Source organism: Sardina pilchardus, chromosome 24 (genome assembly GCF_963854185.1).
Source record: "Sardina pilchardus chromosome 24, fSarPil1.1, whole genome shotgun sequence".
NCBI classification, from domain to species: domain Eukaryota; kingdom Metazoa; phylum Chordata; class Actinopteri; order Clupeiformes; family Clupeidae; genus Sardina; species Sardina pilchardus.
Genome location: NC_085017.1, coordinates 7,612,118 through 7,684,206, shown reverse-complemented (window position 1 = coordinate 7,684,206; position 72,089 = coordinate 7,612,118). Strand labels below are relative to the sequence as shown.

General features: G+C 39.9%; 3 protein-coding genes and 2 long non-coding RNA genes across 10 annotated transcripts in view; 3 read left to right on the top strand and 2 right to left on the bottom strand.

The window, feature by feature from the left end:
• Nucleotides 1–4,578, top strand: part of LOC134072441 (major histocompatibility complex class I-related gene protein-like) — a 5,948-nt gene extending 1,370 nt beyond the window's left edge. The window contains exons 2-6 of the mRNA XM_062529139.1: nucleotides 125–415; nucleotides 509–808; nucleotides 914–1,195; nucleotides 1,471–1,587; nucleotides 1,838–4,578. Of these exons, the coding sequence (XP_062385123.1) occupies nucleotides 125–415; nucleotides 509–808; nucleotides 914–1,195; nucleotides 1,471–1,587; nucleotides 1,838–1,875 (1,028 nt within the window). The 3' untranslated portion in view covers nucleotides 1,876–4,578. The remainder of the gene's footprint in view (nucleotides 1–124; nucleotides 416–508; nucleotides 809–913; nucleotides 1,196–1,470; nucleotides 1,588–1,837) is intronic.
• A 20,361-nt stretch (nucleotides 4,579–24,939) lies between these two features.
• LOC134072442 (uncharacterized) lies at nucleotides 24,940–28,660 on the bottom strand. The gene is made up of 5 exons (XR_009937164.1): nucleotides 28,506–28,660; nucleotides 27,198–27,289; nucleotides 26,729–26,972; nucleotides 26,401–26,508; nucleotides 24,940–25,075 (listed from the first exon to the last, which is right to left on the bottom strand). It is a non-coding gene; the product is annotated as an uncharacterized LOC134072442 (long non-coding RNA).
• A 1,056-nt stretch (nucleotides 28,661–29,716) lies between these two features.
• LOC134072443 (uncharacterized) lies at nucleotides 29,717–31,775 on the top strand. Of its 5 annotated transcripts, XR_009937169.1 has the most exons (5): nucleotides 29,717–29,817; nucleotides 30,740–30,857; nucleotides 30,942–31,090; nucleotides 31,308–31,443; nucleotides 31,713–31,775. It is a non-coding gene; the product is annotated as an uncharacterized LOC134072443 (long non-coding RNA). The 5 variants fall into 5 exon arrangements; XR_009937166.1 differs by having other exon boundaries at nucleotides 30,740–31,090; XR_009937168.1 differs by lacking the exon at nucleotides 29,717–29,817 and having other exon boundaries at nucleotides 30,258–30,857; nucleotides 31,005–31,090.
• Nucleotides 31,776–37,166: 5,391 nt separating this feature from the next.
• On the top strand, nucleotides 37,167–44,765 carry LOC134072692 (uncharacterized). Its single transcript, XM_062529493.1, has 9 exons — nucleotides 37,167–37,339; nucleotides 38,985–39,139; nucleotides 40,345–40,415; nucleotides 40,528–40,673; nucleotides 41,390–41,497; nucleotides 41,925–42,061; nucleotides 42,180–42,253; nucleotides 43,369–43,514; nucleotides 43,686–44,765. Exons 1-9 carry the CDS (start codon nucleotides 37,273–37,275, stop codon nucleotides 43,808–43,810), a joined length of 1,029 nt encoding a protein of 342 aa, XP_062385477.1. The 5' UTR covers nucleotides 37,167–37,272; the 3' UTR covers nucleotides 43,811–44,765.
• Nucleotides 44,766–51,167: 6,402 nt separating this feature from the next.
• On the bottom strand, nucleotides 51,168–55,308 carry LOC134072532 (DNA-directed RNA polymerase III subunit RPC7-like). 2 transcript variants are annotated; one of them, XM_062529269.1, is made up of 8 exons: nucleotides 55,058–55,308; nucleotides 54,604–54,770; nucleotides 54,387–54,516; nucleotides 54,125–54,193; nucleotides 53,455–53,511; nucleotides 53,249–53,319; nucleotides 52,136–52,267; nucleotides 51,168–52,048 (listed from the first exon to the last, which is right to left on the bottom strand). In XM_062529269.1, the coding sequence occupies exons 2-8, from the start codon at nucleotides 54,715–54,717 to the stop codon at nucleotides 51,962–51,964; spliced, it is 660 nt and encodes a 219-aa protein (XP_062385253.1). In that variant the 5' UTR covers nucleotides 54,718–54,770; nucleotides 55,058–55,308; the 3' UTR covers nucleotides 51,168–51,961. The 2 variants fall into 2 exon arrangements, with proteins under 2 accessions (XP_062385253.1, XP_062385252.1); XM_062529268.1 differs by having other exon boundaries at nucleotides 54,604–54,725.
• Nucleotides 55,309–72,089: the final 16,781 nt, after the last annotated feature.

Here is a 72,089-nt window from a genome sequence, read left to right as displayed (position 1 = left end):
CACACTAGGTTATTGTCATATGTGTTGTTGTGTTTTGTGTTATTATTATGGTGTTTTCTGCTATTTAAAGATGATTCTTCATCACTGTAGACTGATGTTCTTCTTATCCATTTTTCCTGAAAAGCTGGACAAAGTGACCCAGAACGGCACTCGCTGTACTATGTGTACACAGCCCTGTCAAAGCCTGTCAATGCACTAGGCATCTTTGAATTCACTGCCATGGGCCTACTGGACAACAGAAAGATTGATTACTATGACAGCAAACACCAAGTCAAGATTCCTCAACAGGACTGGATGAAAGAAAAGCTTCCAGCGGACTACTGGGAAAAGGGCACCCAGTCACGTAAAAGCAAAGAGCAATGGTTCAAAGTCAATGTGAACATTCTGATGGACCGCATGAGACAGAATCAATCTGGTGAGCCCCAACACATCCTGACTGCATAGTTATATCAGCAACCGACACAGTTTCATTAGTGCTTATTCTGACCTGTTGTTATCCTTTCCTCAGATATTCATGTCCTTATGTGGAAACATGGCTGTGAGGTAGACAAAATGCCAGATGGTTCTGTCAAGTTTGTTCGCGGTGTTGATGCATACAGCTATGATGGCAATGATTTCCTTTCCTTTGATGATGCATCAATGCAGTGGGTTGCCCCAGTTCCTGAAGCTGTACCCACAAAACAGAAGTGGGATGGGGTTGCCATCCTCAATCAGTACACCAAGGGGTACCTGGAGAAGGAGTGTGTGGACTGGCTGGAAAAATTCAGAGAATATGGGGACAAAGAATTAGAACAACAAACAAGAGTTTGTGAGTACTATTAACTTAGGATCAAGCACTTTTGTTTAGTGATGTTTCACTAAATTAAACTTTTAGTAAAATGTAAACATGTATCATGTTTTCTTGATTCATCAGCTCCACCAAATGTTCGTCTTTTTGCTAAAGAAACCAGATCTTCAAATACACTCCAGTTGACTTGCATGGCCACAGGTTTCTACCCCAAAGAAATTGACATCACCATTCTGAAAGGGAAGGAGGTCATAAAGGAAGGTGATATTAAGGATGTCTTGCCCAATGGCGATGGAACCCATCAGATCAAATTGAATGTGGAGGCCCAAAGGTCAGACATTGATGATTATAGCTGTGAGATGTACCACATAGGCCTGGAAGAACCAATTACGAAAGTTTGGACCTTGGGTAAGATTACATTGTTTATTTGAATCCTTACTGATTTTTTGTTTGGTCAAGTCCTTTTGATGTGTTTGACTGTACCATACATAAACAACATGAATTGCATTTATATTCATATCTCTCAGTGTCAACAAGCAGTACCAGTAGAGGATAATTTCATGGAAGGAAATGCTAGAAATGTCTTGGCTATGACAGTCCTCTAGTTGGGTTTGACCTGTTAGTACAATATGGCTTGAGCAGCAATAATGTTCTATAAGTTGTATATTTACCTTTTGTTGCAGATGGAGAAATGTGTGATGGTACCTCCTCATTCTTGATTGGAGCGGTATTTGGGGTACTGACAGTGCTGATACTAATGGGGATCTTGATGTTCATTGCTCATAGAAAAGGCGTTTTCGGTAAGTTCTTCTCCACATGACTGAAACTGATAGCAGATTCAGTATAGTTTGTTAATTGCAAGACAAAGTGGACACGGCACGTTATGTAGTGATTGCAGTATCCTCTGTGCATTTCTCTCACAGAGAGTACAATGGTGGTTTCAAATACTGTACAAAGAGTAGTAACAGAGAAAAATAACAGAATTTGGCATTATATTTTCAGTGGTGGAGTGGTTATTGGAGTCTTTGTGTCTTTCTTTCCTTTTTGCAGGGAAATGGACAACAGGCAACAATCCAGACCCGCGCTGAAAAAGAAGAATCGGTGGATTTACTTGATTTTATCACGTACATGGTTTGCACATGGATGAAATGTCTAGTCTTACGCATCATTTAAGCCCGCTTGCAACTTTGAGGGGGCCCATCTAGTGCTATTCTAGTCTGGCTATCACCAGACTAAGCTCAATCTTTTAAGATGGGAAGGTCGCCTCTAGTCTACCTCCACTCAGCACCTTCTCCTCTCTGGAGGTTAATGACGCCACAGACTCTCTCTGCTCCATGTGGAGCAATAGGGCTCGGGATCATGACGTGAAAACTTCGCGGGCACAGCCATGTTGGCAGCCTCACTCCTTAGTTTACTATGGATTACTATGGATTTACTCCCGCCTATTAGTGTGTTCCTCTTACTTAGTTTTTGCCCTCTTGGTCGTATGTTGCTGTGTAGTGGGGTGTAACAGCGCAACCCACGATCGTAAGAGGAAAAGAATCGCTAATACTATATTTCTGCTTCTTGTCTTCTGCATCTGAATGAATGGATATTACGTTCGGTGCGCTACCAACATGGCGGCTATATTACTAGAATGCAAGGCGTGTGCCCGAGCCCTATTGTGTCTGGACAAACTGCCCTCTTACTACAAGGCCAGCTCAATCCAAAACACACTCATCCATGGCTAAGTGATACCCCTCAAGGAGCAGAGCACCAAACTCAGAACCGCGGATAGGAACGGCCACAAATCTAAAATGACTAATGACCTGAAAAACTACCAGACACTGCTATCCTTCTTTTTCATGTTCAATTAACCTTCTCTGACCATGTTGCCTCGGCCGCCTGGCCTGCTGGATCGAACTCAAACATATGCACAATCAGGGCTTATGAGATGCTTCCCAACTCCTGGTACAGGCAATAGTCATCTCGGGTCTTGACTACTGTAATGCCCTCTTCCACTTCAGATGATCCAAAATGCGACGGCTTGCCTGATCTACAACCAACCCAAAATGGCACGTTACCCTGCTGCTAATCCAGCCTGCCCGCATCAAATTCAAGTCTCTAGCGCTTGCCTACAAATCAATCTCCGGCTCTGCTCCCACCTACTTGAATGCGCTCATACAGACATCATCATTGCACTCCTCAGACGACCAATGCTCTGCTAGCTCTGCCGCCGGTACACTCAGACCAATCCTAACTTTTTTCATCAGTTGTTCCTCGTTGGCGGAACACACTACCAGTTCAGTGTTGTATAGTAACGAAGTAATAATACTTCACTACCATACCATATTTTGGGAGACTTTGTACTTTGTATTTTGGGAGACTTTGTACTTTACTTGATTTTTTTAAATTTAGATTACTTTCACTTTTACTTCACTATATTTCCAAACTTAATTGCATACTTTTACTCCGATACATTTTCAATGTGCCATATAGTTACTCGTTACAATGATAAAATGACCCTACCGGTGACTTCAATGAAGTCAGGAATGACTTGTCTAGGCATGTTTGCACTTGCGCATGACGGTACTCCACCTGTCAGCTTCACATGAATAGCTCAGCAGAAGGCAGAATAGAAAGCTTCGCAATGGAAGAAGACGAGATGGAAACAGCAGCTACGTTGGCTACAAATGAAGGGGATCCCTGGCCATGTTTAAACACAATGTTCTCTTATGTTGATGTGAAAGACTCATCCTATCGAATGAAGTGCCTCTTATACCTCCCCAAAAAACGTTGCAATTCTATCTTACAAAAACTCCCCCTCCAATTTAAAGAAGCACATTGAGGAACTGTCAGTCTTCTGACTTGTCTTTTTCCAGGTTTAAAAATGCTGGATAAACTTTAAAATATTAAAATTTCAGACTGTCTTTGATTATTATTAACATTTACTTGTACTTTTACTTTCATTACTTGAGCACGTTTAATTGAACATTACTTGTCATACTTAAGTGCAAGAAATGTCAGATACTTTAAGACTTTAACTCAAGTAACATTTCAGTCGGCGACTTGAACTTTTACCTTTTACTTTAAAGTAATTTTTTGGTAGGGTACCCATACTTCTACTTGAGTTTGATTTTCCAGTACTCTATACAACACTGTTCCTACTAGAGCAAGGACATCCCTCTCCATCTTCAAAAAAACTTCTGAAGACTCAGCTCTTTAGAGAGCATCTCCTCTAGGAGCACTAGTTACAACTAGCCATGCGGTTCCTAAACTTACCACCTGACTAGAACTGACATTTGACTGTTTAAAAACAGCATGCACTGACGCACTTATTCTTATTGCACTGTGTCAAAAACAAATGCCTTGCCAAAAATGCCTTTTTACAACCCCTCTGATAGGCTCTGTGTGCCTACAGTGCCCTCTATACAGTCTATGTATGTACACACTAATTGTTGAAACTTGGGCAAAAAACATGTCCCACTAAAAAAACCTGCTAATTCTGTTGGAAATTACTAACATTTTCATGAATAAAAATAATCAAGATTACAATCAGGGTGTCCTTCTCACTTGTGTAAGGTTCATCATAATTGAATGATTATAATCAGTTGTCCTTGGATAGGAGATAATAATTTACAATAATTTGATTTAATAATATATTTACCACATGAAAGAATAGATTGTAATATGTTAATATTTAAAACTACAAACAGTGAGTTTTAAGCAATATTTAGGCCTACTATTATTTTGTGGTTGCTCAAAATGTGTCCCACATACTCATCATCACCACCATCAGATACTTATTAAAAAAAAACAATGAAATCAGACAACTACTTTCCTGAGGGCCCCATCTTCAAACCTTCAGCTCTGCTGCACTCAAGCTCTCATAAGTTTGCTATATTTTCTACTTGTTCATATTTTTGGACAATGCTACTGTCACAACCGTAACATGTCAACACCATCTCTTTTGTATACAAAGTATTAGTTTAGATTATGACATAAATGTATACTTTTTAAGACACACAAGAACAAGGACACCCACACGCTCACACACCAACACACTCTCCAACAGTGCTACCCAAAGTTAGCCCCCCATCATCCCACCCCCCACCGGCCTGCATCACACAGACAGAATACCATCAAAAAGATCACTCTACAATAATAATAATAATAAAAGTAAATATGGATGACATTTGTACACACAGTGTTGGTCATCTTACTTTTAAAAAGTAATTAGTTACCGTTACAAATGACTTCTGCCAAAAAGTAATTGAGTTAGTAACTCAGTTACCACACTGTAAAAGTAATTAGTTACTCAGAAAAGTAACTGACGTTAATTAATCTTATTCAAAAGAAGCTTGTTTGAAGAACCATCTTTGAACCAGATTGAAATCAGATTGTAGAGAGTGTTGGATTTGAGAAATGTCAGAGCTGGAAAAGTATAATACAGTATCGTATGCATATAAATGTATTTGACAGTCAGAACAGATTTGAGAAAGATCATTAACAAAGATTGAAAACAAAAGAGGACCTAGGGATGAGCCCTGTGGAACACTTTATCAATCTTGAAATCGGATTGACTTCCGAGAAAGGAGACACACTGACTTCTGCGATGAAGAAATTAAATGTAAAATAAATGTAAAGACTTAGTAGAAAGGCCAATAGCATACAACTTGTCCAAAAGAAGATAATGATCAACCATATCAAATGCTTTTGAAAGATCAATAAATATAGCACCAGTAGGCATATTACTGCAGCTGCTGTAAATTTTAAAAGAGCAGTGGTTGTTGAATGTATGGGTCGAAAACCTGATTAATATGGGGATAATATATTATATTCTGTTTATTATAGGTCAGCCAGGCTCTCAATACATCCATTTTGGATAGCAAGCTCCTAATATTCAAGTGAATGAGATGCAGACCTTTAGCACAATTCATTATTCCAAAATAAATGAATAAGTATGCATAATCTAGCCGTAAAAGTGCACACAGAGCATCATCACAGGTTGTAGTATATAGCAGGCAGGAACAGGTGGAGAGTGTTACGTTAGGAATAACTCTAACAGGTGATAATGACACACAAGGTTGATGCTTAAGTTGTCTTTACTGTAGCAACCCCCGGAAACTCATGAGCGCCCCCAACAGGGATCAGTACACACATGTAGACCTGTTTACAGAAGACCTCCTTCTTTTAGGTGAGAACTTCGTTTACATTCAAAATCTTTATGGAGGAAGATATCATTTTTCAATGTCTCATTGCAAAACTAAACTAAATCCATGTCCATATGCAACTAAACTCAATGTCTCTAAACTAAATTCACCCCACACTTCACAGAACATGTGCAGAACCATTGTTGAAGTTCATACACTCTGGTGGGCGCGATGCTCGGCCTGATGAGGTCAAATAAGGTCTGTCCTTCGTAACAGACTGTTTGTAGACTGTTATGTCCTGAGTAGTGTGCATGTGTGTATCGGCTGGACCCGTGTCAGTGGTTGTGACAGGTATGTTGTGTGTTACCTGAGGTTGAGGGCTGTGTACTGCATGCAACTGTGTGCGATTTCTCCAAACCTGACCTTCCTCTGTGTGTATTATGTAGGACCTGACTAGACGCTTTCATTGTCTGTTGTTGTGGTTGACATACATTCACAAAAATGAACCAAATTTGGTGGACTGTTGTGTTATTGCTACCGCTAGGCAGAGACTGAGCTCTGGCCTAGGGTGTGGCTTAGGGACTCTATAGCGCCACCTAGCATGTTAGCTGTTGTTTTATAATTTCCGAATAAAAGGGGCGGGACTGTAGGTAGCCTAGTTGGTGCTTTTACGATAATGTATTATAAACTCATCTGCCTTCGGGGATTTGTGGGACTATTACCTACAAGAATGTAGAACTAGCTAGCAAAGTAAACTGCTTGTGGAGGAAGCTGATGTGATCAATTGATTCTATGGAGACTAGAGCTTGTATAGTGTACAGACGCCAGGGCTGGCTTTTAATTTCATACAGCTCTACCTCTGTCAAGAGTGCTTAGCCTGGATCGCTCTCATGCATCTGAATTCTCGCTTGCTTTTTTTTCCCCTCCCGTCATCTGCTTCCTGAATTTTTGGTCAACGATTCCCGGGACACGGTAACACCGGGGCACATGAAACTTGGTGGGCACACACAAAACACACACACACACACACACACACACACACACACACACACACACATCCACAGATTCACATGCACAGATACACACATGCACACTGTTTACTTCTTAATTTGTATCCACAATTAAGAATAAATATAACATAAGGATACAAATTTGACTTGCAAACTACTGGCACTACTACTGCTTGTTGTCTATGGGGACTATTTTCAGATGCTGCGTGATATCACTGAGCCCATGGTACGTTGCAAGTTGCCTTGATTATTACGGCAGATGAGAGTGTAGTTCCATGTCAAATCAGTCTAGAAAAACACCCGGTTTCATTTTCAGTTGGTCTTATTGCACTTTCTAGCTTGAGAAGAGACACATTTAAATGGGAAAATGACAGGAAATCACTTTTAAACATGATGCTAGCAGGCGAGATGCTACTGGTCTAATTCGTTTCGATGATCTATGCTACGCTGAAGCTAAAAGTTGTATCGCCAGACTCACAGAATGGCTGGATGAACGGGAAAAAGGTAAATATCAATTGTTTTGCTCGAGGGGAGGTGGAAAATGAGCTTATTTCCAAAAATGGCGGAATATCCCTTTAAAGCTTATATGTAGAATTCTATAGGCTTCGAGTTGTCTTCATCACAGCCATGGTACTTCATTGACTTGCATTGCATTGCATTGCATTGCATTGACTTGATTTAACTTGTCTTGCATTGACTTGCATTGCATTTCAATACAATGCTACACACTAGTTCATTGAGGTGGTCAGAAACTAGCCTATAACTCCCAAAAGTGGCAAAAGCACTTCCAGTGATAGGATCATCTTGTAGGGTAGTCTACAAATCATCAAGTTCTCCTCTTAGTCAACTGGTAAAATCAGGAATAAGCAAAGCTACAAATCATTAAGGGAATAAACTACTCTTCTGGTAGGTTATGTCAAATCTCATCTGATATTCTGTATAACTTCACCACTATCTTGTATTAGTTATATCATGTTGTGTTATAAGATCAAAGGATAAACCATTTATTTAATTCCTTGATTTTATTCTTTTTAATTCCCCCACTTCCTACAGTGGTCAGTCTTCAACAGCCAGTTGATTCTAGAGAGAAACAAGCATAAATGCCGTTTTGATTTGTCATAAGAGGTGGAATGGTCTGAGCTATCCTGTTATGCGATTGGTTGCACCATGTTAGATACCAACATTCATCAAATTAATTCATTTTATCAAAAGATCTCCACCCACCAAGCCTTTCATTTTATTTCCAATTAATGGGCATGGCAAAAGGAGAGAATTCAAAATGATTTATAACATTCAAATGTCTGACTAAGATTATACACACACATTGTTTTCTTTTATCTGCATGTTCAAACAGGTTAATAAGCCTTATCGTTCTCTGAAACTCTTTGTTAGATAACTGGATAAATGCAATCTTTTTCCAGGTTAAAAGGTTTGCATCATCACAGATAAACATAATTGTATTATAGTTTGCTACCTTGGATAACACATAGCAACAGGACAGCAATGAGACAAGTACAGTACAACATACAACAGTACAACAACAATAGAACATACAACAGCAGGATCACTGAAACCACATAACCGGAGAAAAATATCCCAGACGAGCCCCCAATTTGTGGTTCCGGCTCACGACACAACATAAACGAGGCTGACAACAGATTTCAATCATAAATTATATGAACTGAAAATAAACTACAATAAAGAAAATGTCTAAGGGGTGGAAAAGTAGGTGTATGTATGTGTGTCAGTCATATGTAAGTGAGTAGAGGTGGTTTGTAATGTGCTGTGTCAAAAATGTGTCTTGGATAGAGAGAGAGAGAGAGAGTGGTGCAAGGGATGGCGATGGCTTATGTCTACACCGGCACCAGGTGAGGCCTATCTCCCTTAATTAGTCTCCCCACTGCAAGCTGGCAACCGACCAGTGTGGCCACCAGAACAGTAAGTGGCAGAGGTGTGGACTCGAGTCATGTGACTTGGACTCGAGTCAGACTCGAGTCATGAATTTGATGACTTTAGACTCGACTTGACAAAATATAAAAAGACTTGCAACTCGACTTGGACTTTAACATCAATGACTCGGACTTTCACTTGGACTTGCGCCTATTGACTTGTAAAGACTTGCTACTTCCCATAAAAAAAACGAAAGACAAAAAGATAAAATGTAGACACGGACTGATATATTTATGTGTGTGCGCCTGTGCGTGAGACAATGCGCGTATTCGGCACAAAATCCAATCAAATCACTTACTGTAGATTGTTTTGATTCGACACCGGCCAACCACGCGGAACAAGATAGACAACACGCAGGGCCAGACAACGTGAATGCGCCAGCAAAATGATACTTAAGATTATTTCGTTAATTCGTTTGCCTACAAAAATTACGTGACCAACAAGAAACGACTGACTGTGTCGAAGTTGTTAAATTCCTCCCAGCTTCATCCTAGCCTGCTTTTGACATGCTTGGTAGGCTACTATGAAACAAAACTGGTAGCCTACCCTACTGATTCTGGTGTCTAATTGATGGATTTAACCACGATTAGGATTAGGCTTTTAAAAGGTGGAACATTTTCACCTCAAACATGCGCTGTATCATATAGGCTAGCCACTGCGTCTTTTTGTGTACATTCACATTAAATCCATTCCACTAACATTAGCAGGAGGAGAATAGGCTACTATAACGTTTTATTTTGAGCACTGGTTGTTACTCATTGGATACATATCAAACTCCATGTCATGGTAGAGTAAGTTAAGCACCCACCCAATTAAACATGACCAAGGGAAAAAGTGAACGGGACAACAATGCCATGCCACGGTAACCTACCTAAATCATAGAAGTTAACATTGCAAGATATTTTCTATGACATCAGAAATATTTTCTTTACCTTGTCAGTTTTTTTTAACATTCATTTTATTTAATGAAAACATATATCCTTGAACTATGTGACTATTTTTCTAACCGAATGAAACCTAATTACGTTCACGTACTTCTTAAAGTGACAGGCACTCAATTAGACCTACACACCACCCTGTAATATCATTAAAGAAGTGTAATCAATATGAAGTATTCAAATTACTGAATATTTTTAGCTATGAGTAATTATGCAGATCCTAAAATGCTATAAATTGTTAACAAAATATGTCAAGTTTATGAATTCAAAATATGAAATAGACACAAGACACACCATTTTCTGTGTGTGTGGACTGGAGGTTTGAGCAGAGACTAGGATTGCCACTGCTGTGAGTTATCTGTATCCCCCTTATGGCAATACGGCTTTGCCTATTTTTGTAATGTAATAAACATGGTCACACGTTTTAAAACTATTTCAGCTTGTGTAGGCCTATCAGTGGTTTCTTAACAAATTGAGCATATGTTAACACATAGGGCCTATATTTCATTGAGAATGTGCTAGAGATACCATTTGACATTTCTGCTAGACAGATTTGCATCTCAATCTAATCTCTCCAGCACGCACACATTCAATTGACAAAATACCTGTTTAACTCGATTTTTAAAAAGACTCGAAAGGACTCGAAAGTCAGACCGTAGGACTTGGGACTTGACTTGAGACTTGTTGGCCTTTGACTTGGACTTGACTCGGGACTTGCCTATCTTGACTCGGGACTTGACTCGGGACTTGAGGGCAATGAATTGAGACTAACTTGTGACTTGCCAAACAATGACTTTGTCCCACCTCTGGTAAGTGGCCCATAGGGAGAGCAGAGGGGTGTCACAATTTGCAAAGGATGTACAAGTACCATTGCATCAGAAAAATGAAGACACTAGAATCAATACTGACTATTCAGAGATTGCCAGATACTATACTACTGGAGTCAAATTCCTTGTTTGTTTACGCAATCCCACTAAAGCTGATTCTGATACTAAACAATATATAAAGTATGTCATTTTTAACACATCACTTTTTAGAGTCTGTCTGTCTGTCCGTCCGTCCGTCCGTGCAGAAAATGCCCTCCTCCACCTCCTCTGCCTTTGTTGCTTCCCAATCTTCTCACTACAGTGTACAGTATATCCACATTTATGGAAGATTCAAAAGCTGTACTAAACAAGGCAATTCACTATGTATTTCAATGTAAAAATGGTCTTATTGTCACCATGTAACCCTGAAATATGGGCTCAAGTCATTTTGATAACTTTGAAATCTTAGACCCATGTAAAGACAGCATTTAGGAAGTGTATTTAAGTGCAAGCTAAATATTACATTTTTCTCATTGCGATTTTGCTTATTGGTTGTTGCACTCTGCTTTATTTTTGCAAATTAATTAAACATATATCATTTAATTTATAGAAGTTATAACGATACAGCTCTGGTCAACACACAACCTCCTGTACTCTCCAGTCAGAAGAAATGTTGACAGAAGTGCAATCAGTCTGCCTCTATCTTCGCCTGTCATTCTAGTGATATGAACTAATCCTAGGAAATCGAGTTGAGGGCTTGGTGGGAGGAGAATGTTTGAGATAGCTGTTCATAAACAAATTCTGTACACTTTAGACTTCCAGTACAACTCTGAGTCATGTCACCTGCTGAAGTTCTCAGATGATGAAGAAGTTTGTAAAAACGCTCAGTATTGGATCCTCCCACCAAACCTTCAGCTCGCTTTCCTAGGAATTTGTTCATATCACTTGAATGCCAGGTGTGAAATGGAAGCAAATAGACCAAGCCTTCAACTAGATGAAAGGAGTTAAAATCATTAATACAAAAGGTCTAATCTATGATGATCGATGATCTATGATCGATGAGTCGGTTCTTTGGAATAAGATGGAGATGCCAAGCCTTTGTGTTGTTTCCTATAGTCATAAGTAACCATATAGGCTGGTTAACTTTTAATAGCCCATTACTTGTTTATGCCAATGTTTTCTTAGTTTTCCCTAGGGGTCTTTTAGAATGCTTCATTAAATCAATTTCACACACACTCTTAAAACTAATGTGTTGAAAACAACACAAACTGTTCACATTCATTTTCAGAGTGCAGAAAGGAATTATATGTGCTGTAGGTAGCGGATTTTCCACAGTGGGTGAACAACAACCAAGCCTTTCACATTACACAGCACAACGCTAGATTATGGCAGTCATAAATGTAATGCATACTGTACCCAGAAACCAGTGGCCTGAATGTCTGACCAAAGAACCTAAATGGGAAAAAAAATGAAAAAAAAAAAAAACACATCAACAGTTCAGCCATTGTGAGCATTTCAGGCAGGCACCTTCCTTCATCTGTGTTTTACTGCATTAGGCCCATGACACCTCCAGAGGACTCAGCAGCAGACATGTCTGATGCCCCAGATCCACCCCCTTGATAGGTTGGGAGATGATCAAGTTCTTCTCCAGAGTCACAGCAACAAGATTTCACAAAGTTCACATTATGTAGACCTGCTGTAGGCTAATAGCCTAATGTTATCTGCAGGCTCAGGCTGCATAATGTTTCAAATGTATCTGTTCAATGATTGTGTGATGGTCACGCAAACAAATTACAGTACATGATTGATGGCCACTCCCACTTGAGATGGTACAAGAGCAACCCCCTTTCTTAGATACAGTAGGCTACAGTATAAAGAGTGGCTTAACGTCCAACCACCTCATTCCGGGCTATAACAATATTATAAGCCTATATTTTAGCATAGATTATCGCCAAGATTGTGATTTTTTTAGTGTGTTTTATCAGTAAGTCTTTCTGAAGATTTGGAAAATGGCACAGCCTGCAAGACTTATCCTGTGTGTTGGTTTAGTGTGTGCTGGGATATTTGCAGCCTCTTGTGAGTTCCTACTTTACATTTGTAATGTCTGTTCTGTGCTTTGAAGTTCATGTGAAGGGCAATTAACCAAAGTATGAGGGTGCTTTTAAAGAGACTGCTGTAATTACTGCTGCTACCACTATAGCACTGTTTAGGGGGTTTTGCATCAGAACTCTTCAAATGTACAGTATACACTACATTGCCAAAAGTATTTGCTAGCTTACCTGCCTTGACTCAATTAGTCACTTCAGTCACATCCCAACATTTGACCTGTGTGGTTGTGGGGCTATTTCCTGCTACTGTATGTGTTAACCAGTGATAATGGGGAGGAATGGAGATCTTATGAAATCAATCTTTTCTTGAATCTCCTGCAGCCACACAACCTAATGGACAGATCCAGGCTGAACGGGAAGTACCTATGTCTGCTTATATATTGACCACAGAGATCACCAACCAGCCGTATAGTGACCTCCTCCTCGACCCCAGCAGCAATTACTACAAAAGATTTTTTTTTATGTGTGATGTCAATGTCTACACACACACACACACACACACACACACACACACACACACACACACACACACACACACACACACACACACACGCACACTGCCAATTGCCTCAGAGGAATGAATGATTTTGAAAATGCTGTTCTTATTGTTATTATGTGCAGTTGATTCAAGTCTACAATACCTCTGGTGGCACAGCAGGATATTATTTGGGAACTGCAGACATGAAATTCACGTAAGCATTCATTCATACCAAGTCAGTTTAATATAAACACAATTTTATATATCCTCCTTACTGACAACATTTTACAAGTTATAATCAGATGATGTTTCCTCTCTTGCAGGAGAGGTCAACAGATTATTGTGAAGACGACAATTCTGTTCAAGACTCAAAACTTGCTTAACAGCATTTTACTTACAGAAATATTCATGGTCTATATGAGGCAAAGTTCAAGCCTACCATTCACAATTGACCCTTTCAACACATTCAGTAAGGGCTTTTTCATTATACCATATAGTGTTTAAATCAGTAGGATTGGGATAGTATGGAATTTTGTGAGTCATGGTACTATTTTTAGGAAAGGCAGCGCACACCTGTATTCTTTCGAGGTGCTGGTCGCGGAATAAAGCAGATGAGGATGAAGGAGAGCGCACACTCTTATCCTGATGTCAGTTTTTGTTTAACAATGCTTCGGCAAAAAGCCTTTGTTGACAACAAACAAAGGCTTTTTGCCGAAACAGCGTTAAATAAAAACTGGCATCAGTTATGGTACTATGCCATAGTTATGAGAGTGGGTATGAAGTTTTGAGCATGTCGACTTGGGGTCAGGCTCATCAGATATTTCCTCTGACTGCTCTGGCCCTTACCGTGGCAGAGGAACAAGCAGAGTCGAGGGGGGATAGTAAGGCTACATTAAAGAGAATAAATTAAATAACAATGGCAATTCAATCAACGGCCTACTATATCATACAAACGATAACCTGTAAGAAGCACTTAATAGACTAAATGCATGTTGAACAGATATGCCTTAACCCCTCTTGAAAGATCCAAAACTATTACTGGAACGGAGATTGCTGTATTCACCAACATGTATCCACCAACATGAAACCACTGATGAGAGAGTCTTGAATTTGACCTTGAGCTTAAAGCTGGTGTCCACTCAGACACTCATTAGAAGACTGTAGTGTGCGGTTGGGGATGTATATCTTGATCATTGAATTAAAATAGCAGGGAGCAGAAGTGAGAGGTTTAAATGGAATTTTACAGTCATTTCTTGTGTATTAGCCACATTGTGTAGCCACAGGACAGTGTTTTATGGAAGTTAAAAGTCACAAAACCATATTAATACCAATTTTGCGCGGCTAAGGGAAATTGCAGTAGATTGTTTGTGGGCATTCAAGTTCGATGTCTAAATTCTAAAAGATCTCTGCTTTTTCAGTGGACCAAACTACCGTACCCACCACCACCACCAGGTTTCCCACCACCACCAGCTCCAGCAGTAAGTCAGCCTTTACTACTCATTCACTGAGCCCCAACAGATGACACACAGATTATTACCTCCGCCAAGAAGGTTATGTTTTCATCTGGGTTTGTTTGTCTGTTTGTTAGCAAGATAACTCAAAAAGTAATGGATGGATTTCGATGAAATTTCAGGGAAGGTCTGAAATGACCCAATGAAGAAACAATCTGAATAGTTTAGGTTCAAATGTATGACAACCAAGAAAGAACCATACAGGAGGTCTGCACTCTCTAAAGTTTCAGCCACGTAGCCCTCCTCATATCAACAAGAGGAAAGCTCCATAACAAGAAACCTGTATCCACATCCACCAGGGTTCCGAGATGAGGTCATTTGCCATGACTGGAATTGTAGTGACATAAACACAGCTTAGGAATTAGGCGATTGTGTTACAGTATTTGATTCGGACAGGCAACTCTGTTATACGCCTTGTTTTATGGTGCTAGATACAGTTACTGTGTGTGATTTATATGGTTAATTACATGTAATCTACATTGTTTAAATCAATCATGAGATGTATCACTGCATAATAGTTTACATCTTCTCCCTTCACTCAGCACCGGAGTCTACGGACATTTATTTCTGCATGAAGGTCACCAATCGACCCTTCAACATCTCACTCCTGGACCCAAAGTCAACCTACCTCCAGAGCCTGAAATCTGAAGTCGTGGATTTGGTGAGTAGGTCTCCCAAGTAAACCAATACATAGAGAAATTGAGGTCAATTGCATTCCAAATATGCAGTTAGGTTGCATTGTGTAGATATACCCTCTATATCTTCATAGCAAACCTTAATTAGAGACTTTCTGTAGGTAAATGGTCCAGTGTGAGTGTATCATACTAATAGTGTGTTTTCCCCTCTTTAGATGAATGAAGTATATGCATGTCCTGAATGCCCAACACATTCTTTTTATGGTGGTGCTCGTTCTATCTGGTGGAATCCTAACAATGCCTGTATAGAAGATGGTGTTTCTGTTGAGAAAGCACTGAAGGCGGATTTGACTAACAGCCATTTTACGGCTACGTGAGTAACTTTGGACTAAACCATCTGCCAAATACCTTACCATACTTTTACGTATGAGCCCTTATAGTATGTTTGTCTGATCTAGTCTAGATCTAGTCTGATCTGATCTATACAGATAATGACATAATGACCTTGAATTTCCCCTTGGGGATCAATAAAGTATCTATCTATCTATCTATCTATCTATCTATCATAACAGTCAACTTGTATTCAGTGATCGTGTCTGACTTCTCTGCATAGCCTATCAGCCTCTCCCCCTCTTCTACACTTCCATGATCCTCCTGCTGTCTACTGACTGTTTACACTGTGGGCTTCAGTAGCTCACACAATCCCTCCCTCCATCCCGGTGACTGGATAGTGCCTGGTATATCTTCATACTTGACCAAGGGCTGAAACCCTTGTACTTCAAACTTGCACTGCTGCTATAATTCTTTTACTTTTTTCTTATTTTGTCCATAGGCTGTATTTATACTATAACTGTTATATGCTTACAATGTCATATTTATTGCTTACTATACTTTTGCTAGACTCTGCACCGTAGGACTTATTTACCACCTTGACACACACCTCATGCTTATTGAGCATATTTTCTTTGCATATTTAACTGTTCTATTTAGTCACGGATTTGTTTAAGTTCCTGTTTACGTTGTAGTGTATATTATGTGTGGTGTGTTATGCTACTGTGACCTTGAATTTCCGTTTAGGGATCAATACAGTATCTAATCTATCTATCTATCTATCTATCTATCTATCTATCTATCTATCTAACTTACTAACTAATGCAAACGTTCACCAGTATTGTTGACTGCACGACATGGTAAGATGTGTGATCTCTAGAGTATGATATGATTTCTCCTCCTATACAGCGACCCAAAGGCTTTCGATTCTGTGAACCTGGCGCTTCGATTCAACACACAATTCATTAATGCAGTTGTGACCAAATTCCTCTTCTTGAACAAATACAGACAACTCCCAAAACAACTTCAGGTTGACACTCAGCATTTAGTGGGTGAGAATAACATATCATGGCACTGTATGCACGTTCAGCATTTAGTGGGAAGAGAATAACATATCATGGCACTGTATGCACGTTCAGCATTTAGTGGGTGAGAATAACATATCATGGCACTTTATGCATGTTCAGAATTTGTTGTGATGGCTCCGTTTCCCCCCTCAGTGATAATGTCAAAGACCTCAAAAGTCTAACCACCGATGTCCCTGATGTCAGCAGCAGCTTCTCACCACATAATCAGACCACTAGAGGGCGCTGCCGCTGCATGGCGTTCACCAACACGAATGATCGAACTTACTGATTATTTGGCTGATTTCTTTTTATTCAGTCATTGACAATCTTGGATTCAGTGATTGACTAATCAATGGAGTGATTAAAATGCATTGATGAAAGTCTTGTTCATGGTGTGCATTTTGTTATAAAGAATGTGTTGAATGGAAAGTGCATGTGAGATTACAGTAAAATGCTCAGTAAAATATGTCCTTTTTAGCTATACTCAGATAGAACAGTTGAAAAGTGACAGAAAGAGAATGTGAGAAGAGTGACAGAAAGAGAATGTGAGATAGAGAGTGGGAGAGAGAGAGTGAGAGAGAGAGAGATGGACACAGGTTGGAGTCGAACCTGTGTCGGTCCTGGACCCAAATGTGGTGCTATGACATTCTCACGGGACAGGATGTTCAGACATGTTTACAAGAGTGTTATATCGTTTCCCTTATGAAGACCACTACACACTGGTCATTTGTGAAACAGAATATGTCCCAGGCCCGGCCAACATACACAACACACAGCTTCTGTGGCACCCTTCACCCATGACTAAGATTCTGTAGAGTTGGTGTAACCTGTGTTGTGTTGAACAGTGCAACTCAGCCCTGCACTTGCCAGGACATGAACAAGGAAACAGTAGTACCTTGGATCAGGAGTTGAATGTGCGCTCAATTGATATTAAAGTGTAGTGGTTAAGAAACTGGGCTCCAGTACAGAAGCCTGAAAGTTAGGTTTAGTTATAGGTTTAGTCGGCTTCCACCATTGTGCCCTTGAGCAAGACACTTACAGTAACCCCAAGTTGTTCTGGGGACAAATATAGTTGACATACTGTATGTAAGTCACTTTGGACAATAATATACAAATAGCAAATCAATCATACCACCCACTGTTTTAGACATACTGTACGGGGCTATGACCAGGGTGTGAAAAATAGCGATCCTGCATGACCACAGCGTAAATGGTGAAAATAAGTGTAAATAAGTGTAGAAGACCCATTAAAAAGGGTTTTTCAAGTCCCACAAAAAAATGTTCCTCTATAGCATCACTCTGAGGAACCCTTTTTGAACTTTTTTTCTGAGTGTAGATGAAACATGAGGGACCTCAGAACAGCAGAGAAGGTATCCTCCTCTTGCCTGGCTTTTCACTGAGAGATAGAGACAGAAAGAGGGAGAAGGAGAGAGAGAGAGAATGAGGGAGAAGGAGAGAGAGAGAATGAGGGAGAAGGATAGAGAGAAAGAGAAAGAGTTGTGTTGTCTTAACCATACTCGGATCCATGTGCCCGAGTCATTTCCTCACTCTCTCCACTGTGCTGTCTCATTAAAGGCATTAAAGGCATTAAAAAGCTTTAACATTTCTAGACACTTTGCCCTGCAGGTGGCGCTGCAACTCATCACCAACCAGCCCTGGGGAGACTCTTCTCTCTCACCTTGAACCTTGTCCCATCTACCTTTTGAAGTGATTACAGTCCAACTTTAAACACTTTTCACAATCCAGATGTTTTGACAACAGTTAGCCTACATTTGAACAATTTGGTGTAAGCATTCCATTGTAACAGTAACACTTCGTCCAACTCATGTCCAGTTCTAGGCCTACTGTATGGTCGTGGAGAACTACCTCCTCAGACTGTTTGCGAGTGTTTGCAAACGTTCGCCGAGAACTCAAGGCAAACAGAGACCTGTTCACAAATGTTAGCAAACGTTCGCCTGTTGGTGCAGATCATTTATCTATTTGTCCCTCCTCCCTCCCTCCCTTCCTTTCTCCCAAGGAGGTTGTTTTCATCGGGGTTTGTTTGTCTGTCTGTCTGTCTGTTTGTTTGTTTGTTTGTTTGTTTGTTTGTTTGCAAGATATCTCACATTGCTGCGGTCGGCGGCGAAATTTTTTTTCACTGTCACACTCAAAGCGTGACATTTGGCAGCTCCGATTAGAGTCGATTTTTCAAGTGTGAACTTATCAAGAAAGAGGCAAATAAATGTTACACAGCTCTGCAACAAGTGACAATTATAGACTTAGCAGCCTTAACATTAACTTAAGTTGATAAGTTGATAAGTTAGAGACGCCAAGACCGGCCTTACATTGCTTCTAATTTGTTTATATTGTGTGATGCCTTCCGTGGTTGGTGAGATTTAGGCACAAAGGACTGATGGATTGGTTATTGCTGTCAGTCAATCAGAGCTCGAACTACGGCAAGGCAATGACCAAAGTTTATCATCATGAAAAAAAAAATATATAGTGCACTGAATGGGGAAATATTTTGCGTGAGAAATGTCAAGTATGGCGTGTGGTGTGGGAATGGGTCAAATTGCGTAACTGTCACGTTCAAAGCGTGAGACTTGGCAGCCCTGGCTCAAAAAGTTATGGATGGATCTTGATTACATTTTCAGGGAAGGTCTGAAATGACCCAAGGAAGATCCGTATCACCGTCTGTATCCAGGAGGCGGTTATGTTTTCACTTGGCGGAGGTTTGAGTGCTTTTCTAGTTTGTCTATTTGTCCATCTTCCCTCCATTCCTTGCTTCCTTCCTTCCTTCCTTCCTTCCTTCCTTCTTTCTCCCTCCATCCTGTCATAACACTTCTGTAATATCCTGCAAATGTTGATTGACACATTGTGCGCCACTGCGTGGACGGAAGTTAAAATAAAGATGGCAGTGCCTTGAAACGCACAAGCTTTGAGCTCTGAGCAATCTGTTTAGTTTAAGTCATTTCACTGTTGTTAGACCCAATAAACACTACGTTTATATCCGTTTAGTATCATTTATTCCAGTTCAGAACAGAACAACTCCGTGGCTACCATTACCACTCCACTGGTCAACGTGTCCTACATCATTACACGCACCCATCCACATATCCGTTTCCGGGGTCAAAGGGTAAAACACAAGTTAACAATCTCCCCATACTTTTAACAGAAAAGATAAAGAAATAAAACAATGTACTTAATGTAATAAAATAAATGTACACAAGATTTCAAATAAACAGTCATCCAATGACTATAAACAAAAAAACATCCTACTGCATGACATTTTCACCACAGATGCCACAGTCCTTCACTTAGAGCTTTCAAAAGCACCAGAGCCGAAGCTCCCTTTTTGGTGAGACAGTCAGCGAGTTGGCCTTTTGTGTCAGACCAGAGCATTTCTTTTATTGTTTTCCGTTGAAGGAGCTCCTTAATGCCACTTATGTCTAACCTCAGTCTTTTTTCTGTGACCTGTTTAGTTGACCTAAGGGCATCAACCAGGGATCGATTGTCAGTCACACAGACTAGTGAAGGAGCATTCTGTTTGGCATCACCAGTGGTGAGCTCTGAAAGAAGGGTTGCAAGAAAGATAGCACTGTCTATGCCATCTGACATTGCTAGAGTCTCTCCTGCAAGAGTGCTCCTCACGACACGCCTAATTCTCTTAGAATGCCAAGATAAAGGAGAGAACTTCCCTCTTTCTCCCATTAGAACAATCAATGTCCCCCCCTGTGTACCACCATCTGGGAGATTACCAAGAGAAGCATCACTGAAAACGACTAAGTTTAGAGCATCATTTTGTCCCAAATACTGAAACTTGAGGGTCACCTTGTCTGACTTAAGCTTACGGATGATTTTATTTACCTCATGCACAGACTGCACTGTAGCATTTTTGATATTAGATGCCAAACTACATGAGTCAAACATAACATCTGGTCTGGTCTGCTTGGCAACCCATAAGACCTGTCCTATTTTTGACCTAAGCTGTTCTTTTTCAGTGTCATTAAGGGGGGCATCCCTCAGTATGGCACGTGCTGGTTGCATGTGAAGAGGTTGTAGATTCTCAATGTAACTGTGCTGATGTACCTGAACTACACCATCAACAGTAGCAAAATCCATGCCTACATAGCAGAAATGCTCATGCTCCTCTCGCCCTACACGGAACGCAGACTTCAGTAAAGGAATCACATCTGTTGAAAAGTCTTGCGAGCCTGCCCAAAGAAAATCATCAACATGGCATGCAAGTACTCCAGTAACCTTAAACTGCTCATCTATCCAGTAAAAGACTGCTGGATCCACTTGCGACATTTTACCACCTGTGCCCAGCATGATTTCTTTGACTTTGTTATACCAGTATAGAGATGCATCAGCGAGACCATATACACATTTCTTTAGTTTCCATATAACATTTGCACTGCCTGCCTCAGGAGGGGGCCGGATATAAATATCCCTAGACAGCTCCATGCCCTGCAAGAATGCAGATTTGATGTCCATAGAATGGACTTGCCACTGGTTTTGACAAATTACTGACAACAATAGCCTAAGAGATTCTGAGGCACATGTTGGAGAATCTTTCTGTAACTCTTGCATATTAAGCTCTTCAAAACCTCTGGCTACGAGTCGTGCTTTAGGCACAATACCCTTGGGAGTTTCTTTGAGACTACAGACCCACCTGGTGGAGACACATTTTTGCCCTGCATTCTCAACCTCCTCAAACACATCATTATTGTGCCAGTTCTTTATTTCTTCTTGTTTTGCTGCATCAAATGAGATGTCTTTTGCTATGAGTACATCAGCTTCCCTGTCTTCTGGCTCAACATTAAGACTACCAACAGATGACATATCAACTGACTCCTTTTGTCCCTCACTGCCATCAGGTTCAAGATGTTGTAAGTTATACCAGTTTTTATGCTGTCCTGTGGCTTTTCCTGCTCTGCCTAAGACTCTGGCTGTACATTGAATTCCATCATCTCTGCTCACAAATGTTACAGTCTGACCTGTCCTTAACTTTACACCTGCAAAAGGGGCAGGGTTACCACAGGCCCTGTGCTCTGTGTCAGTTTGTGTCACATTAGATTGTGTGAGGGGTGGGTGTAACACTTCTCCTATATTCACCTCCATGTCACTGATGTTCTCCTGTTCATCGTCAGTATTCTGGTTGCTATCTGCGCCATCTACTGTACTGTTTGTCACACTTTCCTCACTTTCTGCTATTCTGTTAGCATCATCTTGTGGTATCTGCTTGTCCTGCTCCTCTGTATTGACCTTACAAAGCCTGGAATGATGCACTCTAACAAGAATACCACCATGTCTTACAAATACAACAGCCCCATCCTGACCAATAACCACCCCGGGTCCCTTCCACTCAGTGCAGTTTGCTCGTTTGTAATATACTCTGTCTCCTGTCACATATTTGTCATCTGTAGGTCTGAGCTGCTTGCGAAGTGCCCTCCTAATTCTCTCTGAGCATTCGGCTTCAGTGAATGCTTTCCTAGAAGCATGCAAAGCTGATATGTGTTCACCTACCCTAGCACTTACAGTGGTACCCTCTAAGGCAGGTAGCTTATCAACTAATACAGAGGGAAGGTTAGGATTCTGTCCAAATACTAGCTGATGCGGGCTGTAACCATGGACACTGAGCATACTGTTCTTGGCCATAAGGGCCCAGTCAAGAGCAGTGTGCCAGTCACATCCATTTTCCCGTTTCACTTTCTGGATGATTTCGGTGAGTGTCTGATTGTGTCTCTCCAGTAGGCCGTTGCTCCAGGGACTGTATCCTGCTGTTGTTCTCGTCTCAATATTGAAGTTTTCGGCCATGTCTCTGATTTCCTGATTATTGAATTCTCCACCGTTGTCACTGTATAGTCTCCGGGGGGGACCATGCACACTGATCCATGTGTGAATGAAGGAATTGACGATTTCTGAGGATTTCTTTGTTTTCACAATGTTTCCAGCACTGAATCGCGTGTACTGGTCGATGATATGGAGATACCATACACCTGGTTCCAACTCATGGAGGTCCACTGCTACCGTTTCATTGTACTCTGAGGCCAAAGGCAAACCTGCAGCAGGCTTTGGTTTGGTCTTGCTGTACCTTTTGCATATGTCACAGTCATTAACTATTTGTTGCAAAATAGTGACACATTCTTTATCCTTATTTCCTGCACTATGAATGAGCCTCTGTAGCCAATCTGCTGAGGCATGGCCAAACTGTTTGTGAAGCTTCAAAAGAACTTTACGTTTCTCTTCAGTGGACATGTTTTCTGTCACAGTAAGGACTTCTTCAATCTCACTCTTTTCAGTATCTTTGTCTCTGATGTCTACACAGTAATGGCCAGAGCTAGTGAATTCAAGAAGCACAGGTTGTCTGAACATCACAGCTCGGTCGTTTTCCATGTCCAAAATGGTTCCTGCTTTCTTCAAAGATGTTTTGCTCAGCAGCAGTGGGATATCAACTTTGACTACTTCAGTTTCAACATGACATTTTGTCTGTCCTACACTGTAAAAAATGGCTGTGAAATTCACAGTTATTTACAGGAAATTTCACAGTAGCACTACTGTATTTGCTTTTTACAGTAGAATGTTGTAAAATTTACAGTAACGCCCCTACAATTACAGTAGTCCAAGTGTTACTGTAAACATTACAGTAGTCAAATCACTACTGTAAAACAAACACAGTATAGCCACTATAGTACTGTAAATAGTAAAGTAAACTACTGTATTTTTTCTTTTCAACAATTGGCCAGTAAGTTACTGTAAATACAACTGAAATCACAGTATTTAATTGGTTTTCATTTTACAGTGAATGCATAAAATACTGTAAATGGAAATGCGGTACCTTTACTGTAAAAAGTATTCACAGTAACTTGCTGGCAACAATTGGGCAGTAAGTTACTGTAAAACTACTGAAATCACAGTATTTAATTGGTTTTCATTTCACAGTGAATACAGAAAATACTGTAAATGGAAATGCGGTACCTCTACTGTAAACTACAATTACAGTAGTAAGTGTTACCTTAGAAATTACAGTAGTCAAAACACTACTGTAAACAAATCACAATTAGCCACTAGTAGCCTAGGCTACTGTAAATAGCTAAGTAAACTAGCCTACTGTGTTTTCCCTTTTTTAATCTTATCTTTCTTTTAACTCATAATGACATAGGGGAGAGCCGGGTCGATTGAAACGCGGGACGAAAGTAACACAGCGATTTTCTCGAAAACCATGCACATCTGAAATGTCATATGTCGTCAGTTTGTTCAACACACAAGACTTGCCAACCACGGGAAATCTCGTGGCATGACGTCATCGAATTCCAACGTTATCCCCGCAAACCTGTTTTTGACACCGGCAAGTAAAATCTTATGTGCGGTAATTTTTTTGTGATCACAACTCGTGTTTATTGTTTCATGCAATGATCACATGACCATACGAGAGATGAATCATTACTTAAACATGTCTGAAAGTGTTAAATGTCAGCATTTTGAGGTTTAGAAGCAAAATATGTTTAAGTGTTAGTTAGCACTGTCGGGACGATTGAAACAGTTGTTTCAATCGTCCCGAACTATCAATGCAAAAAAAAATCTAATGTTTCAAAATAAAAGAGGAAGATCAATTGTGAATCCCTCAACAAGGCTTACAACGGGAAATAAGTAAATTAGATGGAAATGTAGTCATCAGCATGGTATAAAATGAAGAAATGTGAGTTTAATCGAAACGCGTATCTCGACATTGATCCCCCCCAGCAAAATCACGTTGAAAAGTCGTTGAAAAGACGTCTTGTCAAGTCGTCGAAACAACGGCCCAGTTTGGTTTAAAAGTGAAAGGTTAGATGACGTCTTTTCATGGTCGTTGAAAAGACGTCTATGGAAAGACGCCTTTTCAACGTTTAAATTTGGTTGAAACCACGTCTTGTTTAGGTGCTGCCATGGACCTATTTTCAACCAGAATTTTGCTGTTATATATTAATTTATAAGCCTATATTATCCTATTATAGGCTTTTAAATAATGTGCATTAAGCACTTACTAACTTTACCATTACCCATACTATTGCTGTTAAAATAAGCCTATATTATCCTATTATAGGCTTTTAAAATGTGCATTAAGCATTTTCATTTACCAACTTAACCATCTAGATGATAAATACATAATCTAATAGGCCTACATTACAATAGCAAGCTAGGCGTAAACAAACAGTCAAACAAACGTTATCCATTTCATTGTAATTTTATTTAATTCTTGAAGTCTCCGCCACCGGACCGTCCAGGTGCATCATGTTTAAGATGATCTGCCTCAGCTCTCCCGATGTCACGGTCAGCCTTGTTGCTCCATTTTTCACCGCAGCTGAAATGACAGGAAACATTTTCATTAACAGTGTTTCCCATACATTGAGTAATCTGTGGCGGGCCGCCACGAAATAATGTTCTATGTTGTACGATTGAAATTATTTTTAAATCATGTTATCAATTGAATCACTTTCATTGAGCTGCGCGCACGCAGCTTTTTCTTTGCCCGAATGAAACCACTGCCTCTGCATGTGCATTTAACAAAACATTAACGATTGTTGAAGGATTGTTGTTGCCACATACGGCGAGCTAAACTGCTATTAATTCTGCTTAACATGCGGCGCAAATGTGTTCAAAACGGCGGCATTCAAGTGAACTTTTGCTAACGTCTCACAACGTAGCCCACATTAGGGAGACTAAACTAAGTTATGCATTCGAGCCGTATCTCTAAGCGTTAGAATAGTGTAACGAAGAGACTCTTGTGTGGTCTCAACCGCTGACCGGCCCGCTGACCGGCCCGCTGGCCAGTGAAGTACCCGATCCAACGCTGCCTCCACAGCAGCTTACGAGGAAAACCCCCTGACTGGGAAGCGACAATCAGTCCTCACTCCTACATCCCCGGCCTTAGCTAGCGTCTCCTAACCCTCTCTGGCTTCACCGCGGGCAGCCCTGAACACGCAGGTGTTATCAATTACAATGTACAATTCCAATTCACATTGATTTCCCCCACAGATCCGCCCCCACACAAGAGTCTCTTCGTTGACACTATTCTAACGCTTGGAGATACAGCTCGAATGCATAACTTAGTTTAGTCTCCCTAATGTAGGCTACGTTGTGAGACGTTAGCAGAGTTAACTTGAATGCAGCAGTACGGTGTACATTTTAGGACCGTACAGCAGCCGTTTTGAACACATTTGCGCAGCATGTTAAGCAGAATTAATAGCAGTTTAGCTCGCGCGAGTCTCCTCGTTACGTTTGGATGTCGAATTTAGCATGCTAACAGGTACTTTTCTCTTCCGCTGTCGTGAATGAACAGCTGACAGCGCGGCCGCATTTAGAAGGCGTCACGACCATAGACAGTAAAAGATAGGTCACGACGTGATTATTTCTGAGATTCTGATATGTTTTCAAAACTGGAATTTATTGTGCATACGTCATGGTTGAAAACTTATCAGAATCTCAGAAATAATCACGTCTGCAGTCGTCTTAAAACGGCTACATCAAGTCAAACCAGACCGACATAAAAAAAACACACCTCCAAAGTGTAGTTTTAGGTTGTTTTGGATAGAAGCGTCTGCTGATTGACTAAATTACCAAATGCGGGGGGAAAGGAAAATGTATAGCACACTAAAGCATAGGGAAATATAAATGTATTTCACTCACAGCATTAAGGGCCCTGTTGGTTGTGGTTAGCGGAGGGAGGTCCCAGGAAGAGGCCACGTTCTGTACCCTTCCCATTTCTTCAGCTGATAGGTTTGATTCCACCTCCAGCTTGAAGATGGAGAGCATGAAAGAGATACATAATGGTTAGACAGTGTGTTAAAAGTTTATAGAATCATAATAGTGGGTCCACCAGTTGACTCCTCAGTTTTTCTAAAATCATTATAAAATCAAAGACCCACAATCTTTTGGGGGCAACACACAAAAAACAACAAAACAAAATAAAAACACAACATAACATCAAACATTAGTATTTTCTATGTAAACATACAAGCCTGATTGTTTCTCTAATGTCCAGGTCTGCACAGTCCTCCAGGTTTACTGTAGCCGTGTCTGGGCTCCCACGAAGCAGTATGGACAACCACATCACAGAGTCCAGACAAGCAGGGTCCTCCATGAAGGAAAGAGTGCCCCACAATTATCCCAGCCACAATGAACATATCACTGAGAAAGGGAGAAGCTGAGGGGACCAAATGACCAGGCTCTCCTTCAAAGTGGTGTAACAATGGTGTTTGCTGTTTCAAAAAAAAAAGACAAAAAAGCAAAGTTAGAATAAAACAACTTTGCTTGCTACAACACTTAGAAATAATAAAATTCAGTACATAGTGAACCGTACACTGTTCAGATTCTTCAAAGTCATCCAGCAGTTACTTTAGCTTAGAATAATGGCTTCAAACACATTTTGAGACAGAACTTGAAATAATAGATGAAAATGGTTTTACGTAAAGTTTTTTTTTTACCCTGAGTAGCATTCACCATCTGACAGTACTAGCAGTTGCAGTTCTGGAAGTTGATGGTAGATCTTCCAGGGACACACTTAAGAGTTGATGTGCTGAGAAGACAAATGAGCAAAGACTTTAGAAAAAGCAACAGTTACACAGAAAAATGACAGGAATCCCAGACCTCAAAAGCAGCGTCTAGTAAAAACACGCTGGAAGTGTCACTTCTTACATAACCAATTTCCAAAAATAATCATTAAACACAAACCCATCAGAACTTATTGACACAGTCTATAACACAGGAGGAAGAGGGAGACACACACACAGACCAGGAAACCAGGGGACACAAGGGACCACAGGGGATAGTCCAACAAGGGGGTACATAGCTTCGGCGCTACAATACAATCACATAAACACACAACTAGTTTCCCCTACCTTTCACTTTAAAATACCAACATATTGCACAACCTGGGCATCTGAGCCTCGACAATGTTGACCACTCTGTTACTACTCTGTGCCAAATGACAGTCAATAAATAGATAGATATTACTATCATTATTATTAATAATAATAATAATAATAATAACAACAACAACAATAACACTATTAACATGCTGCACAACTGGTCAACAGGTTCTCCACGTCTGGTAATGATGACTGCTTGCTATGAACCATAAACAATAAATGGAGAGTGGGCCTAATAGCGATTCTGGTATTTAAAATAGTCCTGTTGGCAACAAGTACAAGTTGTTGCTACCAAAATGCTACAACAAAAATGAAGTGGATAACAGCGCGCTGCTTGTCTACTCTAGTCTAGTGTATCTAGCAGGACGGTGGAGAGATATCCATGGTTACAAAGGACTCTTCGGGACGGGTAGATCTAGCCGCGAAAAAAATTCAAATTTTCGCGCTACCTTTGTGAACGTTCTAAGCAGGTCCACGAAATCATGCGTGTTGCAATCAGCTTCCTAACTTCCTACGTTACCACAAACGGCCCTAAATTGTGTTGAATAGATCAGACAGAAAATACTTTTCTTTCATAGAGATAACGGGACCTAACAGCAATTACAAACGGGTTTCAAGTCCGACTACATTATCAGCGGTAGAGTGAATTAACACAGAAGAATTTCTCCACTCAAGTAAAACTAGCCCAGGACAGGTTAAGTTAGCATGGTAACATACAGATCCTCGATTACTCCGCTGTCCGCATAATCATCTCTGATAGCACTGTTGATGGTGTTCAGAGCATTCGTCTCGTTTTGGCAAAACTGACTCTCGATCAAAATGTTACATTTCTACTTCCTAAATCATAGGCATAAACTCACTTACCTCAGTAGCAGGTTCCATCTTCACGCTGTTCTTCAACGGCTTCAACTGACTGTGTGTTTCAAACAAAGTTCGAAATGGGCTCGGCTACGGCTTCCCGCCTCCGTTCCTCTTGTACATGCGCAGAGTTCACTCCTGTCTCGTTACGTGAACATTTATGTGATTTTTTTTTTTATCAGAATTTTAATTACTCATTATTTCAATGACTGATTTTTTTCCATCTGAATTTTTCCTCTGATTTTTTTTTCAGAGGGGAGAAGGCTAAAAACAGAGTTGTCCGTCCATATCAACTGTTGCCATGAGTAAACAAACAAAAGTCACACACGCAGTTAACGGCAGCCAAGATGGCGGCGCCGGGCGCCCGTAGAGTTCGCGGCGGATTTGGGCAATCCCCGGGGGGGAAAGATGGTCGACAGGAACGATAATGTAGTCCTAGGTAGACTATAACTGATAATTTACATCAGGATTTAATTAGTTGATATGTGGTCTGAAAAAGGACGTGCTAAAGACGTCTTTCCTTAGACCAAAATGGGCCGGCCAAAACAAGACCATTATTCTACGTCTAATTTTGGTTGAAATCAGGGCCATGACGGACCGACGGGATTTAGCCCAAATATCAACGTTGAAATGACGTCGTGTGCTGGGGGGGATGCACATGGAAAAATACATTTTTTGACCTACTTATATTTTGAAGAATCAGGTGAAATTTTAGCCATGACAAGTACAGAAGTATGTTGTTAGGTATGTTTCATAAAAACTAGAGTAAAGTGAATGGTTTCTGTTTACAATATGCTGTTTCATTCGTCCCGCACATGTGTTTCAATTGACCCGACTGGGTGGGTCAATTGAAACAAATGACAACTTACGTTCAAAGTTAAAAAACAACGCGATCACTCAAGGTGTATATGAAATTACACTGGTAACTAAGAGAGGACACATGTGAGTTGTTGATCATATGACAACATTATTTGTATCCCTTTCACCTGTTTTGAAAAAGACGTTAAACTGAAAAGTGTTTCAATTGACCCTGCTCTCCCCTACCAGAGACTGTTGAGAAAGTCAATTTGATGTCAAGAATTAAGGCTTTGATCACACTATTGAGCAAGCATAACACATTTCAGCCTAATAATTTTCCACGATTGTTTTTAACGGCTGCTTATCGCCTCTTGATAAGCGCATGCGCACACGCAGTAATTCCATCCCATCCCCCACCCCTGACTTTTCAACTCCAGCCAGAGTGACTTCACTTCAACCGTCACTTTTCAATCATGAATCTGACTGCAATTTTCAACTCTGTACAAACATCATATTCAAGGTAAGAATTACAGTACTTTTGTATGCCAATTGAAAACGGGAATTTATTAGAAATGTATTGTTTTCACAATGAAATGTTAACCAAAGCCATTATTGTCATGTTAGAATCAGCATAGCACATATCGATAGCTAGAACTAGCGAGCTAACGTCGCTAGCGTTAGCGATGTTAGCTGTTAATGTTAACTTTTCCAGTAACTAACTGAACCATCATGTGGGATTTTTCGAATGATAGTCAATATCATATCTAGCAATAATTCAGTCTGATATGTCGTTATGAATGTAGAGTTTTAGTTTGAATGAAATATCAGACGCAAGTAGCTTAGCTTAAAGTGGCTGTTACCATGCAGGCTGAAGGCTGAAGTTAGCTAGCAGACAGACACAGGTGAAAGCATAGACTGTATATACAGTGTATGGGTGAAAGTTGTTAACGGTAGCAGCTAGTTAGTAACATTACTTTGCGAACTCCATGGGGCATGGGTAGTTAACATTAAACTTAATACATGTAGTGTTGATGCATAATATGTAGTGTTGCTATAACTGGAAAGAGGACCAGTAAAACAAATTAATGAAGTAGGCTGATGTGTAAGTTATCTCACCCCTAATTTAGGAACTGTAGTTTTGCATAGTCATGCTCATAGATCCGTCATATAGTGGATGTGAAAGGGGAGCATTTGGGGAATTTCAATTACCAGAAATATCATGCCGATAAGTAAAGGGATCTTTAGTTTGTGAAGGGTAGTGTTTGGCTAAATGGTATTCATTTTATAGCCTTTATTTGCCCAATGTTTGGTGACTTAAATTGAGGCATGTGTTTATTTAAGATGCATGTGAGTGTAGTAGTGCTTCAGTGATGGTCTTTTCATGTTCTGTGTGTTTTGCAATGTATTAATTAATGTAAGCCTCTTTCTGTTCCCTCTGTTAGTAGGTGGTGTGAGGACTGCTGCCCTGAGAACGCTGTGTCAGAGACACTTAGGCTGTGTGCATTTTGGAATGTTCCAAATGTGTGTCACTTCCATAAGGAAGAAGTTCCAAGCCTGCAAGTGAGTTCACTCACCAAATAGAGACACACGCATATAGCATTTAATATGTGTGCATGTACTGTATTTGTGTCTGTAACTGTTTAGTTTATCCCCTCCTTTCATGTGTCTGTTATGACTTTGTGGGCTCAACTGTCAACAACTGTCCAGGGCGAAGTCGGTCAACCCTGATGGCACTACCTGATGGCACTACCCTGATGATGTCTGTTAGCCATGGCTGCTGCCCTCAACATGGTGTAAGTGTTTGTGTTTTATTTATGTTCATAAATAAACTGATATCAAGAAGTAACATAGATGGTGACAAGGGTGGCAAGGGTGCCTCATGGCAAGGTAATTATCATTTCTATTTCTACATCTGATTGCCTTGCTTATTTTTTAAAGCTATGATTTGTTTTGTATGGCAATTGCTGTTTATTAACAAATTATATGGCAATTGCTGTTTATTCTTTTTAGGAGCCATCCAGAAGTCCCAGCCTGGAGCCAGAGGCTGCTATTGCAAGTCAGATGGGAGATGGCCTACAGTATGTTAGGCATCAGAAAAGTGGTGTTCGCATGAAGGCAGAGTTGCCGCAGGCAATTATGAGATTAGGTATGATATCACATAGACATACTTCTGTTCAGAAGTGTAGGGTCACTTCGAAATGTCCCCTTTCAAAAAAAAAAACACTGGACATATCAAAGTGAACTCCCAAACTTTGCTATGGTGGTGTATTGTACACATCTGCATTACTTCTATCTATTGCACCTGACTAGTGTGGGTTTGCTTTTATTTGTCACACAACCGGAGTAGTTTGCATTAATTAATGTATATTCATGAACGGGGTCAATTGTAATGTATGCTTTCTTTCTCTTTTTCAGACACTTGACATTTACTGCGAAAGGTACCATCAGAGCACCTCTCCCTACCCTGCAGGATACCTACTGTATACCAGAAGAGTACAACAACGGCCCAAAAGTATTTCAAAAGACATTTCACGCTCTGACCACGGACTGTTTAAACCACTGAGGTCAAGCAGACGTCTCTGTTCCCACGTGGCAGACTGAGGGAACACCCACAAAACAGACTGGGGATGAGTTTCTTTACTCCGCATCCTGTACACACACAACTCCTTATACTACATTACATAGACTTGCCAGTTGCCATACTGCACTTACACACACTGCGCTTTTAACCCCCTTATCTGTGTCAAATCAGATAAGGTTGTGGTTGTGTTCAAACCATGTCTACTGTTGTCTGTCAACATCCACTTCAGTCATACATTTGAAATGTCTTAAATAAATAACAAAAGTTAAAATTGTTTTATTGTCTGCAGTTAACTGAAATATTTTGGAATATGAGTTATTCTATTAATGATTGCTCATGTAAGTTCAATTGAATTCACAGTATTTAACTGACCTAGCTTTTACAGGGAAACAGCCAATACTGTAAATACAACTAAAAAAAAAAAATATCTTAATTTAAAATCAATTGTTTTTCACTTTACAGCGAATACATAAAATACTGTAAATGAAAATGCGGTACCTTTACTGTAAAAAGTATTCACAGTAACTTACTGGCAACAATTGGCCAGTAAGTTACCGTAAATGGAAATACAGCACCTTTACTGTAAAAGGTTTTCACAGTAACTTACTGGCAACAATTGGCCAGTAAGTTACTGTAAATGGAAATACAGCGCCTTAACTGTAAAAGGTATTCACAGTAACTTACTGGCAACAATTGGCCAGTAAGTTACTGTAAATGGAAATACAGCACCTTTACTGTAAAAGGTTTTCACAGTAACTTACTGGCAACAATTGGCCAGTAAGTTACTGTAAATACGACTGAAATCACAGTATTTAATTGTTTTTCATTTTACAGTGAATATATAAATACTGTAAATGGAAATACAGTACCTTTACTGTAAAAGGTATTCACAGTAACTTACTGGCCAATTGTTGCCAGTAAGTTACTGTAAATTTTACAGTAAATTTTTTACAGTGTATCTTAGCAGGTAGTTTTACTTTTCTGGTGGAATATACTAAGTTTCCATCTCCGAATCGAAATGGCCTGCAACTGGGGATTTCTGTTTGCAGCACCTGGTTCACTTGGTCTGGGCTGAGATCTTTCACATAGTTTTCCAACCATTTCTCCCCACATACAGTACGAGTACAAGCAGTGTCAATAATAGCTGACCCCAGGGATTCAGCCAGGAAGATTTCTGAGTCAGACATGGAGGCTTTTGTAAACAGTGTGATGTTACATTCCTCAACATTTTCTTCTTCAGTTAGTTTTACATGTTCACTCTTCTTATGAGGGCAATCTTTAGCCCAATGAAACGTGCTTTGACAAATGGCACATCTTGATCGCTTACCGAATTTATCCAGTGGATTGGTACCCTGTAAAGGCTGTCTCTGTTGTCCAGTCTGTACAGTGTAACGTTGTCCTCGTCCTTGCGGCCTTTGCTCAGTAAAGAACGCCACATCCTGCTGGTTTACTTGTATTCCGCTTGACGAGCCTGGCGTTTGTCCTCCGAAAATCCTCTGAAGTGCCGATTTCATGTCGGCGAACTTTAGGTCCGTGCACGCAGTCAATGCAAGTTGACGGCTTTTCAAATCCAGACAAGCCGTGTCCAAGAGCTTAAATGCTAACACGGCATCGGGTAGCGTCATGTTGTACTTTTTCATTCGGTTATATCTCTGCTCAAAGTCAATAATATAGTCCGACATGGACAGGGAACTGTCTTTTGTAACACTATCAAAATGAGAATATGCTTCATATGCACGGTCTTTTTCCTCCTTTAGGAACACACTATCCAATTTAGCTAACAACGTATCCATACCGGTATCACTGTCCAAGTCAGCTGCAGGTATTTCCATAGCCGTTTCCCGGGCTCTACCTTGGAGCCCCAAGGCGACAGCGAGTGCATGTTTCTTTGCGTCAAGTTCTGTCACCCGCGTCCAGACGTTAATTTCATTTTTCCAACTCTCGTATGGCCTGGTCTCGTCGAACTTTGGCGGAACTTTGTAACTAGCAGCCATCCTCTGCTACCAATGTTAGACCCAATAAACACTACGTTTATATCCGTTTAGTATCATTTATTCCAGTTCAGAACAGAACAACTCCGTGGCTACCATTACCACTCCACTGGTCAACGTGTCCTACATCATTACACGCACCCATCCACATATCCGTTTCCGGGGTCAAAGGGTAAAACACAAGTTAACAACTGTCACTATAACAGAGAATATCACAACCTCCTTCTAATTCATTTTGTGAAGGATACCAGGAAGGAACAATAGGAGGATGGAGGAGTGAAGGAGAGGCAGATATGAGAAATGAGATGTCCTGCTCACTCACACATCACGTTTAAGAGATGTCCATTACTGATGATCACCTCTTCAACTGGAATAAACAGACCAATTTACATGCAAATTGCTGCGAATATGAACTTATAGCCTAACCAAAGCCTAAAAATATCACATGAACATGGCTTATTCCCGCTTATTGAGCCTGATAATGAGATCATGTTTGATAGTTCTGGAGACATGAGTGAATACTTATTTAAATTCAAACACAACTGAATAAATGTAATGATTGTTTGAATTGAGTTATTTTTGTTAGTTTGTTATATTGACATTGGTTGAAGACTTGAGGTGAATGTTTGAGATAGTTGTTGCTATTTACAATCAGATCAGTTCAAATGGATCTAATATTGGATCCTTCCACCAAGCCTTCGACTCGCTTTTTCTAGAAATGAGTTCATATCACTTGAATGCCAGGTGGAGTGAAATGGAAGCAAACAGACCAAGCCTTCAACTAGATGGAATGATTTCATACTGTATCACTTGAATGCCAGGTGGAGTGAAATAGAAGCAAATAGACCAAGCCTTCAACTCAAGCAATGAACCTAAGAATAAGTTCATGAAGGGCTATTATTAGTTAATACAATAGATCTAATCTATGATACTGTAGAGTCGTTTCTTTGAATAAGATGGAGCTGCCAAGCCTTTGTGTTGTCTCCTAAGTCAGTAACATAAGCCTATAGACTGGTTAACTTTTAGTAGCTTATTACCTCTTAATGTATGATTATGACAATGTGGGTGATGAACAACCAGGCCTATTTCACATAACACAGCACAACACTACAGTAGATACAATAACAATGCACAGTACTGATTTATGGAAGTCGTAAATGTAATGCATACTGTACTCAGAAACCAGTGGCCTGAATGCCTGACCAAAGAACCAAAATGGAAAAAAGCATCGCAGGCACCTTCCTTCATCTGTGTTTTACTCAATTAGGCACCTACAGAGGACTCAGCAGCAGTCAGCAGAGGTGTCTGATGCCCCAGATCCACCTCCCGATTGGTTGGGAGATGATCAAATACTTTTCCAGAAACAGCAACAAGATGTCACAAATAAAGTCCATATTAATAGCTTAATGTTATCTGCAATAAGTATGCTAATGTCTCAAACGTATACAGTTCAATGTCTTATGTACCTGTTATCAGTTATAAGGTTCTCATTAATCCCTCTGATAAATGACTAATTTTCAATCCAATTCAGTTTAATTGTTATAAGGGCTGTCAAAATAACTGATTAATTTAGATTAATTAATTTGAGATAAAATAACTGATTAAAAAAAATGAACGCAGATTAATCGATGACCTTTGACCCGGTGCCATTCTCGTCAGTAACCATTAGACCGTAAAATGGGGAGACGAGAATGTGCTGCCTAGATCATTGATTGGAACATTTACTTAAAAAAAAAAAAACACGGCCTGACGGTGTTAAAAAGAAAGTGTTGATTAAAACAAAGTCCTTTGCAATGTCTGCAGCACATAATTTGCATATCACCGGATCCTTTTGGCGATCTGCACATGATCAAGCCCACTCTTGCAGCTACTCAGAGATGCAATTCTAGTTGGTCTCTGTAAGTCATGTCCATTACTGTAAAGCAACACTAAAACACTTTTCCTCTGTTGCACGCATGCTTGTTTATCCACCATATAACGATGTCTACAGACGAGGTAGCATGTTGTATGATTTTATGAAAGTATGATGTATTGCGACATCGAAGCAAGTCAAATTGGTAGTTTCTTTGGTCTCATCTCATCGAACTACTTTACCAATCTGGTAAAGTTACATAGTGCGGTTATAGCCGATAGAGGGCCGTGAAGTGAATGCAGAAGTGCCGTTCATCCTGTTACGAGTTGATGAACCACTGAAATGATTTTGGAAACATTCTGTTAAGGTATGAAAAACTCTTTAGTGTTGCTTTAAATGCATAAATAGAACTAGAAAAGCACTCAGAGAGCACAGACCTCCGCCAAGCGAAAACATAACCGCCTCCTGGAACAAGACGGTGATAAGGATCACTCTCCAAATGTAATCGTTTCTTCCTTGGGTCATATCAGACCTTCCCTGACAATTCCATTGAAATCCATCCACAACTTTTTTGAGTTATAGCAGAGGTATTAAAAAGAAACATCAATTTGTGAACACATTTGCCAGATTTTCAATAAAGTCAGAAATGCAAAGATCCAGTTTTCTTCACATGGCTTTCTCATTCAAATGCAGAGATTTTATCATGCTTTGTTTTGGGAAGCACCTTGCATTGCAAAACTGCACAAACACTGATTGCCCATCTTGCCAAGTCATGCCAACCTGAGCTCCTGACTGACTCAACACATACTGATCGACCTAGATTCTGTATACCCATTGCGTGGGTATGAGCAAGGATTGTGTGCATGTGTGTGTGCGCACGTGCGCACAATACCTGTGGTAGAGATGCGGTCAATGAAATAATAACAAAGTAGCAGACAAACTTGGAGCCACATTCTCATGTCAGAGTTAGGTTGCTTTGAATCAACTAATTTAATTGCTAATTAAATTAAATTGATTGTGCATTAGAGATGCAAAATTAATTGGCATCTCACAAAACTCATACAACAATGGCAAATGAGAAAAATCTCAAATCACTCATCACAAACGTATAGAATAGCCCTGTCCCAATCCTCTCAGTGGAGCAACTGGGTAATACAGTATGAGACATAAAGTGCAAAAAACTATTTTGAAGAAAGTGTACACTGATAGAGCTTGTGTGAATTGCCCTTAATTTCAAACTTGTAAATACTTTTGATTAGACCTGAAACATCATATGACATTGCAGAATCTCCCTCTGTTGATTCTTGTTAGCCTCTTGGTTGGTATCTTTCAAACAATTGGTTTATTAATATAATAACTTGCATAATCGATGGCCACTCCCCCTTGAAATGGTGCAAGTGCAACCCCCTTTCTTCGATATAAAGAGTGGCTTAGCGTCTGACCACCTCCTTCCGGGCTACAACAATATTATCAATTTTACCATAGATTAGTGGTCAGATAGATTTTTTTTTTAGTGTGTTTTATCTGTAAGTCTTTCTGAAGATTTGGAAAATGGCACAGCCTGCCAGACTGATCCTGTGTGTTGGTCTAGTGTGTGCTGGGATATTTGCAGTCTCTTGTGAGTACCTACTTATTTATAATGGCCGGGTTTCCCAGATTCGTTAAGAAGCTCTTAAGTGATAAGAACTTCTTAGGAGCATTCTTAGAACGTTCGTAGAGAGCTCCTATGAAGTTCTTAGCACTTAAGAGCTTCTTAACGAATCTGGGAAACCCGGCCAATGTCTGTTCTGTGCTTTGAAGTTCATGTGACGGGCATGAGACTGCTGTAATTACTGCTGCTACCACTATAGCACTGTTTAGGAGGTTTTGCATCTGAACTCTTCAATCTGCTATGTATGTAGAGCAAAACCGTTTACTGCAAAACTCAGACTCAAACTTTGTGAAATGGTTGAAATAGAACAAACCAGTTTGTGGTGCGTCTGACATGTTGAAGCATAAGACAGGTGTCCAGTCCATTATTCTTTGAGAGTTTCTAGGTATATTTGGTTTGGATGGGTGATTATTATGTGTGAAGGTTTAGATTACACAATGTTAGATAACATGAGCTATGGCATCAGGGTTTAGGACATCATAAACTTATTAATTTTTATACATAGTCTATCTACAGATTCTCAAACGATAACCAAACTATATCCTTACTCTGTTGACTGCAAAGTTGTTTGTTAAGGTTAAGTTTGGCTAAGGCCATGTTTATTGAGTTATCAAAACAGTTATAAAGGCTGAACCTGAATTTCAACATGTTACAGTAAAATAAAACGTTATCCTCTTCATACAACTTTACAACATCTGGGGTTCCGTTTTGATTGATATTGGGATTATTAGGCTCCTCTTCTACTGCAATGTATTGTATCGATTACAAACAATACTTTTTTTTCTATAGACCCTTTCACGGTTCACGTCACTGAAAAGGTGTACGTGCGCGTGTGTGTGTGTGTGTGTGTTTGTGTGTGTGTGTGTGTGTGTGTGTGTGTGTGTGTGTGTGTGTGTGTATGTGTGTGTGTGTGTGTGTGTGTGTGTGCGTGTGTGTGCGTGTGTGTGTGTGTGTGTGTGTGTGTGTGCGTGTGAATTGACTGAAACATCAAGGAAACGTCAAGAAAATTGCCTGCTTATACTACTTTTTCGTTTACACACGGGGCTTGTCAACCAGATAGCCGTATTTGGCGTCCTAATGAATCTCTGGCCACTTGCTGACATCATCTACCCATTCTGTTATCAGCTCAAGATCAGGCAAACAATCGCCATTAGCTAATACCTATTTAAGTTTCGTGGTCTTTGAGACCTTGACACCTTGACAGCTCAACATGCAGGTCTATTAGCTGCTTCTGACCCCATGCTGCACGCATACCCAACCTAAGCTCTGGATGTTTACAAATGTTGAAGGGGTATATTGTAAACTTGTTTGTATTGTATTGCATTGTGTATATTGTACACCCCCAGGAATTCGGAGATCTCTTTCTACAGACTGTCGTTGCATTTCCTCTTTATTATATCGGAGTTATGTTCATACTTTGTTGCAAAAGACACATACTATATTTTGTTTGTTTATTATTTTTCTACTTTAAAACTGATGTTGAACAAATAAATGAACTCAACATACAGTATGACCTGCCTGATTCTGGGGCATGTTCTGCTATGTGTTAACCAGTGATAATGGGGAGGAATGGAGATCTTATGAAATCACTCTTTTGTTGAATCTCCTGCAGCCACACAACCCAATGGACGGATCCGCACTCGACGGGCAGTGGCTATGGATGCTTATTTATTGTCCACAGAGATCACCAACTTTCCGTTTACCGACTCCCTTCTCCATTCCGACACTGTTTACTACAGATATGTAGAGTCAATGGTTGATTCAGTGGTAAGAGGAAACATATACACTGTGTAGCATGCCTCTTCTAGAATTAATTTTATTGGACAACTTGTGTAACCTGACTTTCGCCAGATCCTGTAGTTCGCTGTCTGCTTCACACAAGGATCTGGGACTTCTCGATAGGAGATGTATTTCTGAAGGCGGGTCCTTGTAAAACATCCTCGCATGTGATTTGATAAACCACTTGCCTGTTATCTTGAATGACGTGCTAGGCTTCTTCAAGCTCTTGCCAAACCCGGTCGGAAGAAGAGTAAAAACATCCTTGCCACCAGTAAATGTCTTCAAAACTATTCTCTGTTAATCTTTTAAAGAATGAATACGTGATAGATTCGACAAAACGGTTGAAATAGCAGAATCAATGTCAGCACAAGACTCCTCGCTCCGTGCCGCCATTGTTATTTGAATCAAACACTCGCTTCGGCGCTCCTGATTGGTTGCTCATTTTTTGAGCACTGGCACAGGGGTTTGGATTGCCCTCGCGTCCAGACCCTTGTGTGGAGCTCAGCGAAACGCCTCTGGTGGAGCATGGCGGAACTACAAGGGTCTGGCGAGAGTCAGGCTACAACTTGTGTGGTGGAGGGAACAAATGATCTGTTCAGTCTGTTATGCATGGTGTGAATGTCTATGTAATAATAACAGTCAAGCACGCACATCCAAACTCTAAAATTGGGTGCTAGACAAACTGGGCATAACAACATCAACTAGAAAAGCATTCCGAGAGTGCAGCTACCTCCGCCTGCATTGTTCTTCCTAGGTTGCCATTACACCACTAAGCTAGATACATAAATGCCTCTGGAATCCCAACAGAATTACGGATAAATCCCAAAATGTAATCGTTTCATCCTGGGGTCATGTCTGACCTTCCCAGGAAATCTCATCGAAATCCATCCATTACATTTTGAGTTATCTTGCTAACAAACAGACAAACAAACAGACAGACAGACAAACGCCGGTCCCCAATGAAAACATACCTCCTTGGCAGAGGTAAATGGAGGAAGTCCGCTAATGCCCAAAATGTTACATAGTAAAATTCTGTTTGGAGAATTCTGTTTGCAATCACACACACACAGACACACACACACACACACACACACACACACACACACACACAAACACACACACACACACACACACACACACCTCAGGGATTCATGGATGATTTTGAAAAAATACTGTTCTGTTATAATGTACAGTTGACTCAAGCCTTCAATACCTCTGGTGGCACAGCAGGATATTATCTGGGGACTGCAGACATACAATTCACGTAAGCACTCATTCATACCAAATCATTCTGACATAAAAACAATTTGATATATCCTCCTTACTGACTACAGCATCTTACAATTTCTAATCGAATGATGTCTCCTCTCTTGTAGGAAAGGTCAACTGATTTATACTCAGGCGACTATTCTTTTCAAGACTCCAAACTTCTTCAACCACATTTTAGTTGGAAATATATTCACAGACTATATGAGTCAAACAACAAGCACACCGTTCACAATTAACTCTTTAAACACATTCGGTAAGGGCTTTTTAACTTTCTATATAAGATAGATAGTGTGACCGTTTGCTTGACGAACGTATAGAGTTTTTCGAGCCATGCCCGTTCCACAGATGATTGACGTGTTTAATTTCCATTTCAGAGCTTCCAACTCAGTGTCTGTAAGTGGGTTAGGAATATGTTTTCAAGTAGTCTAGATGGAAACAGGGGTCCACGCGCACCCCCCGGCTTTTTTTATGTTACCTGATTTTTTAGAATCCTTAAAGTGTTTTTTTTTCTCAGAATCTGCCAGGTACCAAGCTGAAATAATGTCCCAAAGGCTTCATTTTTAACCCTTTGTTGCACCCGACCGGAACCCGAAAAACCGAATAATTATATAGAAAGAGGCATAACATTCGAAGTAAACAACATACAGAGACAAATGAACACATTTTTCCATACATTTCTAACCCCAGGAATTGAATGAAATGGTTATTTTTCCAGACTCTGAAAATAGACACTTTAAGGATTCTAAAAAATCAGGTGGCATAAAAAAAGCCGGGGGGTGCGCGTGGACCCCTGTTTCCATCTAGACTAAAGTGATTTTGCAAAAAAAGAGAAACCCATACCCTACCACTTTAGACCCACAGTTATTACAGGAACAGAGAGTAGGCTACTGGGCAACTTAGATAGTGGGTAGATAGTTTGTGGGCATCCAAGAACGATGTCTAAATGCTAAAAGACCTCTGCTTTTTCAGTGACCCCATCTACTGTACCCACCACCACCACCTGGTCTCCCAGCGCCTACAGCTCCAGAGGGGTGTTCGTCAGTGAGAGCACGTTCCCATTCCCAACCAGTTCCAGCAGTAAGTCAGCCTTTACTACTCCTCGTTCGCTGAGCCCCGGCAGATGACACACAGATTATGTGATAATGTTTCAGCCATGCACATAGCCATCCTCATAACAAAAAGAGGAAAGTTCCATACCAAAAACAAAAAAACTGGATCCACGTCCGCCAGGGTTCCGAGACGAGGTAATTTGCCATGACTGGAATTGTAGTGACATAAACACAGTAACCTGCCGTTTAGAGTCCAAGATTCACTGTATGATGTTAATTATCTATGAATAAATATGTGTAATCCCTAGTTGAATCTGACAATATAGTTTTCTCATCTTATATTCTGTAACTTCATCACTATCTCGTATTAGTTAGAGTATGTTGTGTTATAAGAGCAAAGGATAAAATATTTATTTACTTTATTTTATTCCACTTTATTCCCCCACTTGCTACAGCTGTTGGGCCTCAACTGCCAGCCGATTCAACAGCCTATTGCTTCTACATGGAGATCACCAATCGAGTCTTTCAGGACTCTCTCCTGAATCCCAGTTCAGCCAACTACATTTCGCTACAGTCTGAGGTTGAGGATTTGGTAAGTTATTAGTGGTAGGTTAGTAAGGTAAAGGGTGATTAGAATTTTTCACATACTGTGACAGCTCATTTCTGGAGAAATACTAAATATGTAGTGAAATGCTGGCTCCTTTTTCCAGATGGATTATGCCTTCAACTGCTCATACTGCCCCCTGCTTGATCTCTACACAGGCGCTACGTGCATGGCCTTCAAGTATGAACCTCTACAACACAGCCCAGTACTTAGGATTTTTGTCCAGGGATTTTATGTCACTGTCACTTTTTAGAATTAAACCCAGACATGGTTAGCAGGGTCACGTGAACAACAACCAAGCAAAAAACTGGGCTTAAATACATGGATAATCTAGATAGATAGATAGATAGATAGATAGATACTTTATTGTTCCCCAAGGGGAAATTCAAGATCTAAATCAGATGAAAGAGCCAAAACAACAAGGGTCAGCTGGCATCATACAGAGGGCCTCTCTCATTCGTCTTTTCATCTATCCTACCTTTCTTCCTCGTCCTTGTTCCCACTGATCTAGATAAAGAATGATGGGGTGGCAACAATGGCATAGTATCCAGTGTTCTTTATAGCTCAGTGGGTGCGAGCCTGGAGGACCGAGCATCAAGAATCGAGGAGAGAGGTTGAGAAGGGGCCAGAGAATGAGCAAGCAAGAGACAGAAGCAGGTTTGAATAATTGTGGGGAACAAAGGCAGGAAGTGACATGTGACAGGTGAAGGCGGGGTCAAAAACACAATGGAAGCACACGAAACTATGAAGAGTTCTGTTTCAAAAGCAAATATGTGTCATTTTAATGACGCTTCATAAATCATTTTAATTGTGAATTTCAAGTAACATCAATCAAACTGTGGTAGGGTTGTTCCGATTAGATTTATTTTTAATTAATCTAAACAAACAAGCAGCAGTTTGATTACTGCACGGCATGATCCAAACAGAGCACTGAGGTCCACCTCATGATCAAAAGCTATACAACTGTGGCACTAGTTTTGTTCATGCTCAAAATGTGTAGCCTATATGTTGCCATGTTTTTCATGCTTGCCAATATGTTGCCGTGAGTTTGGTTCCAAAATGCTACATCCACCATTTTAATGAATTTTCATAAATATTTGTTTTACAATTTGTTTTCCCAGTCATTTCAGTAGAAATGTGGATATTGGTATTTGATTTATCTTAACTCAATCAATCAATCAATCAATCAATATTTCCTGGAATGCACAATTAAATAACATATATGTTTAATGTTTTTAAAAACAGATATATAGCGTTTTGGAATGAAACTCTTCACAATGCCTCTTCTCAAACAGGGCGGGGTCTTCCTCAGTGCTAGTGAAGATGAAACTCACTTTCCACACACGAATGTTGAATGCTGTCGTGGTGAAATACTTATTCCTGCACCAAATGGCTGCACAACCACCCACAGATCTGAAACTTAACCTCGCGTATACAAGAGGTGAGGAGGACATTTCTCAGATTATGAATCTTGTTGTGTAAATCGTATTATCTTCACACATAAATCAAGATTGTTCATTTTACAAAGTACACTAAACAGCCAGTATGTCAAGTAAGATTGGTGGAGAGAATTTTGAGAGAGATTGGTGAAGAGAGTTGGCTGCCTTTTCAGATGTGCAGACACCTGCAGATGCCACATATCCTCTTCTGCAAGGACCAGCTCCTGATCAACTGCCCAGGTTGTCAGAATCTTACAAAGGTGCAGCACATCTTCAGCCATGGAGTTATTCTCAGTGATGCACTCCAATTCCAGCAAGCAGCGGGCCAACAATGCCCACAGCAAGCCTTGTGTTTCTCTTCTGTAAGGTCTTCTTTTGCTTCTGAGAACTGGGTTAGAATATGAGCGATGGTAGAGTATAGTTAAATAGCTGGGCCCGCGTGCAGTAGCCTGAAAAGTTGTGTGTTCAATTCCCGGCTTCCACCATTGTGTCCTTCAGCAAGGCACTCAAAAAAATAAAATAAAAACCTCAAGATGCTCTGGGGACAATGTGGTCCCTTGATCTAATTGACATAAGTGTACTTTGTCCGTTAAATTAATACATGTAAGTAGACACAGTGTCATGGTTGTTATATGGTTTACTTATAAAACCATCCCCTCAGAGAGCCTTGTGTTTGTGTTCTACAAGTTTGTGTACTGCTCCCGAGAACTGTGCTATAAAATAGTGTATATTTGTTTATAAAATGAAACCCTTAGTACCTGAGATCACCACAAGGGGGCCCTAACACCATTGAGTGGGGAACTCTGCCTCCTCCCAGATGCCCAAACCATTACCCTCTGTGGTTTATGGTAACCACAGTGGGCTTCAACTACTCTCATTTTAAAAGTTAAGATCAGCAGATATGATATGTTTCACAACGAACAGATGAAGTTGACTTAATAGTAAATTAATATTTTCCAAAAGAGACTCAATTGTTATTGAAGAAGGGAAAACACTGACTGAGACACTGACTTTTTACTTTTTTGTGTGTGTGATGTTACCACAAAAGTCATTTTCTGTGGCTCATAAACATCGAATTTGTGTACACTGTCTACACTGCACTATATCCTGTCAAGTGTGCAGTATGTAGCTACCATCTGTCTATACTTTGTATATCACATTGCACTTTTCTGCTTTTTTGCACTTCTGGTTAGACGCAAATTGCGTTTTGTTGTCTTTGTACTTGTACTCTGTATAATGACAATAAAGATGAATCTATATAATCTGATAATCTACTTTGAAAGTAGTCTTATGTGTGGGGCAGTCGATGCATCATCAAAGCCAAGCTAAATTTGAATTGACCTGATTATGCTTAATGAGTCAAGTTTACATGGGCCTAATCTTGCAATTAGAAGGTTTTTCTAGTATGGAAAAAAATGCTGTTTCTCAATAAAACAGCAGGTAGAACTCCCACTCAGAGATGGTCAAAGGATGCTAGAGACGGTTGATAAAGCGAGATGATTCAGATAAGGGTCGTTTCCTGTATCTTTTAAGAGTCCGGAAGTAGCTTATAGTAGGTAGGTCCTAACTCAAAAGTTTAATTATTTATTCAGTGTCCAAAAAAGTTTCTCATTGGCATCACACACAATAGCAATAAAATACACATTATATTTAAATACATTTAGCTTATCTTATTGCTTATTCAGAGAAAAGCTTACGTTTGACATAATGGACACACCTATTTACTGTAGGTGTCCGGAACTACGTGCCATTTTGTTGGCAAATCCCTTTATGATTCATCTTGGTAACTAGACCATCTTTGATACTATGGAAACCAACCATCCATACAAAATACACTCCTAATTTCAGACTAAGACAGCAGGTTGTGAAGCCCATATATTAGAAAGCTACCGAATTTGGCTCCATACATAAATAGTGGCATACATATAGGAAGCTAGATACAGAATTGTCTATCAATGAGGCCACAAGCTGGGGGCAAACACCCTACCGTCTAGGGCAAGGATTGTTAAGGCGGAGCAAGATACATCATCAAAAGGTAAAAATTCCCCTTTATACAGAGCAGAGTCCCATTTAAGTCTATGGCCTCTGCTCTGCATGTATAGACTAAAGGGGTCCAGGGTTAGAGAAAGCTGGACATAGAAATGATTAGTAACAAATTAATGAAGTGTTGTCAACCATTCAGTAATGTAACCGGCAAGCAACTATTGAACTATGATGCAATTTACTAAACAGCATTGCTCCAATGACCGAGTCTCATAATACTAAAGGACAGAGCTTGCCATCTAGTGGTGATATGATGGTAATTTATGACATATTACCACTTTAAAACAGCATTACAGTAAAACAGCGTTAAAACTTTAACTATTATCAAGTGGCCACAAAGTGGACTAGATGGAGAAATATATGCACTGCCTTCTGATTTGACCAGGATGATTGGGTTTGACGTGTTTGTCACCCCTGATCTTGTTACGCCAAAAGTAATTTTTGATGCTGAAATACCAACTACCATAATGCAAATCTGGCACTTCAAATATTTTATGATGTCATTCGGTTGAGGGGTGAGGGCGGGAGTGGGTTTGAGAACACCTTTGTTAGAGGTAGGCTAGGCCCATGGGATCCATGCCAATATATCCCGCCTCAGCTATAATACTTTGTGGTATGCAGACAAACGGATCTTGATCCGGCAGGATTGTGTGGTAATCAATATGTCAGCATGAATGCTGCTATGATTAAGCTTAAACATCAGCAATATAATTATAATTTATATATTGAAAGGGGCGCTGAGGGGGGGGGGGGGGGCAATAAAGACATGACTGGGGGGACGTGATGAATAGGAAGGATTTTTTTTTTGAATAATGCCTTTCTTTTTTTCAAGGGAGATCTAAGATTCATAGCAGAATAGCCACACACACATAGGAGTTAAACACAGCAGTCATACACAGACCACCATGAATTAAAGTATCTGTAACATCTAGTGGACCAGGACAGGAAATTAAAAATGAAGCCAAAATATGGAACAAATATTTTAACGTTACCATTTTGGCGGGTGGATGGGCTCACCTGGGGCTTGTAAATTCCCCATCACCAATGGTGTTGGATCAAAGTGGGGAATGACAGAAAAAGTCTACTGATTTAACCAAAATGATCAGAGAGACTGATTACTGATATGAGACTGATATGAAGAAAAGACTCAAAAGACAAAAGTGTATGATTATTTTTCCTCCAAATCATATCACATCTTTTACTAAAACAAAATGGGCAGAAATATGAGAAATGACACACATGTGAGTTAGGGACAACCATGCATCCCAGTCAAGAAAGGACACTTTCAGGTGAAATAACACACAAATTAAAAACATTCAAACAAAACAAAACAACTCCTTTTCCAATATCAAACAGATCTTATAAACAAGTGAACTGTGAAATATTGAGCATTCCAAACATGTAACTTTCATTTGTTTGTATATCTGGTCATTTCATTTGCCAATTCAATGACTTATTTTCTGATTTGTGTCACCTTGAATAATATATTATTGCCGAACCTGTGCTGGAACTGGATTGTGTTCTTAAAGATTAGGTCTTTTATTCAGTTAAAATAGGTCTCAGGTATGCAAATACACATTTTAACTCCTCTGCCACTTAACACACCTAATGGAACATGGTTCTCATGTTTGAATGTATGACTTGCTTCAAAGTACACCCTATGACGAGCCCTATGACGATCCTGTGGATCCTGGAGTTTAGATTTTTCCTCACATCCCTCAATTATATTGAATCAAATATAAGAAAATATAAGCAAAACACTTTCAGTTGTCACTCCCCTTTTAAAGATCAGTTTTAAAGAGCCTTTAACCTGTAGGCTACATTTAGTTCACAAATAACCCCTCTAGGGACTCGTTGTCCCTGCAGTCAGCAGGCCAGTTGCACACTCACTCAAAACCTGAAACAGAGCATAGCGTGACCCTTATTTATTGTGACCAGCCAAGGGAGAAGAGACATTTGTGCAACAATCCTGCAGCCACACTGAGATTTGAACAAATCTGTGAACAAAATTTGAGAAAAATAAGCATTTTTGCAGAGCTAAGCAATATGTTTTAATTCCATTAATAAAAAATGAGAGTTTCAATTTCAGGACTCTGCAGAAGAGACACTTCTCAGAGACAGTCCTGGATATATAGAGACATTAGCATTTCTGTTCAGTTTATTTGAGGATGTTCCCTTGGCTGCCACTCCCTCACAAAAAGGTCAGCTCCTCAACCCCAATGACTTCACTCTTCGTGACTTGTTTGTCTAAGCATTACCACGTGAGATGCTGTTGACGTAAAAATGTCTTTCACATGAGATATATAGGTGGGTGTGGATATATGAATATTATAAACCATTGTAAAAACTATTAGCAAATCAAAACTCATGTCTGATAGGTGGCCACACCTCATCATAGTCCTTAAAAAGTGACTTGGCCTTGACATATAAATGGCCCGTTAATATTTACACTGAAAAACACAAAGAGCCAAATTGTCACTTTAAATCTACTTTAGGTTAGATATCAGAACCATTTTAATCTGTATTCGAAGTTGGAACGGCAGGTATTGGAGATGACAGGGTCTCTAAGTCTGTGGGCAAGAGTGGTCCTCCTGGGTGGACTTTTAAGTGTTGGAAACTTCCAAGTGACAGGTGTGTTTTTGTCTTTGACGTTTGTACACATTGATGTTAGATGTATATTGTGTAAAGGTCAATGAAGGAATTAAGATTATTTATTTGTTGTAAAGTAATAAAACATTTATAGTTTTGATGCCATAATGTGCATGTTTGACATCTTTCAGATGCATTGACTCAGATGAACATGGATTGTCCAATGTGTGTGTGATTAGGCTATGTAAATATCTATCGCTAACATAACCTTTACATGAATATCATGCTAACATAATAAGCCAATACTATTCTCCCCTATGTGGATTTTATGGTTTAGTGGTGTTAGTGGCATTAGTTTACACTACCAGAGACTTATATTTATATTACAGGATGAGAGAGCAAAGTCACAGTTCTTAATTTGACCTTGACCTCTCCCTTAGGTTATCCGCTGTCTGGAGTGCAACAATCGGTCAAACCAGTAGCTTTTCTCTTCAATCTGGAAGTCACCAATCGGATATTTGATGACTCACTCCTGGATCCTTCTTCAGTCTACTTCAAGAGCCTGAAGTCTGAGGTGGATGATTTGGTAAGTCTGACTTAGTCATATGGCACTCTTCATGAAAGCCCTTAGTGGGAGAAGTGTGATTTCTAGTGTTATTAATGGTATATTAACTTTGTGAACTGGGTATGCTGGGCTTTGTTAAGAAATCTATGCAGTAACAGTCAAAACTTTGTTTCTTTTCAGATGGAGATCATTAGACTGAACCCTTTATAAATACATAAACATTAGGTAGAAACATTTCATGCTAGCTATATAGACCACTTACCAATTCATATCAACTGTCTTACAGTAAGATGTCAGATATTATTTCATTTATGTAATCAATCAAGGGTGTCCTGTCGATTCATGATACTTTGAGTGAAATCAAGACAAGCTGAGACTTCATTTGTGTGAGATCAACATTCTACATGTATTGATAAATATGTTGTCCACACACTGGAAAGGCTTTATATTGATAGCATTAGTATAATGATGGATATTCAGATGTATTTGGTTTATTCATTTTCATTTTTTTCAGATGGATCGTGCATTCAAATGCACTTCTTGTCCCACACGTTACACGTTTGCTGGTGTTGAAGATATGTCATTCAAGTATGAGCCTTCTCTAGTCCACCTTACAGTCATGCCTTGTGACACTATTTGGCTGATTAAACCTAAAACTGTCTTGTTACACCAGAATTGTTTATGCTCATTGCACAAATAGTGTACAGCATTGTTTTCACTTGTATGACATCTCTCTCTCTCTCTCATAGACAGCAGAAGTCATCAGTGATTGTGAAGATGAAACTTCTTTTTAACTCATCATACATGAATGCTATTGTCATCAAATTCGTGTTCATAAACAAGATCATGGTGAATCCACCCAAAGACCTCCAAGTTAACCTAAACGGGTTAAACCTAAACTTGGCATAAGGTAAGGATTTCTTAGCAATATCCATGTGATTCCATCACAATATACAATACACAATACTCAATATTTAACCCAATATATTAATAACCCAATATTTGAATAACTATTTTCCAAAATGCCATATCCATCATTTGTATGCATTCATGTAGTATTTATGTTTACCAAGTAATTTCAATGAACTGCAACTGGGTTGTTATTTGATACATCTTTACATAATCAAAACAACACAACTGTACTTTTTATTGATATTACCTTAAATACACAATTAAATAACATGACTTATAATTAATGTTTTCAAAAAATGAATTTATAGCATTTTGGAAAAGAGCTCTTAATCTACAAAGAACACTGACCAGCCAGTGTTGGGGAAGAAGGTCAAGGATGCCCGTTTCCTCTCACAGAATGACAAGCATCCTCCTCTACCTGCCAGTCTAACTTCTCTACGCCACACACGCTGGGGAGTACTAGTGCCCACCTCTGCATTCATAGACCAGCACAGGACACCCTCTCACTCCAGGCCTACCGTACTTTCCCAATTATTAGCCAAGGTTCATTGATTTTGCAAAATTTCTTCAGCAATGAAGTTGATTCATGGGGGCAGTTAATAGTATTAAGATGTTTTTTTTTAACTTGCATAAAACACATGTGCTGCGGTTTACACAATGTGGCTAATATACAGGAAATTACTGTACAAGAAGGCATGGGAATCATGCTTAATCATGCCCCTCCATTTCTTCATTTAACAGATGGAGCAAATTGTTTGCTTATAATAAAACTGAAGCCTTCATTTCAATACTTCTGATAATTAATTTCAGTCTTAATTTTTGTCAACTGAGCAATTTTGAAAATGTTGTAGTGTCTCTTCGCATACACTACATGCACTTATTTAAGTGTTTTTGTATGGTTTGTATATTATAGTATTTGTCTATTTTCATTATTCTATTGATTGAATTGACATTGTTGTTTATTATTGCTCTCCTATTCTTCTTAATGTAGTCTTACCAACTTTGTAACTTCTCTACTGTCAAATTTAACTATTGTATTGTTGTTATTTATGGTTCTCGCTTTAGACAAAAGTATCTCCCAAAATCCCAAAGCCTTAGCACAAGTAAGAATGCATGTACAGTATGTGTGCACATCTATGTACTGTATACTGCTCCTTTTATCCACTACTTTTGTATGCTAAGAGCTTCCATACTGTCAACTGATATATGACCAGAATATATATTCCAGGGTGTTCAGAGGTCTGTACAAGATATGAATAAAAAAAAAAGTAGGTGCATCTGTGTGTTTCCACTGGCGCTACATTCTCGTAAAACCCAACCAAGAATTTCCAGATGTCAAATATAGCCATTTGGCAGTTTATGCCAGACCAGAGCTAAGCCAGATTTGAACATACACATACAGTCGTGACTACACGGGTCACTATAACTCATCTTGAAATATCAACAGAAGAAATAAACCAAATTACCAGTATGGGTTTAATAAAGCAATCTCTTCATACTGAAATGTAGCCAATCTTACCCAAAATAAGATTAATTCATTCAGCAATAAGGCCTGAGAACAGTTTAATGGTACATTTTACTGTCCAATAGCATTGTTGTTTTCACTAACTTCATATTGATGCTCGTCTATACTTTCATGCAAAGTGCAGAGTCACATTTGTGTCATTAGTACAGCTTCTACATGCTGAAAGACAGAGATCGCCCCCTACTGCTTAGATGACGTCCAATATCTGACAAAACAGACTGCCATTATACAGGGATTGGTATCATTTCTTTTTAAAACAATGACATGACTTATGACAGAACAAATAAAACAAATAACAATTTTAAACCGTTTTTCTTTTTTTAAAATGACATTATTAGTGGTTCATAAAAGATCATAAAGATTCATAAAAAATAAAATAAAAAAAAATCCAGGCACATAAAATAAATTCTGCAGTGTGAATCTGCGTGACTTTGCCAGATGCAATCTCAGAATAAAACTCCTGTTCTGGTCCAACCCCAAGCTGGCTTTGGTACTAGAGGAACAATGATCAATGGCTGCCTCAAAGAACGATCTCCTAACTGAAAAACGTACCACACTCCAGCTCACAGCAAGATTATACTCTTAGCTAACTGAAAGTATTGATGAACACTATGGTTATGTGTTAGCAGCTGAGCACACTTGCCACAGTCAAGTATGATGGATTGTAGCAGCTCACCTTACAAAAGGTGTTATAGTGTCCTGCCATGCCTGTCCGCTTGAATCTGATTGGTCAGAACACCTTGTAAACAATTGGTTGTCTACTTTATGTTAAAGGTAAACAGGTAAAACCCAGAGAGAGAAGATTTACAGAGACTTCAGTATATGGCTTCGTCCATATTGTCATCACTGTCTCCACCGAAGTCTTCTCCGTTGTCAAAGTAGGACATGATGTAATCCGTTTCCTGCCAAGGGAAATCAAAATGTCAGTTGCACGGCATGACAGATATTTTACACGGCATTGGAAATAACTAAATAACTTCTCTTTTTACATCTTCAATGTCTTCATCATCATAATCATTCTCCTCTTCCGGCTCTTCGTCTTCCTCGCTTTTCTTTTTTTTGTTCCCTTCGTTTTCCTCCTCTTCGTCAGACTTCCCTTCCGCTTCTTTCTTTTCCAGCGTCTGTAGATTAAAACATGGTTACTCACGCAATTTTGTAAAGTCCTGCAATAAAATTACAACTATCCCATAGGTGAAAGGTTACAAAGAAATGTTCACCCTGCCAATGTCAGTGGTTAAATTACAGAATAGGGGTGTAATGGTAGTTGTGTAGCTCGTTTTTGAAGACTCGGTTTGGTTCATTTTTGGTTCAGTAAACCTGTAGTACGGCTAACCTAATTCACTGACAGTATTTTTATGTGCAATGGGCATATTATTTTGAAAAGGTGTTTTTTTTCCCAAATGTTTTTCCATTTTTTTTTTTATGTTAACTGACTAAATTGACATATGGCCCGCTAGTACTTAATGTTTGTGTGGGAACTTGAATTTGAAGCCTGTTGATGTTGATCACTATTGAGACTGCATTGGTACAGTCGGTACCACATATGGAGCCTAATGTTCTGTACCTAAATGGTTCGGTACTAATACATACCTTTGCACCCTTACTATGGAACACATTCAAGCACACGCACACACACGTACGCACGCACACGCGCACACACACACACACAAATAATAGACCCTGTGTCCTTAATAGTATATATCTTCTTAAATACACTGTATTACACTGTAATACTTAAATAGACTGTAATATCACCAAACCAATGCGCTAGAATATACTGGTGAGAACAATAAGGTGCTGTGTCCACCAAATGCGTTTTTTACAGCCAGAGCGCCCAAAACCTCCTCCTCTCGGAGTGTTTATTAAGTGTTTATTGTTGCTAAGTTACCAAAACCAGTGACTGTTTATAACGAGAAGTGCCATTGACGAGCCCGGCGCTGTTCTAAAAGTTGAACAGATTTCAACTTTGAGCGCTCTGAGCGCTGCGACAAAAAACGGTCGGCGCCGGCGCTGTGAGCGCTGAGCTACATAGACTTAACATTGAAAATTGTCGCCGTCGGCGCAAAAAACGCGTTTGGTGGACACAGCACCTAAGATTGTACCTCTAGTTTCTCGATAATCTCCTCTTTCCCCACTTCCTTCTTCAGCTTCCTCTTCATCGGAGGACGCGCCTCTGTGTGTGTGGCGGGGGGGGGGGGAGAAAAATGCTTGATTGATGTTTGCAAAATTTATAAAAACAAGCAGCATTTCATGTGTGTAACACTATTTCATGCTCAATAACATCCACCTCTGTTTATGGTCTACTTACTGGCTTTTTGGGGCTCTCGAACTTTGATGCAAAGTTCCTTCGGCAGTCGATTCCAGTCTGCATCACAAACAGCAGCTAATTCAACACGTTGATAACACCTACGGTAATCCTGTTAACATTGAACTCTGGATTTGCATTAAAAAGTTTGAATAATTGATCCTTTTCTTCGAAAGTTGGTTTAGTTTTCTGTGTGTATGCCTCTGCAATTTGATTGAAACACTGAAATGTTGCACCTTGCTACATACAGTACATTTGCCAGGCTTCTGCGTGCTATCTCTCACTCTCAATAAAACACACTTAACTATTCTGCCTACATAATATTCTATGTTCAATATTTCTACTATTGTCAAAAGTATTACAGGTCAATAAGCAACCTCTATCCACATGTGTCCTATGCTTTGCTTGTGCACATGATGAAACCATTAGAATTAAAAAGTGTACTTTAAGGCACTTTATATTATATAAAAATGTTAATTAAATTGTTTGCCTTATACAAGCTTTTGACCGGACAGGGCTCAAGCAGAGTGGTATGGTAAATCAACAATCTTTGCTTTGACCATACTTAACTGAACTACTGTATACTTGAGTCTTTTGTCACAGACAGGGCAGAGGCCATCAGCATGCACAATAAGAACATCCACCTTCATTGTTCGGGGATTGTATTGCTCACCTGGGGTCCACTCAATGGTGTTATTCTTGGGTTCCGAGGTCTGGTACTTGTCGGTGTATCTTTCTACATCTGAAAAAGAGAACAATTAATGTACATTCGCACTTGTTAAATAGCACTATGACGCTCTTTTAAAACTGGTGAGTTGAACGGTAACGCCTAGAGAAAGTGGTTGGATTTGTAATGCTGATTGTGGCCATCTCTCTCTCTCTCTCTCTCTCTCTCTCACCCACACCCACACCCACACCCACACTTTACCACTCACCCCTCTTGGGTTTAGCAGGAACAATGTGAAATGGCAGGTTTTTTGTAGAAGCTCTGAGCTCTTGCTTGAGGGCGAGCATATACTCCACTGCCTCTCCCGTCTGCAAAGGCACTGGCTGGAACTGCATAGGCTGCACAGATATTCAGTTAGTGTCAACCACTCTACAAAAAAGTGTCAACATTTATTAGAATGATGACCAGAACAAAGAGGGTCTTACAGGAAACAGGGGAGAGGGCTTGTTCATTGTCGGAGGCAGGGCCTCTCCTCTTTTGATACCAAGGGCGTCGACATTGAAAGTCAGTTGGCCTCGTCCTCTGCCTCGTCCTGCCATGGCTATATCTGCCAAATGAAGTGGGAGAGATTATGCACTTCGAAATGATGGGGCTAAAATGACATTAAAACAACACACAATCCTGTAGGTTAACTAAGCAACGTTACCATACAAAACACAACACCAGGAAACGACAGAAATGGCACTAATAAACATTAGCAGCTGAATAGCTAGCGTTGGGTAGGCCACCACAAGACCGTCAAGACGTCAAGTTCATCCATCTGCAATCTCCCTAGTAGTGCTAAGCCTACGGACACCAACGGATATGCAAAAACATGCAGGCATCGCTGCTATAAAGCACATTAACTGAATAATGTGATTGCTCTCTGACATACGTTACCTGCAGTAGGCTACCGCACGTCTCCTGGTGAGCTGCTAATTCACAAGTGGAAAATGGCTAGGCAGATAAGATTTTAGAGCCACTTTACATCCAGACATTAGCGATATCGATGCCAGTGGGAAAAGCTTCTTGCGAGGGGCTGGTGCTGCCCACAGTCGTTCATTCATCTGAACTTATACATGGTTTCCAACACTCAACGACAGCCACAGCAGCCCACTCTCATGCTTTCACGTGCCGAGTTACCATGTGAGCTGACATGTTTACCTCTGACGTGCTTAGCGCAAGCGCAGTAGTTCTAGCGCATATTGGTGGTCCGACAGGAACATTGAACGAGGGAAATCAATACCTCACATGATAGGTTCCGACTTTCCTAAACATCTTTCCAGAGTGTAAGGTGATGTTACTGTAATTCCTGTCGGTTTGGGGTAAATTGCTTAATGCACCCAAAGTAATAAAATTGCAACATTTATGCAGGAATATTGATGAGTCGTGAAAATTAGGCCAAAAAAATGAACGAAATGAGGCTATACCCTGCATTGTTTAGGCTATCAATTTTCAACCCGTTGGTCTACTAATGCCTAAATCTAGCACTCTGAAAAAGGAATTTGTTGCCCGCATTCCTAAAAAATAACGGTAAGCAATCTACCTGCGATATTTCCAACACATGAGGAGGGCGCTGTTGTATAAAGATTCCACCCGAAGCATAGGCCTACTTGGTCTGTTGCACAGTCATAAGAGTCAGGATAAACCACTGCCAATTTTCTGATTAATGACATCAAGTTTTTATTTCAAAAATCTGTTTCATTCTTTCTTTCTAATAGCCTACACTTTTTTGAGATTTAAATGTGTCCTTCCGGGTGGATCAGTAGGCTATGCACTTAACCAATAGCCACTTGAATGATGCACATTTGCATGGTTAAAATAGGCATTATTAATAATAAATAATAACAACTTTTATTTATATTCTCAAACTCAAGTCGCCTTACAGAAGCAAAGCAAAACAAAACAAGAGTGGAGGGGGAAAATAAACAAAACAAACAAAACAGCAACAACAAAAACAAAATGCAGTAGGCCTACAGTACGTCTATGCAGTGGTGGAGGTAGTGTTCATGAAACAGAAAGGTCTTTAGATGAGCTTTGAAAGGAGGGGCAGTCACTATTAGCCAAACTAACAATAGGGTATTAACTTTATCTGGATACATAAGAACCATTTCCAAATTCCAGAGCTGTGTGGATGACTTGAATCAATTAAAGTTCCATTACTACGCCAGTGCAAACATTGCTAACAATCTGCATGCGTCAATGGGATAATACTTTGTACCACCTCCTCCCCACATGTGCCTGCCCTGCCCACTTCTAAATAAAATAAGACTCTTTCCTAAAATAGAACCACATGTTTGATTAAGACTCTGGGAAGATTTCCCAGCCAAACAAAATAGGTGGTTATTATTGACTCACTTTATTACATAAGGATTACAATTATTGACCCCCCCAATTCCAGTCTCTTGTGTGTGTGTGTGTGTGTGTGTGTGTGTGTGTGTGTGTGTGTGTGTGTGTGTGTGTGTGTGTGTGTGTGTGTGTGTGTGTGTGTGTGATATCTAGGGCAATACAAGGTTTTGGTTAGGTTAGGCTTTAATGTTCCAGTCGCTTATTATTTGGTAAAGTTATATCAATCTTTCATGGGTGGAGATTGTTTGAGAACTATTGGAAAACATTCAACTGATTTAATCCTGACCATTTAACCTCTCTGATGTTTGATGTTCTTTTGTAACAAAGCCTCTTTCGGCATTTGATTAATTGGGATTACCTTGCAAATTCCTGGTCTCCAGTATAGTGGTGCTTGCATGGAAGATGTTAAGATTCCAGGAGAGCCTCTTTTGACCTTCAAAAGAGAAAACTCTATCCGCACAGCCACTACCACTGCACCACAGCGATAGGCCAACACATTTTACCAAATTAATGTAAACTGGAGTTTTAGTATTGGGGTGTAAGGCTATCAAATATGCTAAACATGTATGTTAAAAATATTCTGCTTTTGAATTCAAAATCATGAGTCAGTTCAGATCAATCAAGCAGTAGTTGGTCATTTTTCAGGTTGTAATTGCTTATTTTCTCATAGTGACTAACCAATTAAGGCATGGAAGAATAAACAAAGGCTTTTCTCTTTATTAATGCTATCGAATGTTGACAAAGGCATAGGCTCTTGTAGTGACAGGTCCTCTACCTTCCAGTATGGGTTGGGAGGACAACCTTCTTCAAATAAGGATAAGGCGGTGCCTTCCACCTTCCACTTTTACTTCTCAAATACCAGCTGAACTTGTTTTCTGATATACAGTATAGCAAATGTCAAACAATAGTTAGAAGGATCCATTTCAGTTTTACTTAGATTATTCCATCACAATTAGTGGTATCTCAAATACAAGGCAGTTAACAGAGCCCATGCATGGTGAAAAGGTCAGAGCAAATGTGTGGCAGTAAATGCAAGGGAACCCTTAGCACCCAAAGAACTATACCTCATAGTGTTTTGGGACAGAATATTATAGTAATGTTATATAGATGTTAGAGGATTTTAGAATATAGAGGTATAATACACTATATAGTATATACATAATAACATAGTTATGTATTATTTGTTTTTCCTCACAAGGGTAAACTCCACTTTCACAGGTGAGGAGCGGGCAGGAGACAAATCGGGGGAGGAGCAATGAGGGGGGCCAAGCAGTTAGGCTGGAGTAACCAGCAAGTTTAATGTCTAGCACTTCAAAAGTTACAAGTCAGCATGCATTTTTCCTAATTGCAAGGGTAAAACGGTCAATTGTTCCAGAAAGCAATGCACTTATAAGGCATGGCCTGAAGGTGGTCTGTGCCAATTTTGGTGAGGATCAGATGAAATTTGTTAGTGTTTTGATTAAATCCAATATGGTGGCCAAATTAGTTACACTGATGTCACAAGTTGTCACCTCTAGAGCCTTCCACAGTATTACCAGATGCCACTAGTACACTTTCATTCTAAGCACCACAGCATCTACAGGCCAAAAGGCATGTTTCTTAATTGTAGTGCCCCCTAGAGGTCAACAGTCACCAAATGTTTTGAGCGTCCTCCTGATGGGGTCATGAGTCCATGTATCAAGTTTGGTTTTGATACATGCAAAAGTTGCTGAGATATGAGCTCACTTCCTGTTTGGTGGCTTTGCCACCAATTTTGACTGGCTGTTACGGACGAACGGTTATAGTTCCAAAGAGTAGGCTTTTAAGGTTAGAAACTATGTGTTTTAAGATTGCTGCTGCCTGTCCAGGTCACCCTTGTAAAATAGGTTTTTAATCTCAATGGGACTCTAACCTGGTTAAATAAAGGTTAAATAAAAAATAATTTAAAAAAAAAAGTGTTTTTGATGACACCCAAATTGGCGGAAAATCCATCATGGCGGAAATTGACGTCATAGGATGCGTTGAGTTTGGCTTGGTCCAAGGATTCCAACTATACCTGATTTTTGAAAATCAGAGAAACGGGTCAAAAGCTACGTGCATGAACACACGTCCAACTTTGACCTGTTGGTGGCGCTAGAGCATATGAGGTGCCAACATAAAACTTGGCAACACGATTCATGGGACTGTCCCAATCAGTATGCCTTTTTACCATACACTTCTATGGGATGCCATAGAGAGTATAAGAACACTGACAAACACAATGGGTGCCTTCGCAGCTTCGTTGCTTGGCCCCCAATAAAATATACAATGTAAGTAAATACATCAGATAGGCAGTTTGCGTCATTTTCAGTCTATGAAAAGGAACAACTTGACTTGATGGGAGTACAGTAGTAGTCCATTAAACATGGTTAGATCATTATTATGACCAGGGTGGGGTATTGTAAACAATTGGCACAGCAGCAAAAATATAACCTAAGATTTCTAGACTATATTTTGTTCTTGCATGTACAGTATGAGTAATAGGATTACTGTAAAAAGTGTCAGAGAGCATTTTCAAACTGTCTAATAATATTCACCACACATTTATTTTGGTTGTACAGGTCAGTCTGACACATTATAGTGGAAGTCTTTGTGATTCAACAAATTCAAATAGTGAGACAAAATTCCTGAGTTATTAGCCATTATTTATTTATATGTTTTAAATAAAGTATATTTAGAAAGGTTTTGACAAGCAGTTAGTTCCTAAGTGGATGTAGCCTATGTGGAAGTCTTGGATTAAGATCAGAACAATACTCAAAGTTTATGATAGCATCTCCATAGTAACCCCCCTGCCACACCTATTTGCCTCTTGGTGATTGGTTCTTGCAACACTCTTAGATATTGATACACAAAAAAATGGTCCACGCACATGTAAATTCTGTGGGTGTGGGTTTGAAGAATATGAATCATGTTTGTAAAAACAAGAAATGAAACCTCAAGCATAATCCATATCTCTTAAGAGGCCACACCTTCTTATCATTGTCCCTGGGTCCTTCATAAAAATGTGGATTGATCCCTTTATGTTGACAGATCAGCCTCCACTCCAAAACAGTACACTCTTTAGAACCTAGAAGAGACATCTACGCCACAGGTCTTCTTATCAGACTCTCAGGCTGTTTTTGCTATATTTATATATTTGGAACTCTAGCTGAGGGACTGAACATGATGCAGAAGTCAAATGTGTGGCTGAGAGCAATCCTTTGTGGTGGACTGATCTGCGCTGGGATGTTCCTCTTGACAGGTGTGTTGTCCTGGTCTTTTTTCGGTTTCTCCTTTGGAACATGGCATATGTTTGTTTGTTTAAATGCCATGCCATTTGATCAAACTTGGCTATTGATGTTGATTGATTGAAACAGCATAGCTATTAATCACAGAAAAGATTACGTTAAAGTTTGTCTTCAGAGGTTTGATACCGTGAAAATAATCAAAAACAAACACTTCTTAAACAAGCCCTTCACAATGATGACAATTCAATTACCTCTAAGTCTAACATAAATGTGAGTTTGCATATTTACTCAAATTTAGCCTCTATTACTGTCATCACTGCCACTACTGCTTTCTATTATAAGGTATGTAGAGAGAAAGGCAACAAGAGGGAAAAGAAACATGTTACCATACCTACAGGCTACCAGAATATAGGACAAATCATGGATAGCCAAGAACGCTTGATTTGAATGTAAGATGAAATCTGAATGAAATTAAACAATAACAAAAACTAAAAACAAGCAAGCAAACAAATAAGAAGAATGAAAGGGAAACAGTTAAACTGTTACAGATATGGATATAAATGTATAGTCTGCTGAGTTCTGACTTCTTGCTCACTGGATGAATATTATAAACAGAGAAAGTCTTGTGAAAGGAAATGCTCTGTATGCAATGAGATATACTTGGCTATAAGAAATCAACACTGGATAACTGAAAGCAAACCGCAAGTCAAATTGATTTAATGTCAGTGTGTGGTTATATTGATAGAAATGAGGGAATGAGGGAAGGGGAAATATTTGCTTTACATTTGTACCCTTTATTCGAAACGTCTTTCAACTTCTGATAACAGAATGCCTTATCCCTTACATAATGGGCTGTAAAGGTGTCATATGTATTCGATGTAGGCCTGTGTACTTAACATATTTAGAGTTTACATTTAGATGATAACACATAACATGAAATTAATGTCAAGGTAAAAGTCCAAACATTTCAGTCAAACATTGAAAGTACTCCAAGTGGAAACCTACAGGGGACAGTAATCAGAATGAAGAGCAACTCATCCAAACAGAAAACATATGAGTTATATGAAGAGTTTGATTCCAAAATGCTATATTGTTTTTTAAAACATTAAAAAGTCATGTTATTTAATTGTGTATTTCAAATATCAATCAAATTGCACTTATGTTGTTTTGATTGGACTGTGAGTAAAGATATCAAATAACAATATCCAAAAACATTTCTACTGGAAAAGAAATGTACAAAAAATATTTATGAAACATGTAAAAATGACCAAACATCTCATAAACCTTTCCTTTTTTTATCATCAAACTCTACATCAGGCCATCAGCCAGGAGTTGTGCGCTACCAACGTGAAGTCGAGACCTCTTCCTACTTCTTCTACCTGGAGCTTGTTAACCGGCCTTTTAACAACTCACTCCTGGACACCACTTCAGACTACTACAACAGCTTGAGGACTGAGATTGAGGCATTGGTGAGTTGGTAGTTTCGAGTAGAATATAGCTGTAAAGAACATATGCAATGAACGTCTGTCTGTGTGTCACTCTGTCTGTCTGTCTGCTCTCAAATTTGGTGGGTGTCATCCTAATGGCACGAATACAGTGACAAATGACATGTTATACGAACAAACGGGCTCTGCACTAGTTATACTAAAGTTAAAAGTAATACACTTTCACTTTTCGCTTTTAACATTGCTTTGAATAAGGTTTTGTTCTGAAGTCATAGACATTCATCAAAGCACAACCAAGACTTCATGACCTCCATGACCCTTGACTTTTAAGACTCATCGCAAACTTAGGTTACACTGTAACTATGGCAATAACCTGCTGGTTAGAATACTGACACGTTTTAAATATTTTCCAGATGAGCACTGTCTACAATTGCTCTTCCTGCTCCACAATGGATGCCTATGATGGCGCTGTTGACATGTCTTTCAGGTATGCTCCGGAACTCATCCCTGCTTTGCAAGTTCTTCATATACACCATAAAATGAGAAAGATGTTTGAATACGTTTTCTCTGTTTCTACAGGAACGGCTCTTCAGTAATTGCAAAGATGACACTTGTGTTCCACACCCTAGCAATAAATCGCTTTGTGGTCAAGTTTTTGTTCATAAACAGCATCACTGCCAATCCACCAAAAGATCTACAGGTTAACCTTGACTACACAAGAGGTGAGAATACACAATAATCTGGTCATCCTATTGAGATGTACAGTATTTTCATCAAAGGATACACAAACAATACAGATTCTTGAACAAAATGAGCATAGCATATGGTGAAGCAATAGCACCAAAAGAGATACAATTGATGAGAAAAACAACGACTGAAGGAGACATGTTCTTGCAGATGTGAACACACCAGTGCCTGCCGTGACCGTGACGACCGAAGCCCCGCCCACCACCCCCATGGTCATCAGCACCTCTCTGACGGACAGCACCAACGCAACCACTGTCGGTCCAATCACCAGCCAGAGTGCAGTATCACAAGTGGGCAATAACACTGTGTTTCCCCCAACAAACAGTACCATTGATGGATCCACGTTAGTGACCTCTAAAGACACAAATAGCAGCAACTGGACGACTGCTGTCCCTGCCTTCAGCACCAACTCGGTTACCCCGCGATCTAATGACACTCGAGTTGAGTCCAGTACGAAAAGTACTGGGTCTGGTTCTAGTAGTAGTAGTGCCTCTACCCTGTCACCACATCACACAACATCTGAACGGTCTGGTTCTAGTAGTAGTAGTGCTTCTACCCTGTCACCACATCACACAACATCTGAACGGTCAAAACTCAGCAGCTCCCCCATCACCCTCTCACCAACACACGCTGCCTCGGACGCAGGTTCCACGATCACATTCCCCCACACAACACAAAGCAACACCGGGGTGACCTCGACCCATCCTCTGACCAACACAGGTCTTCCTCCCCCCACTGCCACCGGTCATCCCATGACAGGGTCCAGTGTTTCACCCTCACTCCACAACACGACCGACAACTCTAGTAACTCCGACTCCACGACTCCCCAATCGGGGAACCAGGGGCAGGGGCAGAACACCACGGCAAGCGGGTCAGGCTCGGGTAACCAGCGGCCCTACTGGTTGGACTGGGTACCGGGATGGGGCATCGCTCTGCTGGTTCTGACAGCTCTTATCCTCCTACTCACCATCATCCTCTTCATCATGCTGGTGAGAACAGCACACAGACGTCCCAAAAGCAAAAGCATCAACGACAAACCACAGCACACACACGTGAATGCTTTTAGACATTAGTACACACACACACACACACACACACACACACACACACACACACACACACACCAGATGGGATTGAATGTCAGACATATTAGTACCTTGTATTTCTTCTGTTTAATTTCCAAAACTTTGTTCAGCACATTATTATCATATTTGCACCATTTAATATGCTCCTTCAAAATGTTCCTTCTATCTTCCAAATTATTTATTCACACAATGTCCCTTTCTTCATATTATATTATATGACCATAACTTTCATCCCCTCCTTCCTGCGACCTCTACAGGTAGTGCGATGGTTCTGTAGGAAGAAGGAGAAGCAGCCGCTGCCCGTGTCTGACCCGTATCAACGGACCATAAGTTCGGCGCCGGCCTACGTGTCCCATTCTCCTCCACCCGCGGTTAAAGACATAGTAAGAACAACACACACTTCTGTACCTACTGTCAAAGAAAACAAAGAGGAGACCGCAGGCAATGGCTAGATGATTTCAAATAACTATATTAAAAGTGGCGAGAAGGTCTTCCATGCTGGCCTGTGCATGGTATCTTCTTTTTTCACACTTTGATTGCACTTTGTTTTGGAGCTGCGAAGCGAGCAAACGTCTTTAATTAGACAAAAGGTGCAGGCGCCACCTCTACCTTCTCTGAAAGAAGGGAAGTTTGTTAGATGTATAAAAGAGAATTTGTTCAAGAGTGGCATGAATACATGTAGCCGATATCATAATCAGTTTGGACACTGCCAGCAGGCAACAAAAACATAACAAGGAAGAAGTTATTGTCATTTGCACAACTATAAACAGAAACGTATCAGCAAATTGATTCAGATAACACTAACAAACAGGCCACATAAAAGCCAGGGTTACTATAAGATAACTTTGAGTGAGAGACAAAAACAGAGGATCAAGACAATGGAGGTTGAGGGTGACCACTCTAGTTAAGTATTTGCACTGCGCCATTGTAAAGGAAGTTTGACAGCAAAAACGACAAACACAAATATTTGAGGCGAATTAAGCAGAGGTCAGAGATCACCAGGTGAGCATGAGAGGTCATCCATGAAGAGGTCAGCTTGCTCTGAGCTCAACAGGGGCCCTCAGACATGCCATGCAGTATGTATTGTAAAATATACTCTGTCCCTAATTTAAGTACTCGATCCAAGCTACATTAGCCACGTTTACATGCACAGTTTTTTTTGTCATTTCGATTATATTCCTTTTGAAAATTTAGCTGAACCTTAAGTTCACCAGATCCATTTTTTCAGAGCAGATTGGACTTCAAGAACAGATACAGCGCTCAAACATCAACCATCAGTTGTCCAGATCCACAGATAACGATAACGATAACTATAAATAAATATCGCTCTCATTAATATGAATGACAACGTTCACACATAAACTATAACGATAACGACATGAAGAACGATATCGTTGTTGATCACTTTCAGAGCGATTTTGAGAACGATAAAAAGCTAACAGCCAATCAGAACCCATAATATTCTAGCCATCACATTCATTAACATGAGGAGAGACTTTTCTTATCGTTGGCCAGTGTGGACGCTTCTATCGTTATGGTTATAGTTATCGTTATTGTTATCGTTCTTGGTGTGAACGGCCCTTTAGGCACAGATCTGCCACAGTAGTTAGCTGCGCTCTGTGCTTTAGTTAGAACTGCCAGTGGTTCAACTCTTACCTTTATTCATTTCTAAATGTTTTAATTTGTGGATTTTTCCTTGTTTGTGTTTAAAGGCTGATGACAACCCAGACAGACCAAAGAGGAACAAGTCTGGGCTATATGTGGTGAATCCTTGAGAGGAGAGAGTGCCGCAGTAAACAAGAGAGGTAAACACCCCAAGAGTGCTGTCCAGATTCAGTTGGCAGCAAAACAACTTATTAAAAAAGTTAATTTGACCAAGATGCGATTCTCCAGATGACATCTTATTATGCCATGCAGGTCACAGAGCAAGCATTAGTGAAATATAGGAAGATACTGAACATAATGTACGCCACAACATTCCATGGGTTATATAGCGAAAACGCCTATACTTATTCAAGAGACCTCACAAATACAGATCTTTATCAAATATTTAGATACCTGAGTGAGTCATATGGATTACATATCTCGTGGGCTGGTAAGCGAAACAACTGCTATATAAACGTCTATACTTATTCAAGAGACCTCACACGTACCGGCCATATGATTTATCAAATTTTTATCACGACCTGAGTCACATGAACTACAGACAACACAAAAGCAGGGTAATGACACTTGAGAATACATTGCATTGAATGTCTGTTGTTCCTTTGTCTTATTAAGGAGTGTAGGGATAACAGGGATATTTCTGGATAGCTAAACACCTATAGATAGCCATTGGCATGACTCACTGAAATAGAAACAAGTGCACAATAAATAGATCCTTTCAGTTCCTTTCAAACCACTGAGCTCAGTATAGTACTTGATGGTCTGCCATTATTCATCATGCATTATCCTTCGCTTATGTACACAACTGCATTCAGAGACAGATCTTGCACTGTTGGCTTTAGACTTTCCCTATATGGTACAATTCCTCCAAATTACGGCTAACAAAAGACACTACCTGAGTCTGACCTGGGCTTGGCCCAGCACCAACATCCTGGAACTGCACAATATACTGTATACTGTATATATACAGCTCTGGTAGAAAATAGGAGACACTGCACTGCACATTTTTCTCTCTGATGTTAGCCTACGGTTGCTGAGTGACATTTGAATACACACACACGCACACGCACACGCACACGCACACGCACACGCACATGCACACGCACACGCACACACACACACACACACACACACACACACACACTCACACACTCACACACACAGGCTCCCTCTACTAGCACGACCCAAGGCAGTTGGGTTGGCCCCTTGTTGTTGGCAACCTTGATCTGCCCAAGGTTTCTTCTTCCTGGACAAGGAAGAAGATCACACACACACACACACACACACACACACACACACACACACAGTACATCATTCACCCCTGCAGCTCTTACTGTTACATACACTTGTAATGCTTTTTGCACTTATCCTTCCCCTCCCTACCCCCCCCCCCCAACCCCCATATGCACAATAGGTGAAGGAACTTACAATTTCACTGCATTCTTTACATTACTAATCATATGCATGTGATAAATAAACATCATTGTATCCTTGAATAGAACATAACAGAACAGAACAGAACAGAACAGAACAGAATAGAACAGAACAGAACATTTAGCCACGTTTACATGGACAGTTTTTTTTGTCACTCAGATTGAAAATGTTGTGCCGTCTGTTTACATTAGTTCTATTCCGATCAGGTGCTTTCAAGCGCTTTTACATTTTTGATCGGAATGTTGTTGCCTACTTATCATTGGGAAGATATACTGTACAGTCAGTCGGCATGGGTGTTCATTCGGAATAGGAACGGACTACACCACCTCTTCCATTCCGATTAAAATTCTGATCGGATCAGGAATTTTCATTCTGATTGAGCTAGGTGTTTATATTACGATTTTGATTCTGATTGAGCTGTTGTTCCGTTTCTAATCGGAATAGAAGTGTCCATATAAACGGGGCTAATTGTCACAGATACGAAAAGTGCTTCCCCATCAGTGCATCATTCATGAGTGTATGAGCATTTCAAATGAATGTTTTAAAAAAGAATAAATAGGAACATAAAATATCATTAGCAGCATACCTAAACACACACGGTCATATACAAGCAATCATCGCATAAAAACAGTGAGCAAACGTCCACATTCAGCACATGCATAGGATCTGGAAATGACCTCATATCAGATTGGAACACGGGTTTGGAGCTTGGCGTCAAGGTGGTACGAACGCTGTAACCACTTCCAGCACACCAGTGTTCCTTATGTCCCGTCATCTCATCCTTTCTATTTTTCGGTTCACCTCTGAAGTCATGACAAGGCAATGACAGGCTCTAAAATAATGGCTCATTTCCTTTTGTTCGTGGTCATTAACTTGTTTGCTCTGACCACTGCTTGACTGAGTCCCACCCACGAATCAGAGGTGCCCTGCCCTATTTGTGAAAATCATAAAGTTATTTAGCTCAAGGAGTGCCGGGGAAGGGCCCCTGTGATCCGGCTTGTCCCTCTGCCTCACTATGTTTTACCAGTGTGACTCAGAGACAGTGGGCACACTTGCGTGTTGATTTTTTTTTTTTTTTTTTTTTTTTTTGACGGCGCAGAAATATGGACTTGTTGCACGAAAGGCTCTCAATGCAGCCACTTTGTTTTTCCCATGGAGCCATGAGTATTTGAACCTGCCACTATTGTTAATGCAATTAGTGTCTACATGGACACGGTTGGGTGTTGCAACTAGTAAATCGGCAAAGAAAGAAATGTACTGTACTGTAAGGCAGGCTTTTATTAACTAATCAACAAAATAATTATTTAATCATATGATTAATCACATTATTACAGATGTACGCTGTGCTCATATCACACATTTCTCATTTTACAGATTTGAAGAACAAGCTGTCAACTACCCAAGGACTCTAGAAGTCATCTTCAAGACTCTGAAGGACTGGAGTCCACAGTGGTCACTGTGTATATTATTGTATAGTCTTCAAAAATAGTATGCCAGATGTGTGAGACAAGAGTATTCATTAGAATGTGTATTTGTTTATTTATTATTGTTTATGCTGTCTGAGTTACAGAGTAATATATGAACTCATGTAAGAAAAAAAAACAAACAGAAAAAAACCTCACTTTTCTCATGCCACACCAGTTCAGTGTCTTGGAACCAAAAAACATTTCACATCAAATTATCCAAGCTTCTACTGCAAAAAAAAAACACTGATTTCTGCCACTTTACATTTCTAATTGATTTTATTGTTACATGTCTAATTGATATCCAAAATGTGTTTGAACAGGAAGCTACCAAATAATCAAAAGCTGTGTGACAATGTGTTTTGTTCTGTATGAAGGCTGCTCTAAATAATGATGCACACCAAAAAGGCATACAAACCAGCATAAACTAAAGCACTCAGAGAGCGCAAACCTCCGCCAAGCGAACACATGATTGTCTCCTGGATCCAGACGGTGCACTCCCAAAATGTTATTGTTTCTTCCTTAGGTCATTTCAGACCTTCCCTGAAAATGTCTTCGAAATCAATCCATAACTTTTTGAGTTATCTGGCGAACAAACTAACAAACAAACAAACCCAGATGAAAACATAACCTCCTTGACGGAGGTAAATATAGTTAGATTGAGACAAAACGAGGAGTGAATTCACCTTATCTTTGGAGATCATTTACACTATAGTCTGCCAGCTAGAGATTCATATTGGTTCCATCCTGAAATGAATGGTTTAGTCAGTAGGCTTCCGCCGTCTGTTATTTTCCTATACTGTTAGCTGCATATGTTTGTTATTATTATTAATATTATGATTACCAATATCATTATTATTAGTATTTTGAATGGGGTGTGTTGTGTTTTTGAAGTGTACGTATATTCAGTTCTTTATAGAGTATTACTATATAATGTTTTTTAATGTGTACCTTACAAAGGGGGCTAGTTTAACCGATGTAAATGTATCCTAATTAAAATGATTATTTATTTGACTGATGTCTGTGATTGCCTGTGTAGAATTTTTAAAAATAAATGATTATAGCAACATTGGGTACAAATTCCTTCATGACAAAAAATGATCGAACAACAGCAAAATGGCATGTTGTGGGAACCAACAAGTATAGGCTGTAGGCTCACGCTCATTTGTAACCTTAATGGATCAAGTGCAACATTCAGCTTTTGGTTGTGTAGATTTTACAAGTCATGCTAACTGGCCTTTTTTTGACCTATAAATAGACATGTTATGTAACTCTGGCCTGTGTATTTAACAGAATTATATGTCAACGGCTTCATCGATAACTACCATATTTACTGGAGCATGTGTGAACTTTTTTTACCCATGAAACATCAAACAATATTTAAATCTCCAGCAAGTTAGCAAATGAGACTGTAACAACAAAGAGTGTATTGACAAGTGCAATACTTCAAACAAATTTCCAAAAGCACTATCAGCAGTCTGTAGTATCTGGCTCATCATTCTGCCAGTCAAGATAACTTTTTCCGTCTAAGTATAAGTGGCGCGTTACACATCATCATTCTTTAAAAAAAAATAATAATAATAATAAAGCATATATTTTTGGCCTTTTTGCCTTTATTTGGACAGTGAAGAGGTAGATAGGAAACAAGTGGGAGAGAGAGATGGGGTGGGATCGGGACATGACCGCAGGCCATATTCAAAACTGGGTCCCCGTGGGCACTCGGACCATATACTGAACAAGTCTAGTCTGCTGCTGCATGCACAAACAATGCGAGTGGGGGAAGAGATTGAGCACTGCTCTCCCATTCCCACATCCACGGCTGAAGAGCCCTAACCCCTCACTGCTCCCCGAGCGTCGCTGTAGCAAGCTCAGGGTTAGTGTGTGCTTCACCTCACCGCGTGTTCTGTGTGTTCACTAATTCAAAGATGGGATAAATGCAGAGACCAAATTCCTTGTACGCAAGTATACTTGGTCTAGACACCTAATTTACGGTTACGATTTACGGTCCAGTCCTGCCCTCTTCTGAAAAAGAAAAGCAACAACTCACTGAGCCCAGCCAGCAGCAGTCCACTGGTGGATGAATTACAGTCTGCTGATGTCAGTTCAGTTGTTTGTTACCTCTTTAAAAAAAAGGTTCTTGGGGTGCTACATAGAACCATGCAGGCTTTAAAGACCCCTTAGGGGTTCCTTTGATGGAACCTTCTAAATGGTTTAAAGAACCATTTAGGGGTGCCATATGAAGCTTGCTTTTTTTAGCTCGACAAAGCACCTTTTTTTCTAAGAGTGTAAACACGCGCCTGATGTAATTGATTTCTAATTTATCATGTGTGTGATGCTGAGCCAGCTGAAGCAAATAGGAGGAGGTCACTGCCCACAGACCAGAACTTCCAGAGCCTGCAGAACCTCCCTCTATTGGATGATATGTGGAACACCTTAAATGGAGTGATTATGTAAGAGCACGCACACACACACACACACACACGCGCGCGCGCGTGCACGCACACGCACACACACACACACACACACACACACACACACAAAGAAGTTTGCACATTTGTTTGTTTCTCATGCCTCCTGACTGCCATTGCAAAATTTACTCTCTGGATTGGATTTACCAAAAGGCAACTCCTGTATCTGTATCAAAGCTATTTTTGGTAGGTTACAGTATAAATTCTGAAGAAAATTGTTTACAGCACATACCGTATCAAATTACTGATATTAACAGTCACAAAATAGGGATATCACAAGACTCAGACAAAGTCACCCAATAGGTCTGGCAGGGCTTTCTACTGAGTAGAGGCATACTGAGAATGCAAACGGTCTACAGGCAATGCAAGTTTCTTTGGATGCAAATGGATTTCGCCAGTAGGGTGGGCACATGTTACATACAGAATGAGGGACCAAACAAAGAAAAGTATATAGATGTTTAAGGGTTTCATCAGGTCCCTTTCCACATGTGTATTAATCAAGCACCATGCAGTTTGCATTCATAATTTAGGTGCTTGATTTTATGGAAAGGGGTTGGATAAAAGCCATTCATACTGTAGGTTTCAGAAAAGACATCCAGCAGAGCTCAGAGAATGATGTTTTATGTAATATGCAGCAAATCTGTAATGATGATGCTGAAATAATTGTATTTGTTATAAATTATATAGTTAAAAACTATTATGGTATTTAGCAGACACTTCTGTCCAAAATGACATACAAATAACAATAATACAACAGTTACATTTAACAGTATACAATTTAGAAGTTGATATTACATTATGGAGAATAGCAAAAATAAACAACAATGTCAATTCAATCAATAGCTTAATGAAAATAACTAAACACTATTATAATGTATAAGAAACGCTTAAGTGCATGTTGAACAGATGCCTTCTCCAGACTCCTCTTGAAAGACCCAAAATTATCACAAGAATGGAGAGCAATGAGCAACTCATTCCACCAAAAAAGGTACCACTGAGGAAATGCTAATTGATGTAGTAATTCCAACAATGATCTGAGAAAATAATCTAGCAATTGATAGAAGGGAGAATTCAATTTCATGTGTAGTCACAACTATTCATTAATAATGAGCAAAAAAAAAAAAAAAAAAAACATATTCACACAAAGTTTAGAAGTTCACAGATGTTTTTTGTTGGTACCTGATGATAATACCATAGCAACCATTTCTCACAATTTCAACACAAATGAGCATCCGTTCACGTCATTTTTAATGACTGGTTCATTTACGCACTTCACATGCCTAAATGTACACACAACACGCGTCATAGCTCAGACATGAGAGATTGTAGCCTCTGAGTCACTGAGTCTTATACATCAGATTCATACAGTATCTCTAGAATGACCACGCCTCTGCAACATGTTCCTAACACCAACACCTGTGAGAGCTGATAAAAAGGTGACTTAACTCAATGCATGACAAATTAGTCTTCAATTAGTCTTCAATTAGTCTCCATCAGGACCTTGCCACACAAAACTGTTCATACTGCAGGGAGCAAACGGCAGTGCACCAGGCAACTGTAGCAAATCCCTTTATTTGAAGAACTTAGGGAGCGAGAGAGGAAGACAAAGAAGAAGAGGAAGAAGCAGAAGAAAGAGAAGAAGAAGACTGTTGAAACTTTTTGGAAGTTTTTAGTGATATTCAGAGTTGTACCTGACAGTGTTGAAGATGGCACAGACATCACATCCGTTGCCAAGAGGACTTGTGCGGGCTTTCTTAACAAGTGCAGTGATACTCCTGGTCTCAGGTGGGTTTTCCAAGCTAGTCATGCTCTCCTCTCATCTACATGTAATGCTGTTCTTAACATTGTATCCAATATGAGTAGGACCACAATGTTTTTACAAGGAATGGGGAAGAAAAGTAGCATATATATGCATACATGTATGTATATAACCTAGTGAAATGGTAAAAATAAAACGTAACCAGGTCGTGGTGCGTCTCTGACCTGTTAAGTGTACCACAGGTGTGGCAGTAGCTCGGCAGGTAGGGCAAG

Bases quoted from the DNA above. Each gene is read 5' to 3' on its own strand.
- LOC134072692 (XM_062529493.1), top strand. From the start codon at position 37,273: ATGGCACAGCCTGCCAGACTGATCCTGTGTGTTGGTCTAGTGTGTGCT. The intron at 37,340-38,984 runs GTGAGTACCTAC...AATCTCCTGCAG, and splicing joins TGGGATATTTGCAGTCTCTT to CCACACAACCCAATGGACGG. The intron at 43,515-43,685 runs GTGAGGAGGACA...CTGCCTTTTCAG, and splicing joins TAACCTCGCGTATACAAGAG to ATGTGCAGACACCTGCAGAT.
- LOC134072532 (XM_062529269.1), bottom strand. From the start codon at position 54,717: ATGGCAGGACGAGGCAGAGGACGAGGCCAACTGACTTTCAATGTCGAC. The intron at 54,517-54,603 runs GTAAGACCCTCT...ATATCTGTGCAG, and splicing joins AGCCCTCTCCCCTGTTTCCT to CCTATGCAGTTCCAGCCAGT. The intron at 52,049-52,135 runs GTAAAAAGAGAA...TTCCCTTGGCAG, and splicing joins ATGATGAAGACATTGAAGAT to GAAACGGATTACATCATGTC.